This window comes from Elgaria multicarinata, chromosome 3 (genome assembly GCF_023053635.1).
Source record: "Elgaria multicarinata webbii isolate HBS135686 ecotype San Diego chromosome 3, rElgMul1.1.pri, whole genome shotgun sequence".
In the NCBI taxonomy this organism is placed as follows: domain Eukaryota; kingdom Metazoa; phylum Chordata; class Lepidosauria; order Squamata; family Anguidae; genus Elgaria; species Elgaria multicarinata.
The window spans coordinates 93,981,482-94,035,522 of NC_086173.1; the positions used below are offsets into that span (position 1 = coordinate 93,981,482).

The 54,041-nt window shown below is 42.1% G+C and overlaps 3 protein-coding genes across 3 annotated transcripts; 2 read left to right on the forward strand and 1 right to left on the reverse strand.

The window, feature by feature from the left end:
- Window positions 1-1,931: 1,931 nt before the first annotated feature.
- SOX30 (SRY-box transcription factor 30) lies at window positions 1,932-21,035 on the reverse strand. Its single transcript, XM_063123334.1, has 5 exons — window positions 20,066-21,035; window positions 11,130-11,369; window positions 8,621-8,857; window positions 5,400-5,892; window positions 1,932-2,406 (listed from the first exon to the last, which is right to left on the reverse strand). Exons 1-5 carry the CDS (start codon window positions 21,033-21,035, stop codon window positions 2,025-2,027), a joined length of 2,322 nt encoding a protein of 773 aa, XP_062979404.1. The 3' UTR covers window positions 1,932-2,024.
- A 3,557-nt stretch (window positions 21,036-24,592) lies between these two features.
- Window positions 24,593-32,002, forward strand: THG1L (tRNA-histidine guanylyltransferase 1 like). Its single transcript, XM_063123335.1, has 5 exons — window positions 24,593-24,756; window positions 25,429-25,503; window positions 26,216-26,304; window positions 27,899-28,006; window positions 31,008-32,002. Exons 1-5 carry the CDS (start codon window positions 24,690-24,692, stop codon window positions 31,167-31,169), a joined length of 501 nt encoding a protein of 166 aa, XP_062979405.1. The 5' UTR covers window positions 24,593-24,689; the 3' UTR covers window positions 31,170-32,002.
- A 2,100-nt stretch (window positions 32,003-34,102) lies between these two features.
- LSM11 (LSM11, U7 small nuclear RNA associated) lies at window positions 34,103-49,884 on the forward strand. The gene is made up of 5 exons (XM_063121563.1): window positions 34,103-34,296; window positions 36,772-37,475; window positions 44,515-44,654; window positions 45,808-45,891; window positions 48,963-49,884. The coding sequence occupies exons 1-5, from the start codon at window positions 34,103-34,105 to the stop codon at window positions 49,350-49,352; spliced, it is 1,512 nt and encodes a 503-aa protein (XP_062977633.1). The 3' UTR covers window positions 49,353-49,884.
- The last annotated feature ends 4,157 nt before the right edge of the window (window positions 49,885-54,041 follow it).

The window sequence follows — 54,041 nt, forward strand, 5'->3', positions numbered from 1 at the left end:
TAGCACATTTGCCCACAAGAATTCTTGAAGATCAGCTTTCAACAAGAAGCATGTTTCAGAGCTAAAGTATACTTTTAGCTATTAATAAGACCTTCCCTCAAAAGCACTATTGACATATCAGGCACAATGGAAGAAAATTGTTTGGTGGGGACGGTTTTCAATGTAGAAGGCCTATAACTTCCTAAACTATGTTCTACAGTTGGAACAATATCTTTGAAATGCTTCATCTGATGTATGTTGTCCAGCATATGCCGTGAGGATATTGAAAAGACACATACATTGTTGATGTTGAGATACTACTCTTTACGTACTGTTAGTAAAAATTACCAGTAAAGTCTGTGGGCAATATCCAATGTTGCCAATGTGCCAGGGAGACCCACCACCAGCACAACAGGAAGTCAACTGTCCTTAAAACAGTAGGAAATGAGTCAAAATGCTCATTTCTGGAACAGAACAAATCAGCGGATCTCACAGAAGGGAGCTCCATTGATCTGTCCCACTCTAGAAACAAGTGCTTGGCTCATTTCTGGGGTTGTTCTAGGAAGCTTCCTGCTGCAAGCAGAGTGTCCTACTGTAATCCTTTAATACATATATTGTAAAATGTTATAGTATCTACGTTGCTAGTACCTGAAAACGTTTTTAAAAAGTACAGATCACCCTATATATGTATGATAGCATATTCTTTGTATAACCTTTGAATTACCCATTCTTATTTCTTTGTAGTAAATTTCTCCAAAGGCACATTAAAATTTGCCATCACATTTGCACTTATGTAAATACAAACAGTGTGATGACTTCATAATGCAGAGTTTGTCACAATATATAGAGCTAACAACATATGGTTCATGTGATTTTATTTTAATGTAACAAAAATGGAACAAATATATTACCAACCTCTACCCTTCAAAAGCAAAGAAAAATATGGATATAAAATTAAATATCTTGTAACACGAACAAATAGTTTAGCAACATTTCATCTTCTGTTACTTCTATTTTTCAAATACTACATTTTAAAAATGTATGTTTGAGATATTAGTTAATTATACTCTGGTACAGAATCATAGCTCACTTATATAGAACACTCAGCTAGATTCACCCTTACTTAGCCATAGAAACATTTAACTGTCCCATTCATATGGGTTTTAAAATATGAAATCCTCCTGCAGAGGAAAATTGTAATTGACCTTTGTAATTGACAATTGTAATTGACCTTCAGATCATTACATAACAATTTTCAGCATAAACATAGATTAGACTCTGAAACTACTTTGCTTTGTTTTTTTAAAGAACCACTTTGACCTAAGGCCAAATTTTAAAATCCTAAAAACTTTCTCTTTTCTGAAGTACAACAGAATATGTGTGTTATGGGTACAAAAGGGAAATATGTAAACAAATTCATTTGCTCAATAAATATCTAGATCAGAATTAAAACCCTGCTATGTCACGTTGGAACACAAATAACAAATCCTCGTGAGTTAAGAAAACAAAGTCTGCCCATCTTAAGTGATGCAGTCCTATTACCACTTATGACTATACTTGCCTGGTCAGATTTAGAAAAGGTGGTGGAAAGTTCAGTCTATGCACAAATCTGTTGCTTCTGCCATTGCCATGGCTTCGTGAGTTGTCATACCTCTTCTATGCACTCCTGCAAAATTGAGTGCACTGTGCAAATGGATAAGCTGTGCTAGATCAGTGCAGTATACTTAAGGTGCATCATTCACTGTGGCTCTGGAAAATGTACCCACTAGTGTTCGACCTAAAAGCAGTGGACAAGTACATGCAACAAACTGCACCACTTTAAGAGCTGCCTTGGCCATGACAGTGTCTGAAAACAGGTAAGGTACAATTCTTGTGACGACACACTGCCATGGAAAAATCTTCTATGTGTCATAAAAGTTTTAAAACAACTTAAGAGTTATTACATCTTCTTGACCACACTCACTAAATGGTGTTATATGACCAACATGTTTTATTTCATGTTTTTAAAGAAGTATGCTAAGATACTACCATTTGGTTTTAAAAAATTACAAATCTCTCAACACCTTTCCTTCTTCCTCATCATCACTATCAGTCACATTGACTTGCTGTACACTAGAGGGTGTGGATGGGGTTGCTGTGAAAACATTCTCAAGGGCCCCAATGTCCAGCTGCGGCATAGGGTTTAAGTATTCTTCTTCAGTCTGACTGTGGCTGCTGTAATAGGATGTCCCTTCCAAGCTCTCACAGCTACGGGAATCTTCACTATGCGTGTGTTCATCAGGGTACTCTCTAAAAGGATAGTCTCTGTTCAGAGCAGAAAACATTGCCTCATGCTTTTGGTACTGGTCTTCATAAAAGCCGAGGCATTCGGGCATGGAGCTGGGGAAGTTCCCATAGCCAAACGGAGGACGGCTGTATGGACATGTGCTGCAGCAAGACAAAGATGTTTTACCATAGGATTAATATATTATTGTTAACATGTATGTTTTTATGCAAGTCTGGAAATCAGTTACCCCAACACAGGATTACTTTTGTCATGGGACACAACCACAAATAGGTCACCAGAATATCTGGTCACCAGAGTCTGCCACAAAGCCAAAATGTATATCCATGGTATAAAGAATCCATGGTATAAAGAAATAATAATAACAACAACAACAAACAACGACAACAACAGAGTTAGAAGAATCTAGGACACAGGTGGGAACCTCTTTCAGCTGAGCATAGAATTCAATTTGGGAGAAGTGCTTAATGGACACATTCCAGTAGTGGGTGGGGTTGAAGGCCAAAAGTACCAGCACATGGTTGCTTAAAGCTGTTCCTGCCAGTAACTAAGCTTCAAGAGAGGCATCTCAACTTTTCAGAATGGGGAAAGAACTGCAAAGCTGGAGAACCATCAAATAATCAGTGGTTGGAAGAAAGGCGATGGCGCCTGGGGCAGAGGGCATAGCCAACTCAGGAACCTTGGAGGGCCAGATCTGGCCTCCAGGCCTGAGTTTCCCCACCCCTGGTCTAAAAGGTCATCACCACTGACCAATGGCAGGAGCACCCAGCCACCAATTGCCTTTTAATGTAGACCTATTTATTTAATTCATCATATAACTCTTCACTTATGCTACACCCTCAAGATGGCTCACAAAACATAAAATAGTAAGCAATAAACATATAAAACAGGAAAACAAAAGTCTACAGTAAAGAAGCATCTCAGCAGCACCCTTAATTTAACTAGAATCTTTCTGAAATTAAAAAAAGCATTTAAAAGATATATACGAGTACTGAATTAGTCTGATGAACCTCCCTAGGGGAAGGTTCTACAAGATATGTGCCACCACTCAGACAGCCCTATTCCTCATAGCCTTCAGCCTAGCCTCTTGAAGACAGAGGTACAGTACATGAAATAAGATCTCATAAGCTGATCTAGGTATACAAGTTCCAGATGGGTAGCCATGTTAGTTTGTTGCAGCAACAATAATGAGTCTTATGGCACCTTAAAGACTTAATTGATCCATCAGATGCATCTTTTGAAGTTGTCTCTGGTCTGCAAAGTGTATACCATACTAAATTTGCTAGTACTACTAGCGCTACTAGATTCTTTGTTGTTTAAGCAGACAAGGAGATTCGTATAGGAGAATACCAATGTTGCAGAACGTGACAGCCAGGTTGTTAATTGATACTGACAACCATGAGCATATTACTCTAGCTTTAAAAGATCTTAACTGCCTCCAGTTTGCTTCTGAGTTCAATTTGAAGTGCTGGTTATTATTTTTTGGTTTTATTTTTAAAGACCCAAATGGCTTAGGTCTTACCTAGGGAGGTTGTGGGCTCTCCCACACTAGAGGCCTTCAAGAGGCAGCTGGACAACCATCTGTCAGGTATGCTTTAGGGTGGATTCCTGCATTGAGCTGGGGGTTGGACTTTGGTCTTATAGGCCCCTTCCAACTCTACTATTCTATGATATGATTCTATGATAGGTTTACCCTTTTCCCTCATGAATCTGCCCAGCAATTGGGTCCTGGTCAGAGCCCCTTCTTGATATACCCCCACTAAAATAGGTAGAGGACCTTCTTTGTGGAAGTGCCCAAATTGTTGACTTCCCTTTCTACATTTGTTCATCTGGTGCCATCTCTCTTAAGTTTTAGTCACTAGGTGAAGTCCATCCTATTCTGCTAGTGGTGTTTAAGATCCTTCTAATTATATTTATCTGCTGCTTTTATCTGTCAACATTTGGTTTTTAACCTTTAGGATTTACCGTTGGCTTTGTTGTTGTTCTTTATGTATTTTACTGAGTGTTATAAGCCATCTTGATGTTATTAATATCAAAAGGCAAGGAAGAAACGGATAAAAAAATAAAAAAATAAATAAAGCCTAAAAAGCAAGAACCATAACCCGAATTGCACCTGTTTTGATTGTTAACTGGCAATCAATACAACTCTTTTAACACAAGTGTAATGTGTTTCCTTTTCCAGTTAACAACTACGCAAGATCATTTTGGACCAGCTGCAGTGATTTTGAATGGTAGACCCACATAAGTTGCATTGCAATAGTCCAAATGTGAAGCTATTAACACATGTATGATAATAGCCTAGTCATCCTTCCCAGGATAAGGGTGCAGCTGGCTAGATCAGCTTCATCTACTCCTTTCTGAATTTTCCCACTAGTTACTTACTTTCCATGTTGCTCACAGACTACATACATAGCCCTAGGGGACCCTTGTGAGCAGCAGGAAAAAAGAAGGAATAGTTACCCAAGGAGACAAAGAGCTTTTCTGCACGAGGCATTTATTGTGCACTCGTCATTTCCTACTCACGGTTGTTTACAAGTTCTTGAGACGACATCGTGACCCTCCAGTTTCACTTCTGTTTTTAAACAGCACTTCTGGCAAGTTCTTTAGAGCAGGGGAAATGCAGTATTATTTGTAAAAGCAAAAACAAACCAACCATACACACTTTTTCCCCTCGTGTAATTGCACTATTCCTTATACCACAGTGCCACCTAGAGTATGTAGCAGAAAAGCAGGAAAGGAAACACTCTTCGTGTACTGTTTGGATTTCAATTCTCCGATGAAACCAAAAGTAGATAAAGTGGATTAACAGCCTCATGTAGAAAAGCTCAAAGGAATCGTCGAAGAGACAACAGAACCAGAAAGCAAGTTCTTCTCTACACGGAGGAAAGCAGGCTGAGCAGAAAAGTATAACAACTGTGTCAAGGTGGAAGAGAGATTTAAAGGTTCAAATCTGGAAAAGAATCCCTTCTGGATAAACAGAGGATAAGTGTGGAAGGAAGCACTAGACAGGAAGGAAGAAAGAATATGGAAATTCACACTGGAATTTGTCACTCTTCTCCTTGCATAATACTGCAAATCCTTTGGCCTGATTATACATGCATCTTCATTTCAGAATGCCAGTAAATGAATGCATTACCTTGATGGGAAATAATGGGGTCCAGGTAAAAAGTAAGGATGATGAAATGAAAATCGAGGGGGTGCTCCAAATAGAGTGGCTGGATGACCAATGGGAGGAGGTTGATAGACGTGTGGATGAGGGATGGGAGGTGCTTGAGGAATAGGTCCATTTCTAGAACAAGAAGAAACACCTGAGTACTCCTTAGGGAGCTGACTGTTTGAGACACTGTATCTGGAAGACGTGGCACTTGTATTATTTGTGTTCCTGCTTGTGTTCTCAATGGAAATCTGCGTGGGTCTCTTTATAGAGCAATTTGTTCCTGAAGATACACGGTGAGCTTCCGTTGGTGAAGGTGTAGCAAAACGCTGAGGTTGAAGCACTGGGTGAAGTGGCAGGTTTGTAGCTTGGGTAGCCTGTGGGGTTGTGCTTCCTACATTTGACTGGAACAGCGTAATAGGGACTGGATGCTGAGCAGAAGGAGCTGGCAACTGGATAGTAGAAGGGGCTTCACCTTTGGAGAAGAGAAAAGATCGTAAGTGAAAAGTCCCCATTAGCAGTATGTTATTTATTTATTTTTAAAAAAAATAGTTTATTTTATTTTCTGTTAGCACATAAATTTCTAAATTTAATTTACAAATACATGTGATATCATAAAAAATATAATTTATCTGAAGTATGTGCTCTGTAATCAATATATATACCAATTTGGAACAAAATTATTATAGGTCTGCATTATCATACTATATGAATACACCTTGACGATAATATCTATGGTATCATTCCTCATCATTTTTGAACTCATTTTTCCTGCTTTTGGAAACTTCCTCATCAATATTAACAAAAAGCCTGTTCTTAGTTTGTTTTAAAATAAACACCCACGTACTCCAACTTCATATTCAGAGATATCCGTGGAATATCAGGACAAAGGAAACAGTTATATGTGTCACAGCTGAGCAGTGGTGTCATTGAGGGAAAACACAGGGGGCACAGCTCCCGGATGTTTTTCAGAGGAGAAGCTATGATGTCATGTACTGGAGTGCCAGGATAATTAATGGATCCTCTAATCAGGCAAGTGAATGAGGTGATCATAATGCTTCAGACTTACTATTGTTTAGGACAGATCAGCATTGAGAAAGTCAGAGAATGAGGAAAATAATCAAGCAGAGCCTAGATACTTCTTTCCTTTTTTTGATGGAGTCCTCACTTCACTCAAGCACAATGGTGGGAAATGTCTGGCCCACAGACCCGATTCGGCCTACCAGTCCTTTGCATATGGTCTACTTAGGTCCCGACAAGGCCCTCCCCATCCCTTCAGAAAAGAGCAAGGGGAGAGGGAAGCTGGGTTCATTGGAAGCTGCTGGCTCCATAGCGAACCACTATCTCAAAATTCCTGAATATCATGATCCTCATGCCTTCCAGCATGACAAGGAGTTCTATGAGGATGAGGCACAGGGTGCTTCCTAGAGGCCAGTACAGAGCCCTCTTGGCAAGAGGACACAGCTCTGTCATCATTCTCTGAGTCAGAAAATAAGTCAGCAGCAGAACTTCCATCTCCTTAGTCTCACAGACATCTATTACTACAAAATCAGGCAAGGCTCCTTTAACAGTGCAGTCACCTCCTCCAGGAGGGGCAGAACTTACCACACTACAGGTATTGTAGCCTACATAAGGCTTCAGTTGGCTTTTGCTCCCTGTTGAGACAACATGCTTCTGCTGTCCTAGTAGGACAGCACTCAGGATAGCAGGATCCAATTGGACCTATGCAAAGCTTTGTTTTTATCTGCCCTCTGCTTAAGTTTTGCTACCTTAACTAGACTATATCTGCTTAACCTGACCTTGCCTACTGTGTCCTGACTCTGTTTACTACACTGGACTACTACTCTGCTTACCTACCTTAATCTGACTCCATCATGTTACTAGAATGGAACACCGAAAATGCCTTGAAGCAGTTTTTCCCAAAGGCTCAGCTCACTCCTTGCCTTTCCCATGAGGAAAAGCTAGGGTTGAGAGAAGCTGGCTCTGTTGGAAACTGCCTCAATGTGCTAAGAGCACCTTGAAGTGGCAGTTCCCATGTGTGCACGTGAACTATATGAATGGGGTATATCGGTGGGGGGAGAGAGGGGGGTGGCCCAGCCAACTGCTATAATGCACCTCCCAATATCCTTCCCTTGAGACAATGTGGCCCTTGAATAATAATAAAAAATGCTCCCACCTCTGCTCTAGTAGTTTAAATGATAACACCTTTGCTACACTGAGCTCCATCACAGGTAATTTCCCCCTGCTTTGCCTGTTTTTTTTTTTTTTAATCTCCGATGCATAAGCGCGTCAAGCTTATGGCCCCTTTACCTGAATACGCTGCTCTTTCGCTTGTTTGCTCTTCCACCCCACCCCTTCTCTTTCTCCCTCTAGTTCATTGGTTGCTCCTTCCCCCCCCCCCTTTAACAACACAGGTCCTGTCAGATGAGTACTTCAACCAGACTGCCTTTCTGCCTAGCAAAAATGGAATGACTCTTTAGTCTGGCTCTTTAGGGACATTGAGGGAATACAATCCTGTCTCTGCAGAGATTTTGGCATTGTACGATTTTAAAAAACGCTTTTGAGCCTGGGATGCAAGGTTTGGGTTTTATATTGAGGCTTGGAGCTGGCTGCTGGGAGACATCGCTTTTCCCTGTCAGGACCTAATACAATCCATTCCAGCCAACAGCAAGGCTCCCATCATAGCACACGCCCAAACAAAGGAAACCATGTTTAGGAAAAATAATTCAGACTTTAGGCATTCTAAGATGGAAAAAGCTGGGGAAGAGGCAGGGTGTCATGTGAGTACCGTGCTGCAAATGAGCACACCAGGTATGGCAAGAGTGCACTAAATTGTTGGTGTGATGGAGCCCTGAATGTGTGGAAGGGACAAAATATTTCTGATGCAGTCTTCAAAAACTAAAAGTAGAGTTCAGGAGAAAAGAGGAGGGAAGGAGGAAATGCAAAATTATAAATAATTCTGTACGCTATCATAATCAAAATCTGAAATGAAATAAATAAGTAAAGTATGGCCACTGCTTATCATTCTCATCTATCTGGTAGAAATCTTTGCTGAGGACCTTTAGAATTTATTGGCAGTATTTTATTGCTGCTTTAAGTATTTCTATATAATCATACTCTCAATAAGCAAACAGACCTTAGTTTTTGTAGTTCCTATCATTTATCATTTAAAGAACTCACATAAACTATTGGAATGAACTCACAGACTGGGTGTCCAATGCTGTTCTGTACATTGGGTATGACCACAGAGTAGGTAGGTGATCGGAAAGGGTAAATGGTAGTTGGATTCGTAGTAATAATATTCTGAGTTGTCCCGGTAAAGACAGTGGAGGCTGTCATTGGGCTTGTAGCAATGATATTCTGAGTAGCGCCAGAGAATACAGTGGAGACTGTCAATGGAAACCGCTTCCTTTTGCCAGGCCGTGGCTGGTAAACCCAACCTGTAGGGATATACAAGGGTATGCTCGCTGAAACATGATGGCCTGTTTTCTTTCATGCATTGCTACCTAATAAAATATGCATATCCAGTGATATAATGCAGTTTTTAACTCATAATACAAAGAAAGAGAATGGTGAAACTTCTGTTTTGGCTGATTTGGAAGGTTAAATATGAAGGCTGTTTGCAAAAGAAAGCCTCTAATAATAGTGTGTGTTTAGGAAGGCTTGCAGGCTCTCAGAGAGAGTTTTGCAACACCTCTTTTCCTTTCTATGGATGTTAGTCCCATCAATAACCAATGCCCTATTTTCCCCTCTACCAGTGCATAATCTTTGCTTTGCAAAATGATTTTTTTTTTTAAAAAAAATGAAGTATGTAAAATCAAGACTCTTGACAGATCACATTATCTGATTGTATATTCGTTGGCAATGGGTGATACAGGATCGAGAAAACAAAGGAATGAGCATGGGATGGGAAGAATATGTCAGCAAAAATGGACAACTGTTGTGAATTACAGCATAGAAAAAAATGTTCATGTTAAAATGTGTTTTCTTTTAAGTAAACTTTATTTTTGTCGTATTTATTCTCAACTAGTTAACAAACTTAAAATAACATTGGTGGGAGTGCATATCCACAATAGAGATAGGGAAAATGCCCCCACTCAAGTTTTATTTCTGCATTCCTGAATATGTCCCACTTGACATAGCCTATTGCTGTTATTATTAACTGTATATGCAATACCACAGCTTTCTTTAACATTGCTGCATCATCCTTGATGATGTTGGTTACAATACTGATGTTATGTTCTGGTCTAGCTAGGGAGGAAAGGAACCTCTCGTGCAAGCACTGAGTCATTACTGACTCCTGGAGGGACGCCAGCTTTCGTTGACGTTTTCTTGGCAGGCCTTATAGCAGGGTGGTTTGCCGTTGCCTTCCCCGGCCGTTATTACCTTTCCCTCAGGTAGCTGGGTACTCATTTTACCGACCTCGGGAGGATGGAAGGCTGAGTCGACCCGAGCTGGCTGCCTGAAACCAGCTTCCGCTGGGATTGAACTCAGGCTGTGGGGAGAGTTTCGGCTGCAGAAACTGCTGCTTTACCGCTCTGTGCCACACGAGGCTCTTTCTGGTCTAGCTACCAATATCAGATTCCAACCTTTAGGTGTGTTTGTTAAAATTCAAATTACATATTTTAATGACTCTGATGCTACTATTCATTTTGTAGAATTTTCCTTAGAGAAAAGCAGGATGCAGCTTGACTTGTGTTTTATCTTAGGACTTTTCTGCATGAGGCTTTTAATCCACTATATCTACTTTCAGGTTCATTGCAGAATTGAGATTCAATCCATACATGAGGAGAGTTTCCTTTTCTGCTTCTCCACTATTTATTTATTTAAAACATTTATATCCCGCCCTATATCAGTAAGATCTCATCATAACCTCTAGATGGTACTGGATAGCACAGATACACAAGAGGAAATCACACTTTCTTCCGCCATCAGAAATAATACCCCATGTTTCCTTCTCTAAAAAAAACTTGCAGAAAGTGCTGTTTACAAACAGAAGCAAAACTGGAGGGTCATGGAACTGTCTAAAGAACCTATAAACAACCATGAGTAGGGAATGACAAGCACACAACAAATACCTTTTGTAGAAAAACTATTCGTATCATTTACTAAAATAACTCCGCTCTTGTAATTAGTTATTGATTGTAGCTAATACTCATATGAAATAATTTTAAGGTTGTCTTTCTATGGGTTATGCTATAGAAAGGCACATCTATGGATCCAATGAAATTAGTGCAATTCCTAGAAGCAGCTCCTTCCATGGCACTGCCAAACATATTTTTAAACTTTCAGAGGTTGAGTGTTTTGGGAAGAGGGGAGACATGGGATGACTAAAGTAGTTGCTTTAAGGAAAACTGTATCATAATGCATGCTTGCTAGTTTTTTTTTTTTATCTGCATTTTCCTCTTTGCCAAATGAATACACTTGAACATCATCTTTCCATTTATGCTTTTGGATTGTATCCAGCCCTGGCTATGTGCCACTGGATCAGAAACAGCTGATGGAATAGTTCGCCCTTCCCCCTGAAGTCCCCTGTCTACCTGCTCCTGCATGGAAGGCATGTAGGGGGCTGCAGGGCGGAGGGAACAATGGGAAGTTCCGTCACACAAGTAGAAGTCAGCTCATGCAACATTCAAGTCTATGGATTACACAAAATGTTGCACTGAGACAATCTGACGTTGAGAAGTGTGTTAAAAAAATATATTTTTGTACCAGGAAATTCTTCTCTGTGTTTTTCTTTAATCTTCTGAGCCTCATCATAATAAGGTTTCTTTTGCTCTTCTGATAGTTTGTTCCACTCCAATCCAAGCTGAACACTTATTTCTGCATTGTTGGCAGCAGGATTAGCTTTGGCTAAGGCTGGTCGGTGAATTCTTGCCCACACCATGAATGCATTCATAGGACGCTTGACATGGCCATCTCTATCTTTGCTAAATGGAGTATCTGGTATCCCTAGAATAAATAAATGAATATTCATGTGTAGGCACAATGAGTAATATTATCTTGTATCAATGAAAAAGGGTACTTAAAACTTATGAGTTTACCTCAGAAGGGTTTTTCAGAGCAATCCTATGGTCCCTGGAATCTTTCTCACGGACTATGGGATAGCTTTCTCCAGAACATAAGTGATGCACTGGACCAGACCAATGGCCTATCTAGTGCAGTATTCTTTCCCCACATTGTTCAACCAGATGCCCCATTGTCTTGAGTGCTATATAGCACCTTCCCACTCATGTTCCTTAGCAGCTGGAATTAAGAGGCATACTACCTCTGATCCCAGACACAGCATATAGCCATCATGACTTGTTGCCATTGATATACTGCATAAAGTACTTCCTCTTATATGTCCTGAATCTCCCACCGCTCAGATTCATTGAATGATCCTGGGTCCTAGTATTATGACAGAGGAAGAAAAATTCTCTTTGAGCTGTTCAAAGAGCAAACACAAACTTCCCTCATTGGATGAAGATTGCAGCACTATTAGCGAGGGGCTTAACTTTTTACTCTATATTTTCCTGTGTAAATTGCCCTCCAGAAGCTGCTATTTGCCCTCTTAACAGTGCAAACCCAGACATGTTTACTCAGAAGTACGTTCTACTGTTTTCAATGAGGCTTATTCCCTAGGCCTAAGTGTGCTTAGGATTGTACCCTTAGTTCACCCAGTGGGAATCTGGAGCTTTTAAAAACAATGTTAAAGAGTTAAGAGATCACATCTAGTTTGGGCCAGTCATTATTTTTTGAACCTCAGTACAACAGAGAAACACCAATATTCAGGCACTTTAGGCCCAAATGATACAAACAGCAATTGAACAACATGATATACTGCAAATTGTGCCCAATGTAACTTATTCTGTTTAATATTATAAGATTTAACATGCTAACTATAATACAAACTAATTTTAGGACTTTCTTTCATATAAATCACAGATCACTTTCCTTATTTAACTTAACCAGATACTATTTTATTTGCTGCTTTGAAGGGGTGGATGGGTTATTTATTTTCCAGGAAAATGGTCATAATTATCGGTGCTTCCAGATAGATGGCTTCTAGCACTACCAGTCAAAAGACATTGTGCAGCTTTCCCTCCTTAATGGATTTTCTGCAGTGGGAAAACACGGGTCAGTTACAAATGGAAGACAATGATGTGTGGACACTTGTAAAATCCTGTGAATGAGGAAGGGCAATTGCACAATAAAATCCTCATCTAGAAGCACCCTGAGATGAATGTAGTACATGCAGCAACAATGAAGTGGCTTTGAATACTGTACAAAGAGAAACAATGCATGCCCCACATAATCAATCTGTCAGTAAAGGCCAAGCAACTGGATATGGCGATGGAAAGCAGGCTTTGCCCACAATCCAACAGGGTCCCCCGAAACAGTGCTTTACTTTCCCTTCAAGAGTGAAAGGCAATCATTCACTTACCTGAGAGAAACTCAACAGATGCACTTGGAGTTCCACTGAGACTAAACCTGTTTCCTGGCTTCAGTACTGATTTAAAAAGCCTATCTGTACAGCTTCATCCTGGTTTCTTTCTTCGGAACTGTGTTTTACAGTGTCAAGTGCTCCCCAGTTCTTGTATGTAAAGTCCAGTAACAGTGCTAGGGGATTAAAGGTACAATCCTATGCACACTTACTTGGGCATAAGATCCATTTAACAAGGAGGATTTACTGGAGGAAACATGCATAGGCTTTGTTAGGCTGCAATCCTTTACATAGTTAACTGAGAGTAAATCACATTGGTTTGGATCCTGAATTACACTTGTGTAAACAAAAGGGACCCTAATCCAGAAAAAGCTCCTGACGATAGAAGGGGGATGATGGGTGAGTTTTAGATTCCCTTTTCTCCCTGCAGCCTCAGTATTGGGAGTATTGACCAACACTGAAGACTATGGTGACCATGAACTCCATTAGAGAAGCGTTTTATTGCATGCTCATTGCTGGGCACTCATGGATTTTTGTGGGTCCCTCTCATGATGCTGTCTGCCTTCTGTCCCTTCTAACCTTCTTTGTGCCACAAAAAATCAACCCAGTAAGTCTGACTTATTTTTAAAGATGGATGTTGCTGCTATCTCCTGCTGTGTGGAGAAGCAGCACGATCAAAACGGCCCACTGAATGGGCCGCATGGATGTTGCTTACTTCCACTTTCAAAAGAGCAAGTAATGAGGGACAAATGTGTGAGTGGAGAAGCAATGGTAAGCAAAAACAATTTTCTCCCATGTGATGACGCTTCATATAAAAAGGACAGGGCTCCTGTATCTTTTAACAATTGTGATAAAGAGGGAATTTCAGCAGGTGTTATTTGTATACATGCAGCACCTGGTGAAATTCCCTCTTCATCACAACAGTTAAAGCTGCCCTCTTTTGAAGAGTCACCAGATATAAAAGAGGGCAGGGCTCCTGCAGTTTTAACTGTTGTGTTGAAGAGGGAATTTCACCAGGTGCTGCATGCATACAAATAACACCTGCTGAAATTCCCTTTTCTATACAACTGTTAAAGATACAGGAGCCCTGTCCTCTTTTTCACATGGTCACCCTACTCAAGAGTAGATTTTCGGAAGGTGCACGGGGAAAGGGGAATCAGCAAAAAATTCCTCTCCATCTTCCACCAACAGGAATATCCTGTGAGCGAATGTCCTCTCACAAGAAGTTAGGATTCAAGCTAATAGACTGTCTTTTGGGTAGATATACTAGAATTGCACTGTAGTGTCTCTTGGTAACATTTGTATTATTTACAAATAAGTAGAGCATAAGGGAAGCAACAAATGTTATTGATGTTATTATTTTGGATGGATTCTTTGTTGTTGTTATTATTATTTATATAGCACCATCAATGTACATGGTGCTGTACATAGTAAAAGAATAAAACAGCAACACCCTGCCACATAGGCTTACATTTTAATATAAACGGTTTTTGCATTTGAGGGCAATTCTTTGCATGCATTGCTTACTCAAAACTATTTCCAATTAACTGTGTATAAGCCTGCAGCCTTACATGTGTTATTGTTAGATATTTTTTAGTATCAGACACCCTGAGGATCCCATGGGCGTAGGATGGAATGTGTAGGATCAAATTATTTGTATAAATAAGTAAAATTACTGGTTCTGCATCAGATTTCCAGAGACAGCAACTTCTTGGATCCTTGCAGTCTAACTAAACCTGGAGGCTGTCTGTATGCATGGAAAGCCCTGGGGTGGATGTGCAGTGGCGCTGCAGTGATTATATGACTCAGCAGTCACTTTTCAGCCATCGTGGGGCTTTCTGGTGAAGCTGCAAAAAAAAAAAAAAAAAAAAAGGTTAGGGACTGTCCCCAACTTTTTTCTCTGGAGCAAGGCGAGTACAGTGCATCCGCCATCTATCCTCACTCTGGAATCTGTGGCTGAGTAAGTAGATGGTGACCCCTGATTGGTCGCCAGCTGCCTGGGTGTAGGGGTGGGCCCGGCCGCCAGAAACCCCACGCTTCTGCTGCAGCATTGCGATTAGCCGCCAACACCCTGAAGCAGCAAAAGCATGGGGTTTTGCTTATCACAGTGGCAACCTGCCACCGTATAGGCATTCCCTGCTTTAAAACTTCTTATCCCTGGATTGAACTGTATCGCTGTCCTTTCCACTATCTTTGTTCTGTGTCATATTCTGAAAGTACTGGAAATTTCCAGACCATCAAGGAAAACATCTCCACTCATTAAGGAACGTTCTTTTGGCTGACTACCCATAGTTTGTCCATAGTGATAGGCCCATTTATGCTAATCAGGGCAGCAAAATGTAAAATTATATATACTGATAGATCAGTTTTCCCCAGCCTAGTGCCATCCAGATGTGTTGGACTACATCTCCCATAATTCCCAGGCAGCATGATGGAAGTTGTAGTCCAACATGTTTGGAATGCACCAGTCTGGGGAAGGCTGAGATAGATGCTTTGGAATACTGGCACGAAGTTATCCATGGAAAAATCTTATTAGAAAAGAGAAAGAGTAGGTTATGTCTTATGAACTTGCACTTCATACCTTCTTTGCTGAGACTGTATTGTTGTTGTTGTTATTATTGTTGTTGTTATGGTGATAAAATATTGTGCTGAATTGGTCCAACATTGTAAACTGTCCTTTACATGGTTGGGCAGTCTTGGAGTGTGTCTCACATTACTTGAAGGTTTCAAAAACATTTAGCTCTTCCATTAAAGCAATGAAATTTGGCCGTCAACTACACACCGCTTAGGTTTTGATTCATGGTTAGAGGAATCCTATGGTCAATAGGAGAGTGCCTTTCTGTTGCTGCCCCACCTACCCCACAACTTGTAAATCAGCTAGATGGGCCCACAGACCCCTCTAGCTGAATGTGTGTGTAAAAGAGAGTTGGGAGAAATAGGTGAAGTCACCTCCGTTGCTCTTCCTGCCATGCCTGGCTCTTGCTGGCAGGACTTTAGATCTACAGAAGACTGCAAGATCCATTGAGCTCCTATCCATAGTACAATGATCATAGTCATGCATATTTGTTTCAACGCTTTGAATAGTCTTGAAGTACATATATGGAGAAATTCATAAATCATACGAGGTACTAGGCTGATAAAATTCTGTCAATTACAAGACATTATTGGAATAGCTAAAACCATCAAGCTTCAAAATATTCTATTATGCCTTTGTTTATACAAAAATATGGCAATAAGTATGTCCTCCAATAATTACATATCTTAAAGACACAGCAGCCTTTTTTTCTAGTAACACTGAACAAAAATATCATGGAGCTCTTACAGACAGACATAGGCAACATCTAGGCCACCTCAAACCAAGAATCTGGCCAGCAGTTTATGCAGTATTAGGGTGACCATATGAAAAGGAGGACAGGGCTCTTGTATCTTTAACAGTTGCGCAGAAAGGGGATTTCAGCAGGTGTCATTTGTATGCATGAAGCACCTGGTGAAATTCTCTCTTCATCATCACAGTTAAAGCTGCAGGAACCCTACCCTATTGACCAGATATAAAAGAGGGCAGGACTCCTGTCGTTTTAACTGTTATGATGAAGAGGGGATTTCACCAGGTGCTGCCTGCATACAAATGACACCTGCTTAAATTCCTTTTTCTATGTAACTGTTAAAGATACAAGAGCCCTGTCCTCCTTTTCATATGGTCACCCTATGCAGTATCGATGACAATGCCTTTAAATGAATCACACAGGCCAGTATTGATCAAAATTTTAAGGATTATCCAACCAAAAAGTTATGGTACAAACTCAATGATTCCCAAACTTAATTTTAAAACTGGTACTTTAGGTGATAAATGTTGGATGATAACGGTTTACATGATATAGGAAATGTAATGAACATTTGAATACTTGGCTTCATGTTTTTGATTTATCCTAGGTTAGTCCCAGTTTGAAAAGAAGCAGGTAATCCTATTAAGTTGGTTTTACTGTACAAGTTATTCTTTATTTTTAATAGCCTAACTTTAGGACATATATCAGCTTTTGGTTCATGAACATTGTTGCAAGAACATTCACAATCTTAATGGGAAACCTAACTCTATCCCTGAAATAAATCACTAGATTTTGAAATTGGCTGTCAAAAGAAAAATAATTTATACTACAAGGAACTCTCAAGTAACTGCATATAATTTGAATAATAGCTTCTATATTAAATAATATTTCAGGGTACTGAAGTAAGATTTATGGAGCTTTCAAACCCCTTTTGTTGTGGTTTTTGATACTATAATAGAAACAAAAGAAGCTTCCATGTTGAGACAGACTTGCTCTGCATTGTCTGCTCTACATTGAATAGCAACGGCTCTCCAGAGTTTCAACTAGGTGCCTTTCTCAGCCCCTATCTGGACTGAACCTGTCAGGTACTGAACCTTGGACTTTTGGATGTAAAACATGTGCTCTAGCTCTTTCCCATTAAAATGCTTTGCTTTTCAGAAACCAATTAGCTTTATATATTTTTTGAAGATCGAGAGTAAGAGGTCTATTTATTTATTAGTAAAGTGCCTATCCTTGTGCTGGTAGGATGGAGAACCCAGAGAGAAGGTAATTGTACTTCACTACCCATTGACCTGGTTCACATGATAAAAAACAAGCCATGGTGGCATGTTGTGAACTGCAGCACCTGTCGACACATGCTTGGCGCAATTTACATAATCACTGCCCAGCTGCAGCTTATTGTGTCATTGGATCCCAGGTGGCATGGCTTGTTGGAGGGTTAAACAACCCTCAAATAGTCCATGCTACCCAAATTCAGATGATGCAATCAGCTTTGGCTGGCAGTGATTATGCAAATCAACCCCAGCACACACTACTACTCACTACAAGCCACAGTGGCTTGTTTAATCTATAATGGCTTGTTTTGATTGTGCGAACCAGCTCATTGGGTCTCTTTTGATCAAGGGCAGTTATCTCCTACAGTCCTTGTGTAATGTTTTAGGACAGAGAAGGGGAATCTGCAGCCTGGCAGTCAGATCCAGCAACAACTTTAAGCATCTTCCATATTATCTCAAATCAGTGTGTTAACAGGGGATTTAAAGTAATTAAACTTGAAATACCTTGCAAAGAACTGATCTCTGCTTTGCAGGCATGAAAGGTGTTACACCACGGCTTACTCCTGAGTATTTCAGTGTTCAGAATTTAGTTGCGCTTTCCATGCTTGGTAGGGAAAATTTCTAAATTGGTAAGAATTACATCTGACCATATCCTGTGCCCTTAACCCCACCAACTGCTAGGACATGGCTTGACATGGGATTCGGGCTTGACATTCGGTCACCACAACAGTGACCAATGGTGTTTCCTACTGCAGAATTTAACTTTTCATCTGGGATTAGCAGCAATTTATTTATATACAGGGAAGTAAAGGATCAGGAACTGTACTTGGATAAGATCCAAATTTGTATATCCCTGGAGAGAGTGTGTTTTGTCCCGTCACCACCCCTAGGTATTATCAGTTGTATTATTACTGTCCCCGAATGCAATGAGAACAAGCAATCAGTCCTGTTCATAGATGCATAGTCTTGCCCAGGATTCTGGTCCCCCAGCCCGTAACACTACAATGTGAAAAATTAGTTTTCGAAACTTATCCCATCCCATCTTTCAGCCCCAAAAAGGATATTAAGCCAGCAGTTCATTTAACCAATATATAGCTGCTGTGGAATTGTAAACATGTTCACTCAGTTCCAAATGAGTTCAACTAAACTAAATTTCTTAGGTGTGTTTCTTATTGCACTCTTAGTACAGTCAACAGGTTCCTATGTCATTTTATTTCTTCTTTAAGAAATCAGTACTAAAAAGTTGTGGGTTGTGGGAGGGGTTGTTGTTTTGTTTTCACAAATCTAGTATCTTAAACCCAAATTGTTACATCTGAATTTGAACTTGATTTATTTTTAAGTAAATACAGTCAGGATTAAATTAGAATATAAGAATACAGAGCACTAACAGCTCTTATTAATCTATAACATATCTGCCACAAAGGATTATTCTGCGGCCAGAATACAGTTTAGAAATGGGGAAAATTTGAAAGTTTTAGTATTTCCACTAACTTCACTGAATTCATACGTCACTTTAATCAATAACCAGAGCAAATCCAGTTGATGTGCACATATTCTGCTTTAAGTGACAAATTCCAGAGGGGTAGCCATGTTCGCCTGTTGCAGCAAAAAACTATGGGCAACATCCAATACTGCTCCTGTGCTCCTGCTCATTCTGTTGTGAAAGTGGGACCCACTGTTCGCATAACGAAAACGTGGAAGTTTAAAAAGCAACTCTGGAAACAAGTAGAAACACTCATTTCCAGATTGGGACAGGTCCATGGAGCTTCTTTCAGCAAACTCCACAAAATCTGCCCTGTTCCAGAAACTAGCATTTTTACTCATTTCTAGTTGCTTTTTAAAGTGCTAGCTCCCATTGCTCTAGCAGTGGGTCACACTGGTGGGTGAACAAATTTGTATACTGCCTCAAAGTCCCAGCCTTACAGTACCATAAAGAGCCAGGGTGGAGTAGAGATTAGGATGCTGGTCGTCCAATGGGAAGGTTAAAGTTATTATCCATGCTCAGCTATGAAGCTCACTGGCTAACTTTATACCAGTCACTGTATCTCTCTGCTTTCCCTACCTCACAGGGTTGTTGTGAGAATAAAATGGGGGCAGGGGCTTGCTCACACCACCAAGCTCCTTCAAGGAGGGGCAGAATAAAAATGTAATAAAGTAAATTAAAACCTAATTTAGCTTTTATGGAAAGATGAAGCAGGCTGTAGTCCATGAAAACTGATACCACCATGTTAGTTTTTTAAAGGAGCCACATTCTTTATTCTGTCGTCTTGCGTGGTTTGAGGAGCACAGTTTGTCGCTGCACCTCAGTTCCAAATACACAAAAAAGAGAATAGTGGCTTCGCTCCAGCAAAGATGAGAATAATGTTGTACATGGAATTTTGTGCAATCTACAAACTTCATAACTTTTGTCTGGGGCTTACAACAGCCAGCCAGTTTCATATATGAACAGTTTTTACCTGCATAAAGGTTACTACAGTTCTATTTTCTATATTTAAACAAAAAGTTGAGAATAAACAGAAGTGATGCAATTAGATGTATAAGAATAATTCTATTCCAGTGCTTAGTTATGCATGTAAAATAACTAAAGGCAACATGGTAAAATCTAACTCTATTCCTATCTAATACCTGCATCTGAGGGTAACACTGTGAGAGGCACATCTTTAGTTTCAATTTTCACTGAAGGCTCGAGCAAGGACTGCATTTTAAGGGGTACTTGTGCCATTGGTACTTTAGTCACTCTTATGAGCTCAGATGGAGGTGGCCCCTGAAACTGGATTCTAGCCCCAGGAGGGACTGGATGAAGTGTAACAGGAATCTTCAGTTCTTGGGGATGCTGCACCCCAAGAGGCTGAGACAAACTAGCATCTTTGTTGACATGAGCTGGGTCATTGGAAGATGGACGAGGCTTGGATGCTACCTCTTCCCTCCCCTTGCAGTCCTCCTCAGGAGGCTCCACCAGTTCAGTTTTGATAGTCCTTTCTTTTCCAGATCCCAAGGCTTTGGCATCACAATTTTCTTTCACCTTGGTCTCTTTCTTTGTCGTCTCTGGCTCTTCTACTATCCCCACTTGGATTTCCCCTCCTCCCTTCATATTGCCGCTGCCCTCGTCCTTCCCTCCTCGGTTTGCAGCAGCTTTGTGCTCCCATCTCTTTTTCTTGTTGCTGCTGCCTGTCAAGAGGGACTGGCTCTCCTGCTCCTCAGCTTTCGCATGCAACACCATGTGTGGAGCGTTTTCCTCTTCTTCCTCCTCCTGCTTTTCACAACCCCCAAGTTCCAACCCAATGACAGTCCGGGAGAGCCGCCTGTCAAGGCAATCCTGGACCTCCAAAAGGTGCTGCTGACAAGAGGCGCCTTCCCCAGGCTGAGGCAGCTTCTGCTCCCTGCGAGAGGCATTTTGCTTGGGGGACAGGGGGTGCAAGAGATGGTGCTGGGGGCCCTGCTTAGGCGGGAAGAGCAGGAGGTGTGGGTCCCTGCCCCCCTGCCCTGGTAGAGGGTGCAGGAGAAGGTGGTCCATGCAGGGAGTGCCCTGCCAAGCCGTGGGATGCAGGAGGCGCTGCTGCTCTCGGGGGGTTTCCCCCTGCGCCCCTTTTTCCATTCTGCAGCCCGCCCCTGAGAGTGGGATTGTTGTGGGATTGTGAGCTCAGCTCTCGCCCTCTGTTACCGCCCGTTTGTTTCCTGCAGTTGGTTTGCAAACGTTCTCCACTCCCCCTCCCCCCCCCCACAGCCCCGAGGTGCACGCGCCGCGACAGACCCCGCCCTCCGGCTCGTGGGGAGCCTCGCGCCACCCGGCGAGAAATGGCAATTGCGGGGCTGCACGTGCCTCCCACTTTTCCCTCCTTGGGCCTGTTTCCTGGAGGTCGCCATGGTTACCCGGGGAGCCACGTAACAATGAGGTCGCCGCGGAGACCCCGAGAGGAACGCGCGCACCCTCGCAGCGCCGGCGCTTGGTTTGGGCGGAGGGCTTCGCTTGGCCTTGCGCTACCCTCGCGCCTACTTCTCGTAAAGCTAACTGGGACCCCTTGGCTCCCAACTCGGAATGTTGCCTTTTCTTAGAAACCACGGAACAGCGTTTCCTTCACATTACACTGTCAATGCAGACAACCGTTGCATACTGCAAACCGTTCCCCCCATTGTGCTTTTATATCTAATGCCCGTGGTGGAGGAGAACAATACCCTGATTGAGACCACGATTAAGGGTGGGCAACTTTTGGCCCTCCGGATGTTCTTAGTTAACTCCCATAACCCATCAGCATTGACTATGTTGGTTAGAGATAATGAGAGTTGTAAGGCCGAAACAGATGGGGGTCACCAATGAGTTAAAGGTACGGGAGTTTCGTATTCAGAGTAACATCCGCACGTTCCGCCACCGCGAGAGTAGCGTGTATACCTGACTCTGGGGCGGGAAGGCGATCGCTTAATTTCACTTTGTGGAGAAGCCGAGCTTAGATCTTGAGCACCCCCAAGAGCTCAGCCCTGGAACAGCCTGACACGGCCAGGACATCAGCCACACCGGTTCGTGCAAAAGGGATCCCCGTTAAGCCAGTACACGAGAGGCTCGTCTCGCCTTTCCCCATTGAACAACCCACAGCAGCCTACGCACATCTGAGATGAGGGGCTTCGAGATCAAAGGCCACGGCTTTCAGCCTCGGCTCGTTCTGCATTTATCCCGTGGCCTCTATTCGGGGCACCAGATACCCCTTCTGTTCTCGATGGCTCTGAGACGCGATAAGCCGCTCAGGCGGTTAGCCAGCCACAATCCCGAAAGGCCTTGTGGTATCATAGAGAATGGCACTAGAGGCACCCTCTTCCGGTGTTCTACGACGTTGCTTCCGGTGATGATAACGCGGCCTAGGCTCAGTGGTGCTGTTGCTGCCGCCGCCGCTCTCGGGCTTCGCGCAAGGCTGAGTTGCCGCCGCGTCGCCATGGCCAAGAGCAAGTTCGAATACGTGCGGGACTTCGAAGCGGACGATACGTGTTTGCCTAACTGCTGGGTCGTCGTCCGGCTTGACGGGCGAGGCTTCCATCGGTAAGGCCCACTTCAGCCATTGGCGGCAGCAAGTGCTTCTTAACGGGCTTGGTTGCCCTGGGCGACTGGTCAGCCAATAGGAGTGAGGTGCATCGCCTCGGCTCGGCGTGTTGCTCCAGCGCACGCGGCACCGGCGAAGATCGGAGTGTAGGGGTCGCTGTGGGTGGGCGATATTTGCGCGCAAAGCATCGCTTTCGTTTGGTGTCACGAATACGCTAGCTTGGAAAGACGGAGGCTAGAGGGAGACATGATAGAGGTGTACAAAACTATGCAGGCTTGGAGAATGTGGAGAGGGGGGTATTTCCTCCCCCTCTCAAAATACTAGAATCCCATGGAGCTGATTGGTGGGAGATTTAGGACAGATAAAAGCAAGTACTTCTTCACACCGAACATAGTTAAACTATGGAATTCACTACCACAAGATGTAGTGAAGGCCACGAGTTTGGATAAATTGTTGGAGGAGAAGCCTATCAATGGCTGCTAGTCCTGATGGCTATCCAGTAGCAGAGGCAGTAGTTGCTGTGGAACATGGGCAGGAGGGTGCTGTTGCACTCATATCCTACTTGTGGGTTTCCCATCTACAGCTGGGTGACCACTGGGTGAACAGAATGCTAGACTAGATGGATCCTTGGTCTAATTCAGCATGGCTCTTCTTACATTCTTAAGGATAGTAATCGGTCCACAGGCTGATTGGGGCTTGAGTCAGCTCCTTACCCAAGATTATTTTTTACATTTGTCAGCTCTCAAAGGCAGGGAGAGTGTGTCAGAACACAAAGAATGGGATGGATCTTTGTATTCTGGGGCTGCAATCTTCCCACTCTTCTGAAGTTCAATAAAACTGCATGGCAAATATTTGCTGAAGCACTTGCACTCTGGTAGATATTTTTTTATATATAACTTCTTTATCGGGAGTATTTGTACATGTTAATGTACTGTTCCTATATATTTTATTAGGGTACTGATAAAAAATGTGTTTTTATTGTACCCATCCTCCTTTTAAGAGCAGCACAGAAAGCTTATCTAGTGCAGCATCTTGTTTCCCATAGTTGCTAGTCATATGCCAATGGGAAGCCCATAAAGGACATGCTTTATTTATATCTTGTGCTCATGGTACTCTCACTTAATAAATTGGGCCAGTGTGACTGCTACCAGCTTTTCCTTATCAGTAGACCCGATGCTGATAACCCACAACTTAGAAATCAGTATTAAAACAAATATTTGAAAAGCTGTAATTCTGCTACTGCCTCCAATGTACTAAAGAAAAAGAGGAAGAGTTTTCTGAGTGGCAGTGAGGAGTTTCATCCTGTTCAGAAAGGCATTGGGCTATTTGTGAATTACAGCTAGGATTCTTAGTATTGCCTCAATTGAAATAGGCTATGTTTTTAGCACAGATGGGTTGGTTCAACTTACGTTTAGTAGGCACAGATGTGATTAAGATAAACACTTTGCAGCTTTAATACTTTAAGTGTGCAATTCTATGTATGTTTAGACAGGGAAAAAAGCCCTACATCTCCCAGCTGGGAGCTTGAAGTGCTACAGCACAGGCCTGGAGAACTACGGGACAGAAGACTGCCCGAGGGAAGCAGGTCTTTGCTGTTATCTTCCTCCCAGTTAATTGACCATTGTTCAACCCTAGACATGTCCTGATAGACCTCTAGGCTAAACACGGAATCCACACCAGGCAGACTGACTCAGCTGACAGAGGAGATTAAAGGTGTTGATTCAGGATACAAGCAAGGCGATCAAAGGAGTTTCAGCTGAGAGGGAGGGGGGAAGAAGGAGCAGGGATTTTGCTACTTAAACTTTGTGTATGCTCAATAAAGATCACTTCGGTCACCTCAACCCTCAGAGTGCGTGAGTATTTACTGAAGGAGCTGCAGGATTTTTTTTTCCTGTCTAGATGTGCATAGGATTGTGCCATATAATATATCACAAAACTTGCAATTTGTTAAGCGCATGTTGAGAACCACTCTTATCACTTTGACAGATCCAGTTTCCTAATAGTCCAATACTGTATATGTTGTCTCAGATAAGTCCTACTGTGTTCAGTGGAGTTACTTCCTGGTAAGTGTGCTTAGAATTGCAGCCTTCATGTATATATTTTTATTTGAAGGTTTGCTGAGCAACATGGTTTTAAGAAGCCTAATGATGATCGTGCCCTTCAGTTGATGAACAAGTGTGCCCAGACAGTGATGCAAGAGCTAGAAGACATCGTCATTGCTTATGGACAAAGTGATGAGTACAGTTTTGTTTTCAAAAAGAAAAGCAACTGGTTTAAGAGAAGAACAAGGTAAGCTTGCCTCCCTGTACACCCCTACACACACACACTATAGTCCTTTTTGCATAAGCACCTTCTTTTGAGTTGCACAGGAAGGAAGTGCCCAACTTGGCTGGCTCTCGCAAGTGCTGGTCAAGCTACTTTCTCTGTGTAGAGAGAGGCACGGAGGACTAAAGAAGGGGAGCATTAATGATATCACAGGAATGGTAGGGCTTTGGGACCTACCCCCTTGCCATCCTTTGACATGCTAGCTTGGTCTTGGGTAGCAATCTGACCCCTGGACCGAAAGCTACGTTTTCTATTGGAAAGATTGCTTTAAGGACCAGCCTCTTTTGTATCCACCAGGATTTGCCCACTTCTTCCATAGAGTCAGACAAATTGATATGCTTGTTAAGTCAGATTCTACATGCTTGGTATGCTCTCAATCTCCTGGACTCTGTAAATATGGAAGTGAACAATAGAGCTTTGGAACAACTTTGAAACTTTGTTTTGAACAAGAGATACATTTTTAGATTACATAGGCTAGTCAACCATTGTGGTGATATTAATAACTTCTACTTTCTCTCCCCCTTTATGTTCTGTTTACAAGTAAGTTCATGACTCATGTGGTCTCCCAGTTTGCATCCAGCTACGTTTTCTATTGGAAAGATTGCTTTAAGGACCAGCCTCTTTTGTATCCACCAGGATTTGATGGACGTGTTGTGTTGTATCCCAGTGACCAGAATCTAAAGGACTATCTTAGTTGGCGACAAGCTGATTGTAAGTATCCTTTACAGACAAAAAACACTTCCCCACCCAGTCAGTTTTTTGGTACCACCTTATAATTACTGATCGGTACTATTGTCTTGGCTGTGGCTAGGGAGAGGTAGGGGGAAGGTGGTGGGTCTGCCTCCTTCTTCACTTGGGATTTTCCAAGTCCTTTCCCACATCTTTAGTCCTTACAGCCCTTACAGAAAGAGCTAGAAACTCAGAACAGAACTTGGAATTTTACAGGTTGGGGAGGCAGTCTCTTCTTTTCTCCTCCCATCCCTTAGCTATAACTCTATGACATAAGAAAGCAGACAGTATTTTATTCAATTGTGCACTAAGATATCAAGTGCTACTGCCTTTGGTAGGAACTAATATTGCTGGGCAATCAAGTCAAGCAGTGATATCTTTCATTTCCCTCTACTGTGTGCCGCAATCAGTTTAGGGATCTCTCCTCTCCAGAAAAGTGTTCTCCTGAAATAAATAATAATGGTTTATGAATTGAGAAAAGAAAAGCTGCATGATGTAGAAGGTTACCTACTTTCAAAATGCAGTATATGACCTGATAGGTTAATGGTATGTAAAGTATGTAAAGTGAACTTCCCCATACTGATATTTGTATGTACATTCTACAACTTCCAAAAATTTGTTGTGGAAGTAAGCTCGTTTAATGCACTTCCCAAACTAGTCTTAACTGTCTTGATTTCATTTGGTTTTCCTGCAGGTCATGTAAATAATCTGTACAATACAGTATTTTGGACTCTTGTGCAGAGAAGTGGCTTGACACCAGTACAAGCACAAAAGAGGCTACAGGTATGAATCTCTCCTCCAAAGATCCCATCCTCAGACCAATATTGCCTTATGACTTGTGTAATGCCAGCAGCCTGTGCAGTAATTCAAACCTCTCTCTCTCTTTCACTCACACCACACACAGAGAGACACTTGTGGCAGGCAGAGTGTGTTGGGGCATTTCATGTCCATGGAAGAGAGAACTTTTAAAAGTCAGAACAGGGCGGAGGAGGGACAGAAAATTCCCCCATTTGCTCTAGCTGGTGTGAGCCTGTATGGCTTAGGCAGTTGTGGTTTCTTTGCCATAGAATCCCCATGCTACCTTAGAATTGATGTACTAATTTTTAATTATCAAGAACAATGTAGTAACAAGCATTTTGGAAAATGGCCTGCCCCATTCCTGAATTAAAGCACAGCTCTAAACTTTAGTAGCTATGTAGCATCAGATAGGGCATCCTTATTCATCTTCTCTTCATTTTCCTATTTTTTGTAGTCCCCTGTTATATCTATATAATGGCCAATGTGTATATTTCTAGCTTTTGCAAGTTCGAGGTCTGCAACAACCGGAACTATTAAGACAATCTAGGGTATACAGTGAATTGTAGCATACAAGCATATCATTGTTTCCTTTAAGGACCTCTTCTAGACAATTAAACTTGTTAATTGGGGGAACATTGGGGCCAAATTCAATTTCGGAGAAGTTCTCAGGGCCACATTCCAGTTGGGGTGGGTGCGAAAACAAGGGGTGGAGGGAGGGCTGAAGGCAAAAGGAATAGGGCCAAAAATACACAAATGCACACACAAAACCCCACCATCCAGCATATTGTAGCCTAAAGCTCCTTTGCTGCCAATAATTAAGCCTTAGGAGAGGCATCTCAACCTTTTAGAATGGGGAGGGGAAGACTGCACAAAAGCTAGGAAACCACCAAATGGTTGGGGGTGGGGTGAAATGGGGTGGGGCCAGGAGGAGGGGCGTGGCCATCTGGGGAATCATTATGCTTTCTAAGTCGTGAGTACAGTGAAGTAGCCAGAAACAGAAACTTAATTTTGTGCTACAAACAAGAAGAGCATGTGCAGCATATAATCCCCCATTTTTCTTTGTTGTAACACCCAAGCCTTAATTGGCACTCTGCTTTTAAAAGATTGTGTTGTCGTCTTTTTCTTTTCATATCATTTTATCTCTAGTTGTTCACTGCTCCGGAATCTGTTCAGATGTGGAGCATTATACGAATGGTATAAATAAATAAGTCTGTTGGTTTTTTTAAAAAATCATAGAACGTGAAAAATAAAATAAATAAAAATCACAGTAAAATATAACGAAAACAAAAAACGTCGTAACACAGCAACAAGATTAATAGCCAAGCGGAACAAACAAAGCTCAATGTTGTGTTTAAATGCAAACAGAAAAGTGGACTGATGGATCTCTGTAGGGAAGGTGTATGTGTAGGAGTACAGTGGACTCTTTCCTCTCTCCAAATACTGTGCACAGATCTTGAATGGAGAGTAAACCCCACTCACTGCACGTGAAATGATCAACAGATGTAATGTTCTTATGTGCCTATACGATACTGTTGCTTTTTGATATGATTGAAGTGTGATTTTCTTCCTTTATCCTCAGGGAACTCTTGCAAGTGACAAGAATGAGATTTTATTTTCAGAATTCAGCATTAACTACAACAATGAGCCCCTGATGTATAGGAAAGGAACTGTTCTAGTGTGGCAAAAGGTAAAACCATTTTGACATACCAGTTTGTGTTTAAAATGGTAGTGTGTAGTTTACAAGCAGTTATATAAAATGTGTTGTGATAATTAAGTGTATTTTGACAATTCCACATGTGCTGAGTTTCCAGGTGCATTTGCCTTATAAATTTACCCTGACACTGAAAGACCAGAACTTATCTAATGGTGTTTCTGATTTTAGGGTTAGCCTTTGCTTGGTACTTAGTACCAATTATTCCTGTTCTTGAAATTCTGCTGAATACCTTTTTGACCTTAAGGAAGAAAAAAGTAGCAGGGACTTGGATTTGTAATGTACTAGTCCTAAACATTTGCACAGGTGTATCTATTTGTGATGCCAGTCAAACATTGTCCTTCCTGACATTGTACTGTTGACATCCGAAAAACCTAATTGCTGTTAATAGAAAGTTTTACTTAATTCCAACATTCTTATCTCCCCTTTGAACAAAAAGTATCCAAAGTGGTTAACAAAGTAACAATTAACTATTTAACAGTGTTATAAAACTCCATAAAATTAAGCTAAGACAGCAGTAACAAGCAGAAATGGAATAAAAGCAACAGCAATCAAATAATGGTTTAAGAAGTAACACTTGAAAAGGTTCGTTAAAAGGGGTATATCTTGGCCATTGTGGAATTAAGCTATAAGTAACCTGAAATAGTCTGAAATATTTATCTTATGTGTCTGTAGGGTGCAACAGCTTTAGAATAAATTGTCTCAGTTTCTAGATAAAATCCAAAGTTATAACTCTTGCAACCAGGCAAGCAAAACAAAGTCTGGATTTATAGGTATTTCCCAAGATCTTCCAGTAAACCTATTAAATCTGGTGTTATATTAGCAGCCATTGAAAGATTTTTCTATTTTGGCAGGCTTTGTGGAATTTAATGTTTTCAAGATGTTCAGTTATAACATAATTTTAATGGGATATTTATGTATGCTTTCAGATATTTTTTTTAATTCACTGTGCGTCTTTTGGGTGGCCTATATAATTGTTTCTGAAATGTGGAAGCAATATCTATCATGTAACTAATGCTGTCTGGAGTACAGTTTGGCCCAATTGGACAAATTGGAGATGAGTGTTGCACATGTTTACTGACAGTGGAGACAGTGGGATGGGGGAGAGATTATGGGACAGGGAAAATAAATAATCAGATAATAAATAATCCAGGTTAGACGGATTGGGTTCACGGTATATTTGGATATTATGTATTTCTATTTATTGATTTGATTTGTGCCCTGGCTTTCTACCAAAAATGGCAGTCAAGGAAGCTATATTATGGCGGAATCTAGCTTTCTTGTGTTTTCCTTATAAAAGATTGGATAAACATACGCCAAATATTATTTTTGCCAGCTCTTGGTACAGGATGTTGAACTAAGTCTCTCACTCCCAAATAGCAGGTTTTATTATAAAAAATAATAATAAAAAAATCCTCAAAATGGACCTTCTTACTAAAATGTTGAAAGCTAACGTGTTCAGTTTGGGTTAGGGCTTCAAGCTTCAGTACTATGGATGTCTATTCAGAAGTAAGCCCCATTATGTATAGGATTGCAGCCTTGATGATTCACCAGTGAGAGCAACTTTTAACCAGTGGGACTGAAGTTAAAGGAAAGTTTGTTTTACTTCTTGTTGCTATTTTGCCTTTGGTGTGCTACTGTAATAGAGAATGGGGAAATAATAGGTGGCCTTTTCTAGGAATAAGTAGCTTTTGTTTATTAAATTGTAAGTTCACTTTTCCTTCACTAACTCATAAAGGCATGTCTCCTATAGCCTGCTAGTATGAAATCATTTAATCAAGTAATCAGTTTAAGGCAGATGATTAACAGCATTTTAACAGCATTTAATAACGTTAAGTTTGTTTTAATGGACCCCAGAATTGATATTTTAAATGAATACTTTTGTTGCTTTTATACTGTTTTTATGTTTTTTAAAATTTTTGTATACTTTTAATGTCTACTATTTTTAATTGTTGTAAACCGTCCAGAGAGCTTCGGCTGGGGGGCGGTATATAAATGTAATAAAATAAATAAATAAATAAATAAATTATACTGTCTAAGAATTCTTTTGTCAGTCGGATGTGGAAAACTTATGTCTAAAACTTCATGCATAGTTTTCTATCTGGTCAAGAGGGCAGGGCTCTTGCAATTTTAACTGTTGTGATGAAGAGGGCATTTCATCAGGTGATGCATTCATACAAATAACACCTGCTGAAATTCCCTTTTATATACAACTGTTAAAGATACAGGAGCCCTGTCCTCCTTTTCATATGGTCACCCTAATAAAAATAAACAACAGTGTTTTGCAAACTATCCTACCTTATAGACTTTTGTAATGCAAAGATGAGATAGCAATGTAATAAGCAGGGCTGTTATCCAGTAAAAGGAAATTGTTTAGTAATACGGGTTTTTGTTGATTTTAATAAATATGCAGTGCAAGCCGAAGCATGTCTACTCAGAAGTAATTACCTTTGTGTTCAATGGGACTTACTCCCAGTTAAGTGAGTACAGGTGATGGCAGCCTTAGGGTGCAACCCTATATGTGTTTAGGTGGGGGAAAGTCCTACAACTCCCAGCTTTCCCCAGCCGGCCGTGCTGGGGAGTTTCGATCTCTTAGTGCAGAGGTGGGCATCTTGTGGCCCGCCAGAAGTTTTGGTCTATAGCTGCTATCAGCCCTGGCCAGCATAGTCAGTGGTTGGGGATGATGGGGAATATCTGGAAGTTGCCCACCTGTCTCAGAGTGAACCACTGTGGAAACCTGTGTAATGGCTGGGAGGAGCCTGGAGGGCAGCTGTGATGTCAGAAAAACCCTTCTAAGGTGGGAGTTCTAAAACTTTAGAGGGTTTTTTTTCTGAACAGTCCTATGGCCCCTGGAATGCTGTTAAGGGACCATAAGATTGCTCTCTGAATGTTGCAACCCTAAAAAGAAGTGGATCTTGAATTGCCTTCTAGCCTTCAATTCTACAATTTTATATTAATTTGTCACTTGTATTTCTAGGTAAATGAAACCATTAGGAAAGCCATTAAAATTCCAAAGGAAACAGAAGAGAAGGAAGTTGAAGTGACTCGGATGAGGACTACAGTAGTTCCTTTGCACTGTGACATCATCAGGGATCAGTTTTGGGACCAGTATCCTGAAATCCTATCTGGTGATAGCTGACCTTTGACATCTGGATTCTAGTGTGAAATACGCTGTACAGTTTACTTTGCAAGGACCACGTCATGGAAGAGGAAGATATGATTGGCCCAATACAGATATTACTGAGGTTTAAACATGTGCATATTGCTAGAGGTTACAGAAAAAAGAATTCTCTTAAAAAGGCATGTAATATCCATAAATGTTAACGTAATATTCCATCAAAATTATGAGGTGCCTTATAATATTGACAAACTTTACAGTGGAAAAGGAATGCCTTTAATTTAAGCTCTGGCCTGTTGGTGCAAGTCCCATGAGATGTTAGGCTGCCCATTTAAAACTCTGAAAACATTTAAACTCCTGCTTCAAATTAAGTTCTATCATCAGGGAGCCGAGTTACAAATTATCCTAGTTGCTAATGTCTCTGGATTATATGAGTGATAAACAAAATACCCTGGCAAGTAGCTGAAACTAATTAGGAAGTTTTCTCTCAAGTGTAAATTAGTTCTGGCCTTTTTGAAAGCAATGGAAACGTAATTTCCCTCTGTAATCGTACATTTATTGTTTGGGCTCTCTCCTTGCTGCTTTACTGATTATTAGGGGAGGTCTCAGGTGGCCATACTGGAGTAATAAAGTTATTATATAAGGGGGGTATCACAGCAGGGCATGTTTGTAGGTCATGCTCTCATTTTCTGCTGCCTGGGAAGCTATCCAGTTCCTGCTGTTGAGGATTGTGGCAACCAACTTAACTGAAAGTTCTTTACTGTGGTGCAGAGTTCAAAAAGAGTTTGTGTTGCTCTTCTGCATTTCCTTGAGGAAGAGCCATGAAGTAGCAAGACCTCTTCCAAGAAAGAAAGGGGGAAAAAACCCTGATGAAACAACTTGAGTGATTGTGAGATTTGCCTGAGCATCTGACTATGTAAAAACTAGGCCATGACACAGATTTTCGGAAGATAATGACAGAAAGCTTTTTTTATGTGGGATGTTTTCCTAATGTTATTCCAGTCCTCTCTCTCTCTCTTCCATTCCCATTGTTATCTTTCTTTTAAAGGAGACAAGATTCCTTGGAATAATAGATGTTTTAGTGTCATTTATAAAAGCCTATTTCAAAATGCTGTAATAATAAAACCACTCATCAGACATAGTGGCCATCTTCCTTAATGTAGTTAGACTAACCATTAAAAAAATGCTTCCAAGCAATACATATTTACATAAATAAGGTATGTAATGTTGTATCTTAAGGCTATGTCTACTTTCCGGGAAGTAAGCTGCACTAAATTCAATGGGACTTACTTCTGAGTAGATGAGCATAGGATTGCACTATAAAAATCAATTTCTGTATTGATGATAGTATACTGAACAATTATTTTGAAATCAATGGGATTAATCAGTATATAATACTATAGCTCAGGCATAAATCTTGGCAATACTAAGTATGGTGGATATTTATTTATTTATTTCTGAAATGTGTTACTTTCTTTTCTGCTAAATGGTGCTCAAGGCTGTTAACAGCAATAAAAGTAAAATGCACAATAACAATAAAAACAACATAGAGCTGATAAACACATCAATAAGAACAGTGGCTCATTGAACTGATGGCTGCTTCCAGATGGTGGGGTCCTAGCACTAACCATTAGAAAGTGTTAGGCAGTTATTCAGTCTTTTTCTCCTTAATGAATTTTCATGGTGAGAAAAAAAGACAAGCAGCTGTGGGAAAACAGGAATGTTGAGTGGAAGACAATGATTGGGTTCACTTGCCACACTAACCCATTATGAGCTAGCGTGTCGAGCAAACCTGGACAGCTTTCCACAGGGTGAGTAATTTTTTTTTAGACAATACACCATAATAACCAGTGAATTGTTCTAGGCATGATTTCACCCACAATGGGTTGATGTGTCACCCAAACCTGGGACACCCAATCCATCATATATAGCGGGTACCTGGAAGCAAGCCATTTAGCAAGGGTGGATGAAATCCCTGCTGCTCTTTGCAATCACGGCTAAGCTGTTTCCAGTGCCCTTTTTTGCCTTGCCAGCAAGAGACCCACAACTGTGCCAAAACTACCATGAACTTTGGATGGGCCTTCACTTCTACCCATCATCCCTATTCCAACCCCGATTCCAGTCATGGTCAAAGCCCCTTTTTTCTTGGTTAGCTGCTGTTGCACTATAGCAATATTGTGGCTATCCAAATCAAGGAGGCTTGATTTAGCAAGGTTATCCATAGGGTTCAAGGGCTTTCCTGGAATTTTAGGGATGCTGTGCTTCAAATCCCCACTTGCCTGAGTCCCCAGGAACTATTTTGCAGGGTGCCCTATACACTTCCCTGTTGTTTTCTCTCACTTTTGCTTTAGCTGCTCTTAAAGTGATAGGGGGCAAAAACATGGGAAGCATGTAGGGCACCCTGAAAAACAGTTTCTGGGGAGTCAGGCAAATGGGGATTCGAAGCTAGGATCCAGTTTTTCATAGGAAAGTGACTTCTCCATTCATTTTTTCTTTTTCTTCATGTCACTATCACAGTTCTGCTGGAGTGACAGACAACAGCCAGAGACATCATGTTCCTATAGCATTCCAACAACAACAACAGATAGAGAAAGCTATTGATGCCTACTATGCAGGATGACTATATACTACTGTTCAGTGTCAGAGGCAGTATGCTGTCTACACCAGTTGCTGTTGAAATATTACTAGTACTGATAAAAATATTGCCAATAGTAGTGGATGGATAAGAAGGCTATTAATGGGATGGTGAGTGTCCAAACCTTGGGCAAATGAAACTTGGTATGTAAGTCGCTCCTAACTTTCTAGACATGCATGCCATTTGCCCAAGGTTTGAACACTTTAAATTGCACCATCCCATTAATAGCCTTTTCATGCTAACCCACAATGGGTGACTGGCCATGCACTGGGAGTTGTTTTGCAAACAACCCCCAGTGCGTGGTTGGTGTGCTTAAGAGATGGCCAGGCGCACCACCACCAGTGTGTTGGTTGTTTCGTCGTCCTCCCCCAGACTGGTCCTTCACATGGCTCTGCCTGGTATCCCAGGGGACTTGGTGGCAGAACACATCTTGTCTGCTGCCAAGTCCTATGTCCCCACTCCAATCTTGATGCTGGCTGTGTTCACCTTGCCAGTGACAGCACCTCTGGTTGTGTTGAAATGACACTTTGGATGAGTTGCCGCTGGCCCTCTTTCAACCCCATCCACAATCGCAGTTTGGCTGCAGGCCTCCCCCCCCCCCCCCACACACACACCTTTAAAAAAAAAAAATCTGTTAGCTGGTGTACTTCAAATTCCCACTTCACCATTCCCCAGCAATTGTTTTTCAGGGTGCCCTACACTGTTTACACCATGGCCAACCAGCTGTTGACCAGGGAACCACAAATAGGACATGGTGCAAGAGCACCCTCCCACCCATATTCCTGAACAACTAGTGTACAGAGGCTTACTACCTCTGATATAAGAACATAAGTCAGAGTCCATTTATCTGTGAAATGCACAAATACAATAACCATAATACATTACAATATAACATTAGCAGCTCAATTGGAATTCATTTAAAATATATCCAAAGTTTAAATGAGCATAAGACATACCAATAGGTCACTTGACAGTATCTAATGCCAATAATATCACCATTATGCTCCCATTAAGCAATTCATATTGCTTAATTCAATTCATGCACAGAAAACAGTTCATATTAAGAGATCTAACCAAGGCACTTTGCACATAGCAAACTCACAGCAAAAAGAAAGGGGAACGATAAAACCAGATGACCACAAGGCACTTTAGACAGCCCATCCTCAAGCAACAGAGAGACCTCCACTCACCAGGGTCCCATGTCCTGAGCCAAGAAAGGGGACCATCATCCTCTTGGGAACTTCCCTCCTGGGGAAAAAGTCACTCCCTGGGCAAATGTACTAAAGAAAGACAGCACACCTTCATGCACAGCAAAAGCAGAAGCAGCAGTTGGTCCCTTATGAAGGCTCCTAGGTCTGGAGGTGGGGCAAGGCAGGTGGAAATGGCCAAGCCCTGATGGCATGCACCAGCCTTCCCCAACCTGCTGCCTTCTAGCTGTGTTGCACTACAACTCCATCACCCCTGCCAGCAGAGCCATACTGGCTGGGGATGGTGGGAGTTGTAGTACAACACATCTGAAAAGCAGCACTTTGGGAAAAGCTCTGCTTCTCTTCCCCACCCCATCCAGCTGATAGCAGCACCCTTATGAAGATTCCTAAGGCGGGAATTGGGACAAGGCAGGTGGAAACAACCACGCCCTGATGGCCAACGCAGTCTCTGAAAACCCATCCCAGCCACACAGTTCAGAAGGATACCATGGTGAGGTCATTGAAAGGCGCAGATACATTTTCCTCTCTCTGGTTTCTGGTGTAGACTGTCCAGGATGGTGACCAATTTTTTTTCCTGTCCCATAATTGGGCTAGGAGCCAAACTGAAATGGATCTAGATAATCTGCCTTATCCAGAAACATGTGGGGCTGAGATACCACTGCAACACTTGCACACTTTGCCGAAGAATGAAATATTGGAGACTGGCTGGAAAGTGTATGGCACGGAGGGGTTCAGGGACATTTTTTATTAACTGAGGGGTCACCATGCCACTTTTAGACATGATATAATGGCATAACTTCTCACTCACCTTTTCTTTTGAAGGAGGAAGGCTCACGACAACTGAAGCCTGTGTCCTCATATACTCTGCCACCCACCATACATTTTGAATTCCTGTCAGGGAAGCAGGAGAACAGGCCTTTCCCTTCACCTTTCCACTAACTAAATAAATAACAGTCCAGATGGGTCCCCAAGACTTGGGCAAGATCTACACCAAGCAGGATATTGTACTATGAAAGTGGTATTAAAGTGGTATATAAAAGGCAGGAGCCACACCAAGCAGAATATAGCACTATGAAAGTGGTAAATGGTATTTGTCAATGGGCTGCAACAGTTAGTTGTCAGTTCACTTTATACAGCAGTAGTGTGACTCCTGCCTCTTATATACTGCTTTCATACCGCTTCCATAGTGTAATATCCTGCTTAGTGTAGATCTGGCCTTGATCACCCACCTCTCACATAAGACTCTCTACAATGGAAGATACAGAAGCCCCATTGTTTTCCACCTGTGTAGGGATTGGTTGCTATAAGTGACAAATCAGAAAAGTGAATGTTGTAGGGCAGCCCATCCCAACCTGGGGCCCTCCAGATGTGTTGAACAGGGAGGTGTAGTCCAACACATCTGGAGGTCACCAGGTTGGGGAAGGATGTTGTATTGTCTACATTTAAGATTACTTAAAGTGGCTTGGCTTGAACATCACCTGGCTCCAAGTGCTGTCATATTCAAACAGTGTTTAAAGTATGCTTCTCAGTAAATTCCTGAGCACACCTGTTTCTAAGGGTAGTTTTCTATCCTGCAACACAAATCTTCTATCCTTGCGATTGTTGTTTATGCGGATGGAAAGTGGAAATTGATATTTTAAAATTGGGATCTGATAATAGACACGGGAAATGCAGAAAAGCGCTTTTGGTATCGTGATGGGCAACAACGTGTGTATGGAATCAAGTGGTGCGCCACCAGTCCTTATTTCGGATTAACTAACGCGGAGTAATACCGGGGCAGGGGTGAAAAAGCAACGCCTCGAGTTTTGACACCAAAGCGGCTGAAGCGACAATTTCCCTACGCCGCGGAAGGCAAACGATGGCCTGCCAGCGGTCGATCCCAGCCGGCCTTCGGGCGGGATCGCCTGCCGTGCCGTCTTCCGAGAGCGCCAAGCAGCGCTGAGAAAGGCGGGCGGGGAAGGCGCCTGCCGTGCAATCGCAGGGCTGGGGCGGCCCTTAGCGGCGAGAGCGGGCAGCAGCGGGCGGCTCCGTCTTGCCCCTCCCAGCAGGGCCAGAGCAAGAGCGCTATGGAGGAGGCGGAGAAGGCCGCCGCCGGGCCCAGGCGCCGCCGCCGCTCCAGCGGCCGCAGCAGCACGGAGCGATCGCCAAGCCCCGGCCGCCTGGACGTGAGTTCGCCGCGCTTCGACCCGCTGCTGGCGCTCTACGCCGAGCGCACCCCTCTGCCTTACCCGGCCGCGCCCTGCTTCAACAATCTGGCCGAGTACGAGAGCTTCCAGCGAGGCCTGCTCCGCGCCCCAAGACGCCAGCGAGGCTGCTCCGCCGGCACGCGCACCCGGAGCCGAGCCGGCCGGGCTCCCGCCGACCCCGAGCGCCTCCAGCGCCTCCGCAGCCTCATGGTGGCCAAAGAGCCCGGGCCGGAGGCGGCCGAGCGGGACAGAGCGCGGGCCAGGAGGGAGCCGCGCAACGTGCTCACCAGGATGCCCCGTAAGCTGGGGAGGGGAAACTGAGCGGAGCTGTAGCAGTTGTTCTGAAGAGGGGTGCCTGCCCTCTCCTCGTCTTTTATAAGAGGCTGCTTATCGTTAGAGAGGGAGGGGGCATCTGCACATGCTCAGAGGCAACGCATTATCATCATCATCATCATCATAATTTCTCTTTTCTCGCTCGTGGCGGTTTTACTAGATAATGATGATGATGATGATGATGATGATGATGATTATGATTATGCCTGTAGGGATTATTTCTTGAAGTTGAGCCCTGGCGTTGAAAACATATACTCGAGGCACTTCACAAGTTTTACGGAATTAAAGTATACATCTGTAGAATAGTGTACTGCGGTGTAACGTGTCCAACACATTGGTTTTAGCCACCTGTGTGCTGCGTGTACATGTTGTATGGTCCTGGCTCATTGCAGTGTGTATGCACAGATAAAATTAAAATGTACACTTGCACATAGCAGGGTATACTAATGTTTCAAGTGGCTAAAGGATATTGTTTATGTTATTTTTTAGCGTGTGCTAGTATGTAGGTTGCAAAAATAGAATATTTTGTGTTCTAAAATACAATTTTTTAAAACATTCTTGTTGCTTTCAAGAACAGTTGGCTGTAGATTGTCAGTTCAAAACAACAACAGAGTCTTGTGGCATTTTAAAGACTAACAAATCTGTTGTGGCATAAGCTTTCATAGACTTCTACAAAATACTATAAGGGAAGCTGATGGAAACATAAACCATGTGGTCAGAGAGAACTGAAATGCAAAAAGTACTGACAGTGATGATTACCTTAACAAAAACCTAAATGTAGCCATGTTGGCTGTAAGAAAAATGTCAAAATCCATATAAATTCAATACCTTTATTAGGCCAATTCAGGGATTACAAAAACTGTGCAGGCAGATCTCTTCATCAGGCAAGATGTTGCAAAAACCAAGTTGATGGGTTCTGGAGTTCTCACATTTGTGATCCTTGAGTCGACCTAGATTATTGAAAATTACTTTAGTAGTTGCTATTCACAAAATGTTGTTGGGTGATAACACAGATGGCATTGCATGGTGAGCAGATTAGCATAGGTAATTTTCTGTTGGAAAAAATGTGTTTTCCTGTAATGGATTTTACTTGGGAACAAAGGTCGGGAAGAGAGCGAGAAAGGTGAGAATGCACAAGGAGAAGGATATGGCCTACATTATTGAAGATTCGGTGGCAGGGATGCGAGGGGGCTGAGCAGTGTAGGGAGAGGGAATGAAGTAAGTGCTGAGAATGAAGAATGGATGAGCTATTTTGAGGCAAGAGACAGTGGGTGTCGGCAGAGAGGAAAACTCACTAAAGAGTAAGGAAACTGGTGTGGCATGATGTGGGAGCACCAAAATCTGAGGGAAAGGATTTGCTCAAGGTTTAAGATGGAATGGCATTAGGAGATTGTTTGGGTATGAAAATATGACCCAGCCTTCCTACACCTGTTGCCCTCCAGATGTTTTGGACTACAACTCCCATCAGCCCTGACCAGCATGGCTAATGATCAGGGAGGATGAGGTTTGCTGTCCAAGACATCTGATGATCACTAAGTTGGTTGCTTTATTATTTATTTACTACATTTATATCCTGCTTGTCTTCCAAAGAGCTCAAGGAGGTCATTTCAGTTATTTATTAAAACATTTTCCTCCCGTTCTTCTGTTGGAAATTCATTTCTCAGGACAGCTTACAAATTACAATTCCATTAACTCAAACCATCTAAAACAATTAACCAAGAACTCAAGGTCAGCAATTAAAACTTAATATTAAAAACTATCCGCCACATCCAAGAAAAGCTTGCGGGAATAACTGGCGAGGAAAGGGGCAGATCAGCTGCGCTTTGCAGTGCAAGGTGTTAGATAATCTGGGTGCAGCCACTGAGAAGGCCCTGTCTCTCATTCCACATGGTTCCTTTGCCCCATTTTATCCACACAACAACTCTGTGAGTGAGAGTATTATGTGAGATAGTATAACATCCAAGGTCAACCAAGGTGCATTGTGCAGCCACCCTGCTGAAGCCCTACTTATCTGGCAGGGGAGACACCATGGCCTAATCTACACCAAGCAGGATATTGCACTATGAAAGTGGTATATGGTATGTGTCAATGGGCCCCAACAGTTGTCAGTGCACATCAATACCACTATAAAGCAGTAGTGTGGCTCCTGCCTCTTATATACCTCTTTCATAATGCAGTATCCTGCTTGGTATAAATTAGGCTTATGATCATGGGTGAAGTTCATTCCCAGGGTGAGGCTCATTCATTGCACTTCGGATGTGCTGACCCCTGCGATTTCCCCAAATGTGGAAAACTCAGCTGCCTAAATTGTTGTAGTGGTTTACTCTTCGTAAGACAGAGAGCTGTTTGGGAGGTATAGAAATGTAATAAATGAAATAAAGCTAAGCAGGTTTGGGTCTGTTTGGTGCCTGGATGGGAAACGGCTTGGGAACGCGTTGATTTCCACAATGGAAGAAAGGTTGGATGTATATGTATTAGATAAACAAAATAAAACACCCAATGAGCTTCATGGCTGAGCAAGGATTTGAACCTGGGTTTTGCCAGGTAGGCATTCAAATGACTACACCGTATTGGCTGATATGGTTGAATGCAACAGGTATTCAGTTATTTGAAAATGGTTCACTATGGGGTACTTGTTTGGCTACCTGAACATTTACTTCATTTTGTTCCCTCTTGGTTGTGAGGCAACGTGGAGGATGAGAGAACTATCCAGGGTAGTTGAGAGGTTCAAGCGAAACCAATTGCTGAGGCCCTTGGAAAGTATGAAAGCTTGAGGTAGAATGGCTGGTGAAACTCACCTGTGGTAGAACTAAGTTTGGTGCTAGGCAGGGAAAAGGCTCTGGACTTCCCACTGCAGGGTGTGTTTTTTTTTGGATGTTGGACAAATGTCAGGTAATCCGGGAAACCATTGGCCCAACTCAGACTGAAGTGAACACACACGTCTCCTGCTGTGGCCAGTCAGGGACTTCCTGCATCACGCTACGCACCCATATAACACAACATGTTTGTACATGATGTGCACTGTGGTCCCCCAAACATTTTGGCCTACCACTTCAGTCATCCCTCACCATTGGCTATGCTGGTTAGGGCTGATGGGAGTTCTGGGCCAAAAGCATCTGGAGGGCCACACGTTGCCCACCCCTATGCTAAACCAGCAAACAATCAGACTGTCAGTTAGTGGCAGGCGTGGGTCCGTTGCAGCCACTTTATTCCTCACTCCCACTGCTTGCTTCTTACAGAATTGATTTGAGGTGTCTAGTCTTAGGAAAGAAGGCTGCTGTGCTTCTGAAAAATGCTACTTTTAAACCAGAAATTTGACGTTGACCTATACAGCTGCTAGTTATAACAACAGTATGTCCTTTACACTGTTATAATCTTGGTTCTTAACCATGTATCCCAGGGTTTATAAATATAGTGCAGCAACTCCTGCTAACAAGATGATTGGCAAACGAATTGAAGGTGGAAGGCACTACGCCGATGCTCGTTCTGAGATCATGCATGAAATCCTTTCACAAATCTCCCATTTATTTCAGCAATTTCATGATCTCGGTCAGAAGTCTGGTAGAAATTGAATGAACATAACTTTAAAAAAATACTGTGTCTTAGATTGTAATTGAACAAGAGCAGAATATTTTTCAAAAAATTTTTTTTTACTGATTAGATTCATTTACATTTTTCAGGACAAAGAGAAGATTAAGAAGGTCAGTTAGTAAAGTTCACTTCTCTAGTTCTAAAATCAAAGAGCTGGCAAATAAAATGTGTTTCATATCTATATATAAAAGCAGTGGTAGACAACACAGTGTGGGATTGATTAGCATGTCTTTTTTGGGTGACAGGGATAAAAATTATATCTGGGTAAAAATTATATCTGAAGCAAAAGCATTTCATTTAAGGTGCAAACCTATGCATGTTTAGACAGGAAAAAGGCCTACAACTCCCAGCATGCCTCAGCCAGCCTTTTCTCTGTCTAAACATACATAGGATTGTGCCCTTAGAAAATGTTAAGTTTGGGAAGAAACTACAAGTCATTGATACAGTAGGTCAATGGTATACAGTACATGCTTTGCATGCATAAAAATAGATGTCTCTCATGTTATGGTTACACTCACTAAATAACATTTCAGTCTAATACATGCGTACTGCACACCAAATTCCCTTGAGTTAAATAGGATTTACTCTCAGGTACATGGATGGTAGCCTAAATTACAAATTTCTTGAGGTTTTCTTAAATGCATGTTAATGTGGCAAATGGCCTAGCATGTACCGTGAAACCTCTAATCTTCCTACTTTCCCAACTTGGAATTACTAGGTACTTGCTTTTATGTTACGTGGCTTCAGTGGCAAATAAGAGTTCTGTTTCTGTGCTCAAGTAAGTAATACACACTGAGCATATAAAAACCTTGGCAACAATATTAACCACATGCTGTCTGCATTGGCATGACTCTGACAAAATCTTGACCTTCTATTGTCATTTGACTGGAGCAGCCGCCAAAACTTCTCAGTTACTTATTCAACCTGCAAGCTGGGTTTACCTGTTGTGTTAATGCCAATTTCTGTTCTAGCAATCTACTATTAGGCCACTGAATTGCAATCCATGCTGAGCTTATTTTATGCATGCTTAACTGATGGGTGCCCATGGATTTAGCCATGCAATTTGAAGGTTGCGTTGCCTCTGTTTTGCTCTAGTATGATCATTGGCAGTATTATAAAGACACACATACACACACGTAGTTTAGTATAATATATAAATACAACCATTCATTCTTAGCCAGAAAAGTCAAATATTTCGTTTCTGAAGTTCATATTTAATTTTGTTGATTATTGGTCAATATTCCAAATCATCTGTAGGACACTAAATTGGGGAAGGCTACACCAGCAGGAAACCTATTCCGCTCATGGAAGGGCTGTTCCTGACTTGGCAGAACAGCATTGTGTGATAAAACTGACTTTGTGTAAGCTCTTCTCAAGATCTTTGCATGGCCCACTGTGTTTATACGCTATGGCATGTATATTCCTGATGTTTCTTTGAAAGCATGTGAGTGTATGCATGTATGTATGTATCAGATTTTTATTTTGTTTTATTGCACGTAAGCTCAATTCGGCTTGCAAGAAAAAAACACTGAACCTGAAAAGTACCAGAAAAACAAGGAAATCAGAAAACAAAACATCAGGATGTGAGGCAGTTGAAAGGGTCTCATGCATATTTAAAAACAGTGGAAAATGGGACGAACTTTGCCTGGTGTTTCAAAGATACAAGGCAAAGATGCATGTACAAGGCATACATGTCTAAGGATGAAGTTCCACAATTTGGGTGCTATCACCGGAAAGGCCCTGTGGTAGTCAGCCAACTAACCTCAGAAGACAAGAGCACCTGGAGAAGGGCCTCTCAAGTAGATCTTAACTACTGGGCAGGTTCATATGAAACAGGCACTCTTTAGAAACCCGGATCCCAGGCCATTTATGGCTTTAAAGCTTAAATACCCAACACTTTTTGAATTGAGTCCAGAAACAAACTAGTGCCTTGTGCAACTGTTTTAACACTGGTATGGTATATTTTATAATGTCTATGGGGCCAGTCCTTCAGTTTTATCCAGACAAGTCACTGCTGTGCCTATAGTTATTCATTATAAATTATAGGGTGTAGAGGACAAATCTTTACAGGACAGAATAAACTAGAGACTCCATGCTGATGACTGGCATTTTGTTATTGGGATGATGATTATCTCCCAGAAACATTAACTTGTTAGTGACAACCCGGTAGGTAGCCTTTTAATAATCCTTCTGAATTGGGGATATTAAGCTTGTGTTTTATATCCATTTCACAACTATTGAGTATCTAATTATATCTCTACAGGCTACGCAGGTGATTGATGTTGAATCTGTAGTGCCTAAAGCCACAGGAAAAAGAATAGCTACATGCAGAGCCAAGCACAATAGTTTTTGATATTTGCAGAATGGTTATGTTCTGGTTATGTTAGAGCCTCGTGTGGCGCAGAGCGGTAAAGCAGCAGTTTCTGCAGCTGAAACTCTCCCCACGGCCTGAGTTCGATCCCAGTGAAAGCTGGTTTCAGGCAGCTGGCTCAGGTCGACTCAGCCTTCCATCCTCCCGAGGTTGGTAAAATGAGTACCCAGCTAGCTGGGGGAAAGGTAATAACGGCCAGGGAAGGCAATGGCAAACCACCCCGCTATAAGGCCTGCCAAGAAAACGTCAGCGAAAGCTGGCGTCCCTCCAAGAGTCAGTAATGACTCAGTACTTGCACGAGAGCCTTTCCTTTCCTATGTTCTGCAGAGATAAATTTCACACAGGTTTTCCCATCCTTTGGATAGATGATTGTCATGGTGCAGAATAGCCTTCCCCAACCTTCGGCTCTCCAGATGGATTTTGCGACAATTCCCAGCATCTCCCAGCCAAGGGGGCAATTCCACCCCGCTCAGCCCCACCCCCATGCATCCTCAAAATCTGCTCCTCCAGATTTTTGGGTGGCACAGAAGGCTGCTGGTGGGAGTGAAGAGGGAGAAAGTCCCATTGTGCTTGCAGGATTCCATTAGCGTAACGTTAGATTTACCTGTTATGTCTTCAAAATTTCCAGAAACTTTACATCTGTACCTAATAATAATAATAATAATAATAATAATCTAGAATGTTTACAAGAAAATTAATAAATTGAAGGGATGTATGTTCCTTGCAGACATCACTTCAATGCTAAGGTTCTATGAGTGTATTTCAGGTATGTACTTAAACTGTCCATAGTAAGTTTGTTTGATTGTCGGTTGTTCTCTCCCAAAACGAGTGGTTGTGCAGGAATAGCATTGGTTTACTGAAGTACATCACAGCTGTGTGGATCCTCATCATTCACAGTTTGCTCTACATATTATTACTTTTTTGGTAACGTTTTGAGTAAAATTATTTTTACTGTAATGCTTTGAGTTAAACCTTTCATCATTTTTTATGCTCTATGGTATTTGTTTCAGTAACAAGGGATGGTGCTTTTCCTTTATTCCAGTTCACGAAGGCAGTCCACTTGGAGAGCTTCACCGCTGTGTCCGCGATGGTGTAAAAGTCAATGTCCATATCCGAACTTTCAAAGGGCTTCGTGGAGTCTGCAGTGGTTTCTTGGTTGCATTTGACAAGTTCTGGAATATGGTAATGATTGTCCCTCCCTTTCTATGACCTTACAGTCAATTTCTTGACAGTATGCCTCAGACCATCAGGGAAGTGAATAGGATAATTTGTGTGAACAAGAATTCCACTCATGGGTCACACGCGACTGATCTTTCCTGCAATTCCAGGAGTGCCGTTGCGGGACCATTAGGGCACCCCAGCATGCGTATCGGTAGAAGTGGGAGGGGCTAGGCAGGTGGCTATGGGGCAGATAATTTTTTAAAATGACTCGTCAGGGATGTGCAGGAGCGCAGACACGCAACAACATATGGGGGAAATAGGAATACTGTCCAATATGCGCTCCTGCACAGAGATATGTTTGTATTAAAACACACACACTCAGGGCTCATCTACACCAAGCAGGATATTCCACTATGAAAGCGGTATATAAAAGGCAGGAGCCACACTATAGCAGCATTGAACTGTTGGGGCCCATTGACACCTACCATATACTGCTTTCATACCACTTTCATAGTGTTATATCCTGCTTGGTGTAGATGTGTCATGGGCCCCAACAGTTGTCAGTGCACTTCAATACCACTATAAAGCAGTAGTGTGGCTCCTGCCTTATACTGGTTTCATACTGGTTTCATAGTGGAATATCCTGCTTGGTGTAGATGAGCCCTCATTGGGAAAACATGCCGATACCCATCCAACACATATCGTGGAAATGGCAGACAGGTCCACTCCAGCACACCACTGATACCCATGAACACTCCCCTCACAACTGATTGGCTGTTCGCTGAGCTCAGAACTGGCAACGAACATCAATGACCTCGCGGGGGGGACGGGACACCACAAACGTTCTTCAGAATGGAGCTGGAAAAAACATGATGAAAGCAGTCAGGGATATTCCAGGAAAGCTGAGAGGTGGAGCCAAGATCACTGTGGGAGCAGGTGAACATCATGTGCCCCATAAGTGACGACTCCGATACAACCCTGCAATAAACAGCTGGTGTAGACTCCCCCTCAGAGAGAACAAGAGCCAAATTAGTGGAACAACTGGTTATATGAGCCTAAGCCTTGCAATGATGACTCCTGTTGTTCCCACCCAGGTCCCCAAAAATATGTTACAAAAATACGGTGTAAGGGTATGGCATGTCTGGAGAATTTCTGTCTGCTTTTGTTGCCCTAGGCCTTGACTGACGTCGATGAGACATACCGAAAACCTGTACTGGGTAAAGCTTTCTATGTTGAGCCACAGTTGACTCTCACTAGGGTAAGTAGCCATTCTTCTGCTTGTCCAATAAGTTTGTTTAAGCCAGTAAGCACAATTTCACGCATACTTCACAAGGAGCCATTTTGTAGAAAATGTGGCTGGTTTCTGTAAAAGTATTTGATTTCAAAGCAGGTTTCCAGTTAATCTCTTACAAGCTGTAGAACTCACTCTTTAAAAGAATTTTTTTAAAAGAATGTTAAATAATTGGATACTGCAGCAAAAGTGAACCCTGTTCCCTGTCTTCAGTCTTTATCTTGTAAAGGTCTGATTGCTCGTGGAGGAGATACAAAGGTGGAAAACTTCTCCAGATTCTTTTATGTCCTGGGGGCAGCTGGCAGCATTATTATATGATGCAACTCTGTTGGAGTTTAATCACGTCTTCATTGCGGTCTCTTCCTCTCCAGGCCCTTAATTCAGAGGCTCCCAGCTTACTTAGCCAGTCTCCCCTTTAGAGATTTGGCCATCTACTGATATTAAAGAAGCATTCTGGCTCCCAGCCTATCAGAATCTACAGTAGCTGTGGCTACGGAACACAAGGGGGTGGGCAGGTGCTGTTGCCCTCATGTCATGCCTGTGGTCACCTTGTAAGCATCTGGTTGGCCACTGGGAGAACAGAACGCTGGGCTACATAGGCCTTTGATCTAACTCTTCTTCTGTTCATATGTACTTGTGTTGTCTTCCTTTGTCCTTTATGCTCTCTCATCTATATACTTTCAGCCAGGTTTGGGGTTGAAAATTGAACTGGTCAACAGGAGACCACAGATTTTGTCTCGGTAACTAGTTGAGCTGTTATCCTTGACTCCCCTCTCCCATAAGTCCTGTGAACTTGGGAAAGGGAGAGAGGTCTTTGGCCATCCGCTGGGCTTTTGCAAAAGGTGAGACAACCAGTGCCTCGCTGTTGCTGCCCTTCTGCAAAGTCCCATGGAAGGGAGAGACACCAGGCCCCTCTTGCGTCTTCATATTTTCCCTGGAGGAAAAGGACAGTGGCTCCTCTCTTTTCCCCTTTGGCCTTTTATGGGTGGTGGCAGTAGCAAACAGGGGTTGGGTACTGCTGGTGCACGGGTGAGAATCTGCTCTTCCTTTCTTCCCCAGTGTTCTCTGTGAAAGAAAAGTGGGTTCCTCTCCCATGAGCAGGGCCAGGGGAGGACACTCACTCCTGGTGAGTAGGCAAGGGAATTTATAGAAGCCTGCTGCTCAGTAACCATGGTGATGGCACAAGTAACTTTAAATGGTGACAGAAGTGTTTCAATAGTAACTCCGCTGTTTTGTAAACAAACGTATACACTTCTGTCCTTGAACATGGTCTAGGAAAAGAAAACAGTCCTGAAAACGGGTTTTTTAATGGTGCAGTTTGAGTGAGTAAAAGCTAGCTGTTTATTTACTTATTTATTTATTACATTTCTATACCACCCAATAGCCGAAGCTCTCTGGGCGATTCACAAAAATTAAAACCATAATAAAACAACCAACATGTTAAAAGCACAATTACAAAATACAGTATAAAAAGCACAACCAGGATAAAACCACGCAACAAAATTGATATAAGATTAAAATACAGAGTTAGAACAGTAAAATTTAAATTTAAGTTAAAATTAAGTGTTAAAATACTGAGAGAATGAAAAGGTCTTCAGCTGGAGACAAAAGCAGTACAGTGTAGGCGCCAGGCGGACCTCTCTGGGGAGCTCATTCCACAACCGGGGTGCCACAGCGGAGAAAGCCCTCCTTCTAGTAGCCACCTGCCTCACTTCCTTTGGCAGGGGCTCACGGAGAAGGGCTCCTGTAGATAATCTTAAGGTCCGGGCAGGTACATATGGGAGGAGGCATTCCTTCAAATAACCTGGCCCCAAAATTCATTGATGAGTGTCTATAGAGGGATTTAGGCAACCCCCATGGCACAGTGAGAGAATGCATGAGGGTTTTGTAGGGCCAGATGGGCAAGTCTTGCTGCTGATATACTAGGGTGACCATATGGAAAGGAGGAATGGGCTCCTGTACCTTTAACAGTTGTATAGAAAAGGGAATTTCAGCAGGTGTCATTTGTATGCGTGAAGCACCTGGTGAAATTCCCTCTTCATCACAACAGTTAAAGCTGCAGCAGCCCTGCCCTCTTTTATATCTGGTCACTCTACAAAAGAGGGCAAGGCTCTTGCAGCTTTAACTGTTGAGATGAAGAGGGAATTTCACCAGGTGCTGCATGTATACAAATGACACCTGCTGAAATTCCCTCTGCATCACAATTGTTAAAGGTACAGGATCCCTGTCATATCCCTGTTCATATGGTCACCCTGTGATACACTTAGCGGCCATTCCGCCAAATCCACATTTGGAGTGCATCGGAAGTGGTTCTTTGTGTAGCGTTCTTCCATATGAGGAGGACCCTGAGGAGGTATCCTTCACATACATGGAAGAACTCTGTGCGCATACCTTGCTCCGCACATAGAACCCATTCTGAATGCACAGACATCAGGGCTGCCTCGCCAGTGCAGAGCCGCCCCTTCAGGTGTTCTTTTCACAAGCAGAAGGGATTGTCTGAACCAGCCAGTGACATCACTACCACCCACCAACACCAGTGCTGACAATCTCCAGAGCAGCATATTAAAAATGTTTGTGGATTTTGGAGGAAGGTCAAGGATGAACGTACGTCTATAAAACACACAGGAAATGATGCAGTTCCTGCCTCAGAGGAGTTATAATTCAAATCAGATGTATCAGTTATTCTAGCTAGACCCTGGGACCTAACGGAGCAGTACAAGATTGCGGCAGTGGCATTTGTCACAAAGTCAAATGTGCTATGTACATAGTACGCATGAGGTACATGAGCCATGTATGGTCATACATGTGAAAGCCACAGATTTGGGAAAACTCCTTCACTGCGAAATAGGTCATCTCCTTTGCAGCAGAGGGCTTACAATCTGTATTAGCTAGCCAACAGCAAATCCATGCAAAACACTGGCGTAGTGTTTACTTCTTGTGAAAAGAGCAGCTCTGTTACCTTGATCATAGCTTTAGTAGATCATTTGAGAGTGTAGAACGCCATTTAGTAATGTATGCATTTCCTCCTACCCCTGTAGCTGTTTGACAGACTCAAGCTGCAAGAATCTTTGGTTAAAAAAGGAACTGATTCAAAGATGGCTGCAGATCTGCCGGCCCTTCCGTTCGATCCTAGGACGCTTGGGTGGAAACCTGAGTCAGGATGGGGAAGATCAGAGGAAGAACGTGGAGCAAAAAAGCACTCTAGCAGAGAGAGGACACGCAGCTCTAGTTTGCCTCGAACCTCTAGGAAGGAGGCTGAACTTCCTGGAAGAACCTCCCAAACAGAGGGGAAGAGCGCAAGTGCCCCAAGAGGTCGGTCAGGGAAAAAGCAGAGGCCCAAACTGGATTATCAGCAAGTGTTCACACGGCACATAAACCAGATCTTTATTCGGGGGGAGAATGTCTTGCTTGTTCATCTAGCGCATTGACCTGATAGATCCACCTTATTCAAGCAGTAGAATGAACAGCAGTGACAGCTGTGTGCTACATTGTGTGTTGCTGTGAAACATTATGGCATTAACTCTTTCCCCCTTCCTTTGACCAGAAGGGAGAGATGGTAATGGACTTTGGAGGCAAGATCATCTGGAGCCAGTTGCCAGCTTATTTGGACTAGGATGTGGCCCAAGGACTTTGTTGCCTTCAAAGAAACGGGTGTCCTATGGCTTGATGGACTCATGGCCCGTGGAATTTTTCAACATTGCAATGCTGGGATATGGGACAAGTCTCACTGCATATTTTAAGGCTGCACAGACTCAGACTACTGATAGATGCCAAGCACTCTGCTTTTCCTAAGTGGCTACAAAACAACCAGTGATTTTGGTGCTTCAATGTGGAATGCTAGTCATTTAAAATCATGGCAAAGCATGCTTGTAAAAATGGTAAGGGAATGAAGAGCTCGTGGAAAGGAGGAATGGCTGTAGGTAGTAGCTTGCTCGGACCCCCTCTCCCTCATCCCTGCTAACTCTGCATGGCTGAACAGAAGGAGGTACGCCAGAACTGAGCCGCAGGGCTCTCTGGTGTCTTGAACAAAAAGCAAATAGAAATGCAAGTAGGTGGTATGCTCAAAGGTAGTATTTGGCCTTTCCTTCAGTATTTATAAACCCTGTGCTCTTAGCCCATCTTTCCCTGCTCTTCCCCCTGTGCCACCAGCAAACAGTGAATGTAGCTAAATGTGTAGCTTCTCTACCTGGGAATCTGTTGCAACGCAGGTTTTGCAGTCCAGTTTCTGATAGTTTTTTTCATATATTTGTGTGGCGTAGCAGTAAAGCCTAAGATGATGTACATATGCTGCTTAAATAAGGAAATATGGTGTTTGCACTGGGCATAGTTATGCATTATCTAAGTGACTTTGAGATGCTGATTTCCTTGCATCTGATGGTTACCGCAGAGAATAATTCATTTGTGATCTCTCTGAGGATTTTCCTGATTGTTTCCAAGTCCTGAGTGACACTTCTATAATGCTAGTTGGATTGTTCCCGAGAAGCATGTTTAAGGCTACTTATAAGGCATGCATGGTGATTATTTAGAAAATCAATGCTATTAACTATTTCCCCCTTATCATTCAGTAATCATCAGGAAAAAAAACTGTGCAAGATGTTGTAATAATGCATATGTATAAAATGTCTGCCAAGAGAAGTTTTATGGTGCTATATAATAGTACCCTCTGTTTACAAGGAGTGTATGTGTGTGTGACACTCCAATAGCTGGACGTTGCTCCAGTTATGTGTCTTAGAATGCAATGAATGTTCGCCTGAATTGTAGTGAGAGGTATTTTTAAAGTCTCCATAGAAATATGAAGCTCCTATAAAACACAATATGTAGGTTATCCTTTTAGCGTGTCTACATTTCTAGAATAACCTGGCAATCTTCTAATGAATGAGGCTGCATTGCATGTAGTTCAGTTTTGTTTTTTTCAGGCTTTAAAACATATTTATGGGCTGAGCGTGATGCCCCCACGCTGCTTCTCCACTCCATTTGTGGATGACAAATGGTGGGCAGGGGACACACCTAATATTCTCTGGTGAAAAATTCCAATAATTTGTGTGTGGCGGAGGGAGGTCTTGCCATTTCCCCCCACACAATGTCTTGAAAACTACGCACATCTGAGGCATTCTTGACTTCTGGTCTGTGACTCTTTTCTCAATATACAGACATTTGATACTGGGCTCCAGAGGGATTTCTTAAACTTGAAATGTTTGATATCTCTTCCATTTAAAATATTATTTCCACTTTTTCTTCTTTTGGAGGGTAGGTCACGTGTCACTGTTCTGGAGCTTGCCACTGTTTCACATTATACTTTAGTATGTGAGGGTCCCAAACAGGTGATATAGTGGAACCACCCACTTTTGTTATTCATGTCTATATGGACTCCTTTCAGTGGTCAGTTTCCAGATCCAGGCCAAATTAAGCTAAATGCATTCCTCGTCATTGCCTTCCTGCTTTTTCCATCCTAAAGCTGAAGATGCAGTCTATTGGCTTTGCTTCTGTCACACAATAAGGGGAGGGAAGTCTCAGGATGCTATAGAAAAGTTTATTGTACAAAAGCCCGCCACATCTCAGCCTCTAATTTTTTAGGCCTTCTTTAGGTCGTTGTTGGAATGTCTGCAGAAATTATCAACAACAAATTGTCTTATGATGGTGACTAGATCACAAGACAATTTGTTGTTGATAATTTCTGCAGGCATTATTGCAACTCCCTGAAGAAGGCCTAAAAAACTAGAGGCCGAAGCGTGTTGGGCTTTTGTACAATAAACTTTTCTATAGCATCCTGAGACTTCTCTCCCCTTTTTGTGTACCTCTTGGATGCTCAGCTGCCTTGCCCCCTTGTTTCAGTCACAGCTCTTTGCTGAGAAGGCAATTTTTAATAGTTTTGACACCTTAGCCACCATATTGCTACTTTGTATTCAGCAAAAGCCTGGCTCTTTAAGTTTACTACCTCATGTTATAATAACTACATTGCTATGCTTTTCTCTTCCAGAATCCTTCTCTCTATCCCAATCCAGCAGTTAATTGAGTGTGTGAGCCAGTACGGGCATCCAGTCCCCTGCTGGCAGGAGCCTCTCATTAATTTCAGTAGAACAATGATGACATTGTATACAAAAGAATATGTGGATGGGGAAATTTGGGTGCGTCTTTGTCCTCACAGATGGCTGCAATAGTCTTGCACTTTTGCTACAAACCCAAACCATGCTGTACATCTGCTCTCTTTAAATTTGCCCTTTTGCCTCTAGCCAGGTTTTTATCACATCTCTACAGGTTTTCATGACCTCTTCTTGACGCATTATTGATCTGACCTCTCTTTCCCTCTTCTATCTTGCTTCTCATTATTAATGTAATAATGATATTTAACAGTGTCATTAAATATCACTATTAGATTACTAAATATTATTTAATATCATTAGGCCTATCATAGCATTAATCCTGCGATCATCTCATGTCTCCAAACCTATTTCCAACTTTGAATTCTTAAAAATATCTTGTGAATTTTGTTGATTTGTATGTCTTCTATAGTTACTTGAAACCTCTAGATCAAAGGTGCTAAGCTTAATTTCCAAGGTGTTGTGCTGGAATTGGAATATGCCTTGTATAAGAAGTACTTTGATGCATACATGTCTGTCTTACAATTCTCTCTTGCAACTTAACTCAGGACATTTTTGCGTGTAATTTCCTGTCTTGCTGCCTGTTTCTCAAAGTTGCAAAGTGTAGTTTCAAAACATAGGTAAAGTGTCCCTCAAAGCATGATAACCTCAGAAGCCTATTCAATGTGTTTGGAAATAACTTACCCCTGCATTTGAGCGGGGAGTGCAGCCACGCCATGAAGGCCCTAACCCTGACGTTTGCGCTTGTTAGCATAAGTTCTTTTCCAAACACTTGAATATGTCTGAGGTAATAATAAATAGTGGAAAGCATAATCCCCCATAGAAAACAATTTGAAAAAGAATACACTGCACTTCACAGTCTAGAAAGGAATAAATGCTTATATTGTTAGCTTTTCCTCTTCCAGATTTATCTCTCACTTAATCTTTAACCTGGTTGATATGAATGGTTAACCTTCCAATAACGTTTAGTCCTTCACCCAACCATTAAAAATTAAAATAGCTAGATATGAAATATTAAAACAGAAAAGGCCTGTGTTTCTGATATAGAACGCAATGCAAAGTGGCTCCCCTCTTGGTGTCTTACTTTTTACTTTGCCGTGTGTGAAAATGAACTTGTGAGGGAAATTTGAAACATCAAGTTGTCTGTCAGTCAAAGTTTTAAACATTACATCTTCCACGTGGCAACTGCTAAAAGGTGCTACAGTCTGGCAGTGCGTGTCACTTGATAGGTATGATATTTGAAAACTTTTTTCAGAGTTCAGACTTGAAGGGTAACTGTGTTATTTGGAGGCTATATGGGGGTCTTAAAATAGAGCTTTTTCCTGCTGGAGATTGCTGTCACTTTAACCTGTTTAGTGTAATGTTGCTAATCCTCCTCATATAATAGGAACACTTAAGTCCTATCTCAAATGGTCAGTGCAAAAAGTCCATTTTTACAATTAATTGCTCGTTACACACAGTTCAAATAGTGCATTCTGGGAGTGGTTGAAGCATGTTTTGATTCTGTTTCCCAAGTTTGTAACAGAAACCTCATGGCGGATTCAATTGAATAAAATTTCAATTTGGCACTAGGAATATACCAGTGTCTTGGTGAAGCTCCTCCTCAAAATGGATGACAGTGACCTACTTTAGTGGAAGAGTAATCTGAATAACTTGCCTTCTGATTTATACAACCTTTTTAGATGTCTCTGAAAAGAGCTATTGCTCTTTCACAGAGGTGAAAGGCTGTCAGGGAAAGGAAAATGTCTTATGATGTTTCTGGATACTTGTTTTATTCACTTCTCAACATGGAATAGGATGACTTAGCTGAGGGAAAATTAGTACACCTGAGACTCTATCAGTCTTGTGTTTGTTTAAAGTGAAAAGTAGCTTGATCAGGTTGCGTAAAAACATATAACGTCTGTTTCTTCCCATTTTGTAAAAGATTGGAGTTCTCCCTCAGGAAAAAGAAAAGGAAAGCTGTTCCAGGTTCCTTTAGTAATTGTGTTTGATCTTCACAACTTCAGAGCAAAGTGCAGC

Excerpts from the sequence above, each read along its gene's own strand:
- SOX30 (XM_063123334.1), bottom strand. The coding sequence starts at position 21,035 with ATGGAAAAAGGGGCGCAGGGGGAAACCCCCCGAGAGCAGCAGCGCCTC. Across the intron at positions 5,893-8,620 it reads CAGCATTGGACACCCAGTCT|GTGAAGCCCCTTCTACTATC; the intron begins GTGAGTTCATTC and ends TCTTCTCCAAAG. Across the intron at positions 2,407-5,399 it reads CCCCATTATTTCCCATCAAG|CACATGTCCATACAGCCGTC; the intron begins GTAATGCATTCA and ends GTCTTGCTGCAG.
- THG1L (XM_063123335.1), top strand. The coding sequence starts at position 24,690 with ATGGACAAAGTGATGAGTACAGTTTTGTTTTCAAAAAGAAAAGCAACT. Across the intron at positions 25,504-26,215 it reads TAGTTGGCGACAAGCTGATT|GTCATGTAAATAATCTGTAC; the intron begins GTAAGTATCCTT and ends GTTTTCCTGCAG. Across the intron at positions 26,305-27,898 it reads AAGCACAAAAGAGGCTACAG|GGAACTCTTGCAAGTGACAA; the intron begins GTATGAATCTCT and ends CTTTATCCTCAG.
- LSM11 (XM_063121563.1), top strand. The coding sequence starts at position 34,103 with ATGGCCAGGCGCACCACCACCAGTGTGTTGGTTGTTTCGTCGTCCTCC. Across the intron at positions 37,476-44,514 it reads CGTGCTCACCAGGATGCCCC|TTCACGAAGGCAGTCCACTT; the intron begins GTAAGCTGGGGA and ends CCTTTATTCCAG. Across the intron at positions 45,892-48,962 it reads CACAGTTGACTCTCACTAGG|CTGTTTGACAGACTCAAGCT; the intron begins GTAAGTAGCCAT and ends CTACCCCTGTAG.